The sequence below is a fragment of the Oryctolagus cuniculus genome, chromosome X (genome assembly GCF_964237555.1).
Source record: "Oryctolagus cuniculus chromosome X, mOryCun1.1, whole genome shotgun sequence".
Classification (NCBI taxonomy): Eukaryota; Metazoa; Chordata; class Mammalia; order Lagomorpha; family Leporidae; genus Oryctolagus; species Oryctolagus cuniculus.
Window position 1 is genome coordinate 69,548,673 of NC_091453.1, and position 72,089 is coordinate 69,620,761.

Below are 72,089 nucleotides of genomic sequence, written 5' to 3' on the forward strand. Positions count from 1 at the left end.
CTGAATGGTATGATTCTAATTCTTTTGAATTTGCTGAGACTTGCTTTATAGCCTAGTATGTGGTCAACCCTACAGTAGATTCCATTTACTGCTGAGAAGAATATGTATTTTTTAAGTGGAGGATTGAAAGTTCTGTAGATATCTGTTAGATCCATTTGGGCTATAGTGTCGATTAAATCTGCTGTTTCCTTGTTGATCTTCTGTCCGGTTGATCTGTCTATTTTTGAAAGTGGAGTACTGAAGTCCCCCAATACTATTGTATTGGAGTCTAAGTCTCCCTTTAAGTCCCTTAACATATCTTTTAAATAAACCGGTGCCCTGTAATTAGGTACATATACATTTATAATCATTATATCTTCCTTTTGAATTGATCCCTTAATCATTAATAGTGCCCCTCTTTGTCTCTCTTAATAGTTTTTGTGTTAAGGTTTATTTTGTCTGATATTAAGATGGCTACACCCGCTCTTTTTTGGTTCCTGTTGGCATGGAATATCTTTTTCCAACCTTTCCCTTTCAGTCTGCATGCATCTTTGTTGGAAAGATGTGTTTCTTGTAAGCAGCAAATAGATGGGTTTTGTTCCTTAACCCAATCAGCCAACCTGTGTCTTTTAACTGGACAGTTCAGGCCATTAACGTTCAATGTGACTATTGATAAGAAGTGACTTTGCCCTACCATTTCCCCAAAGATATTTCTAATACACGCTTTGAACTTCCTGTGATCTTTTACTGGGAGATTTTCTCCTTTACCTTCTTTCATATTGATGGCCGTGTTTCTGTGTTTCTATGTGTAGTACATCTTTAAGCATCTTTTGCAGGTCTGGACAAGTGGCGACAAATTCTTTCAATTTCTGTTTGCTATGAAAGGTCTTTATTTCACCTTCATTCACAAATGAGAGCTTTGCAGGATATAATATTCTGGGCTGGCAGTTTTTTTTCTCTTAGTACTTGGGCTATATCTCACCATTTCCTCCTAGCCTGTAGGGTTTCTGATGAGAAGTCAGCTGTGAGTCTAATTGGAGATCCTCTGAGCGTAATCTGACGTTTCTCTCTTGCACATTTTAGAATCTTGTCTTTATGTTTCACCGTGGTGAGTTTGATTACAATGTGTCGTGGTGAGGATCTCTTTTGGTCATGTTTATTGGGGGTTCTATATGCTTCCTGTAGTTGGATGTCTCTGTCCTTCTCCAAACCCAGCAAGTTCTCTGCTAGTCTCTCACTAAAAAGGCCTTCTAATCCTTTCTCCCTCTCCATGCCTTCAGGAACTCCTAGAACTCGAATGTTGGGTTTTTTAATAGTATCCTGTAGATTCCCGACAATATTTTTTAAATTTCTAATTTCCTCTTCTTTTCTTTGGTTTGACTGTATACTTTTTATGCTCTGTCTTCCAAACCTGATATTCTCTCTTCTGCTTCACCCATTCTGTTTTTAAGGCTCTCTAATGTGTTTTTTATTCATTCTATTGTATTCTTCATTTCATTTTGGTTTTTCTTCACTGTATCCTTTTCTGTTCTACTAAATTCCTCATTTCATTTTGATTCCTCCTTAAGATTTCATTTTCCCAAGACAGATTTTCTGTCCTCTCCTGTATGGATTTCTGTATTTCATGCATTTGTTTTTGATAACTTCTAAATGTTCTTATCATAAATTTTTTGAATTCATATATTTCATTTCTTCTATTTCATCATCTTCATAATCTTGTATTGGAATCTCATGTTCTCTTGGTCTCCCTCGTGGGTGCAGGGGCCCAAGGACTTGGGCCATCCTCTACTGCTTTCCCAGGCCTTAGCAGAGAGCTGGATTGGAAGTGGAGCAGCCTGGACTCAAAGCAGTGCCCACATGGGACACCAGCATTGCAGGCAGTGCCCTTATCTGCTATGCCACATTGCCAGCCCCAATATTTGAACATTTTAAAATACAGTTCCCTGGGCTGGCACTGTGGCTTAGTGGGTAAAGCTGCCGCCTGCAGTGCTGGAATCCCATATGGATGCCGGTTTGAGTCCTGGGTGCTCCACTTCTGATCCAGCTTTCTGCTATGGCCTGGGAAAGCAGTAGAGGATGGCTTAAGTCCTTGGGCCCCTGCAGCCACCTGGGTAGACCAGGAGGAAGCTCCTGGCTCCTGACTTTGGATGGGCGCTGCTCTAGCCATTGCGGTCATCTGGGGAGTGAACCAGCAGATGGAACACCTCTCTCTGTCTCTCTCTGTCTCTCTCTGCTTCTGCTTCTCTCTGTGTAACTCTGACTTTCAAATAAATAAATTAATTAATTTTAAAAATACAGTTCTCATTTACTTCTTTTTGTTCTTTATATCACTATACTTTCCTTTGTGTTCCATGTTTCATTTTATATTTTGTTAACAACTAAGTTCATATAATTTCATGGGGAAATTCTGGAAAGTATTCTGGTTATTTTTTTTTGTCATTGTTCATTTTTCCTTATTTAGTAGATTTCTTGGACTGATGTTGTATTCTTCATTGTGATTGGCCACTGAAGGCTGTTAAATAAGCTTAACAGACAGCTAATAAATAGAGATTGTTTTCAGGGGTGGGAATATTCAGATGGGACCCTCAAAATCATCTGGTCTTGTTCTGCCAAGGCAACTGCAGGCGGGGCTTGAATTTCAATAAATTTGTTGCAGACTAATTTTTAAGTTGATAATTTTGTATGGTCTTAAATGATGTTAAGTAGCCAAATGGCCCTCTATAGAAAGAAGTTTCCCCACCCTAAAATCATTGGAACCTGCTCAGTCTCCCAGTATTTGCCAGTGGTCACTGCTTGTACATTGGTGCATACCTTCAACATTCATTCAGGAAGCTGGCAATTCTGTCTTATGTGCCTTAATTTCATCTCTTGCTTGTGCAGAGCCCCAAGATCAGCCAGTGGTGACAGCCTAGGGTCTGCCTTCTCAGGACTTTACCTAAGCATGTGCACAGTTCTGGGATATCCATAATCTTATGAAAGTCTATGCTCTTCTAGATTCCCAAGAATATGCTAAAAGTTTGTAAAGGCCCTTATGGGCAACTCAGTCTTCATATTTCTCTTTTAAACCTTATGATCATCCTCTTTTTTTTTTTGCTTCAGGCAAGTAAAATGTTAAACAATTGCAACTGAATATTATCTAGGTGTTTTCTAGAGATGAGGCTATTTGCACTGAGTGTCCTCTGAGTCACATAAAATAAAAATAAACTTGGAGAGTGGAGCTTTTTGAGGAGGTACCAAACAGATGAAATTTTGACAGTTCTCCTTGGATGTGTTTTCTTGAGGAGCGTCAAACTTAATGAGCGTTAAACCCCTCAAGTGGCTGCTAGACTTTTGGTTTTCTGACTACTCTGGTTGCAAAGCTGTATTTTTAAGGCTAGAATGAGAAATCTCAAAATGCTTCAAAGCTCCGCTAAATTCTTAGGTTCAGCTGTTTTTTTTTTTTAAAAAGCTTGCTCCTCAGATTTCTGTAAGCTTTTGATTAATTGTCAGAGTTCTGATAAACTGGATTTAGAGTATTTCTGCTAGCTCTCTCATTAAAGTTTTCAGTGGTATCATTGATCTGGAGGAAAAGATTTTTTGTGGCCCTTATAATTCCACTATGGAAGTGCTTCTTTTAGATTGAACTTTTGAAGTTTAGACATTTCTTAAAAGAATCAGTAGAGAGTGATATCAGCAAGATGTTGCAATAAAAATTCCTATGTCTTTTTTCTTTCTATTCATAAGACCAAATGTCTCTGTTAGGAGTTGGTGCTGTGGCACAGAGGGTAAAGCCATCACCTGTGGTACAGGAATCCCAGGTGGGCACCTATTGATATTCTGGTTGCTCTACTTCCAATGTGGCTTCCTCCTAATGGCTTGAGAAAGGCAGTGGAAGATGGCCCAAGTGCTTGGGCCCCTGCTAGCCATATGAGAGTTCTGGAGAAAACTCCTGGCTCCTGGCTTTAGCCTGGCCCAAGCCTGGCTGTTTCAGGGAAGTGAACCAGTGAATAGAAGAGCTCTCTCTCTCTCTCTCTGTCTCTCCCTCTCTGCCTGTAACAATGACTTCGAAATAAATAAATAAATAAATAAATCTTTAAAAATGCCTCTCTGAGAAATCCATAAACAGGTAAAAGTTTCCTGGTCCTCTGGTGAATGTGAATCCAACTGCACTTAAGCCCAGTGAGAAAATCTGTATTCTCGGAGAGCAACAAGTACACCAGAGTCTGCAATATAACAGACAGACACTAGGTGGAGCGCCAGTACCTCAACTTACTACAGCATAGTAGAAGCTTCAGTATTACATACAGACACCAGGCGGAGCTCCTGAGTAGAAACAGCAAACATCTTCCATTAAATTACACAGACAGGCTTGGAAGGATGCCATCCCCCAAGTGTTTAACAGTCTTCTGAATTTCTAACTGAGTTGAAGTTTGAAAAATTTTCCCTATAAGAAACTAGATCAAAAAATTTGAAAGAGATAGTTCATTTTTCAAATTCTGAAATGTCAACAAAAAATTTAAAAAAACACAAAAAAGGGAAAACATGAGGGTATTTAATGGAACAAATTAAATCCCCAGAAACTTATTTAAAAAGAACAGAGATTTATTTATTATTAAGGAATAATTCAAAATTACAATGATAAGGATGGTCAGTGAGTGAAAAGAGACCATATATAGACAACTAAATGAAATCAGGAAATTAATTCTTGAACAAAATGACCATATCAGTAATGGATGAGATAGAAGGTATGAAGAAACAAAACAGACTCTGTAACTGAAGAATATAGTAACTACGTTGAAAAATCCACTACAGAAACCACAATAGTAGACTTGACTGGCAAGAAGAATCAGTGAACTTGAAAATGAGAATTTTGAAATAACTCAGAAGAGGAGCAAGAAGAAAAAGGAATGATGAAAATGAAGACCGCTTAAGGGACATATGGACACAACCAAGCAGAAAACCATACAAAGTGTAGAAATTCCAGAGGGAGAAAAAAGAAGTGAAGAAGAGAAAACAAACCTATTTGAAGAATAACAGCTGATAATTTCCCAAATCTGAGGAAAAAAGTCACTGTGTAGGTCCCTCTCTGCTGAGTGAAGAGCCCACAGAAACAAAGAGGTAGAGCAGTCTGCAGGTACCACAAAGAATCTGCTGATTCCCATGGAGTCAGAGCCCATGAGACAAAAGAGGCAAGGCTTAAAGGAAGGTGAAGAGAGCCAAGAATCAGGAGCATGGAGACTAGCGTCAAAACTTCTGCTGCAGCTCAGCAGACAGTCCAAGAGATCAAAGAACATGTTTGCTGGTGACAGGAAGCTCAGGAAGATTTTGCCTCTCCAGTCCAGGAGATGTGCAGCCTTGTGCTTGTGCAAAAATAACCTGGCGGCCCCGAACATGTCCTCCATCAGGCCAAGGGGCACTTATTTCTTTAGCAGTGGCAGCAGCCCCAACTCAGTCTCTCCTTAGCCACTGCCTCCTAGCCCCTGTTGGCCTGTGGGTTACAGTAAGAGGGGTGCAGGAGCCCCTCTGTCTGGACTTCTGGCACCAGGCCTTACAGAGGCCTACTGCTCTGCCAGCTGTTCCACTCCCATCACCACTGCAGCTGCACCCCCAGCAGCTGCACCTGCTGGCAGAGGGCCCCATTGCAGACCCCAAGCTGCTGCTTTGGCGGGCAGCTCTGTAGAAGTGAAGTTGCACCAGTTGGGAGCCAGAAAGGGCAGATGACACAGATTGTGGAGGAAGCAGCAATGGAAAAAAGACCTCAGGCTGTGTGCAGAGGTTGCAGAAAAAGTCCCAGAATTGGGCATCACTCGCCTCTGACTGTGGGCATGCCAGTTCCAGCACTGGTCGCTTAGGCTGCTCCTGTGCAGGGATCAACATAGGCCTCTGGCTGCCCAACAAGACCCAGATCAGTCTGGGCCTGCCAGTAGATCCTGGGTTCACACCCAAGAAGAGCACTGGCAGAGGGTGGCAGGTAGCTACGATGTGGCACCCATGCATACTCCACAGGACTGTAGATGATGTCCATGGGCTCTGAAAACTGTAGCTGGCTCCACTCAGTGCTGAGCCAAAGCTTTTCCTCCAGAAAGCCCTCAGCCAAGCTCCGAAGGCAGGGCTCGGCCTTCATCAGGACACCTGCAGGCTCATGGAGGGAGCCCAGTGGGAAAGCCTGGGGCCCAGCCATGCTGCTGTCACCAATCCTTCAAAATGTAGCTCAGACCATCCTTTTGGCAGCAGGCATTGTGATAAAGTAGGTTAAGCCACGGCTTTAGGTGTCTGCATCCCATATCAGAGTATTAGAGTCCTGGCTCCTCAGCCTCCTATCAATCCAGTTTCTGCTGGTGTGCATCCTAGGAGGTGGCAGATGATGGCCCAAGTGCTTGGGCACCAACATGAGAGAGCAGGATAGAGTTCCATTCTAGGCTTCTGGCTTTGGCTTGGATCACCCCTGGCTGCTGTGGGCATTTAGGGAGTGAACCACGGGATAGAAGATCTCTTTTTCTCTTTCTCTGTCTCTCTGTTGCTCTCCCTGGTCCAGGTCCCCCAAGTTAAATTTTTAACAGTTGAAAATATAAGATATTCAACAGTTTTAAATTTAAGATATTTCGTGTAATTGTAATAATCACAAAGAAAAAGTCTACAGAGTATAAATAAAGGAAAATGAGAAGGAAATCAAAACATGTCACTGAAAGAGTCAAAGAAGCACAAAAGAAGGCAGACGGGAAGAAAGAAGTGACATTAAGGCTATAAGAAAGCAATTAGCAAAATGACAGTAATAAATCCTTCTCTTTCCATAGTTATTTGGAAGGCAAATGGATTAATTGCTTCAGTTAAAAGACTTGGCCTGAATGGAATAAAAACAAGATCCAACTGTATGATGTCTAGAAGAGTTGCTTTAGATCTAAAGGCGTACTTAGGCTAAAAGTTAAATAATGGAAAAAGGCATTCCACATAAACAGGAACCTAAAGGGAGCAGGAGTGGCTGTACTTATACCAGAAAAAATATAATTTAATATAAAAAATGTCAAAAGATTCAAAGAAAGACATTATATAATGATAAAAAGATCAATTCACTAGGAAGATACAACTATCATAAATACATATGCACATATTAGTCTTCAAATACATGAAACAAACTGACAGAATTCAAGAGATAAACAACAAAATAGTAAGTGTAGAAGACCTATGTACCACACCTTCAGCTATGGATAGAACAAGCTAAACAGGAAACAGAGAAACTGAATAACACAATAAATTATATGGACCTAAGAGACATATATAGAATACTCCACTCAACAACATCAGAATACACATTTTCCCTCAGAAAACATAAATCATTCTGTTATATTGTGGTGGCCAAGTTCACTATTTCTGGAGTGTCCTGGTTGGCCCATCTTCTGAGAATTCCCTGGAACATTCTATACATTGCTACTCTTGTTCAGGACTGTTCTGTACTCTATTCCTTGTAAATTATATTAAAATACTTTGGTCTCATTATGTCCCTTGCGTGATTGGAGCCTGGTAGCAGAACTGGGATTGGGACAGAGTGACCCAACTTTGAAAATATCAAATATATATATTTCTGTTGGGCTTTTTCTCTGAACAGAGAAGATTCCTCATATAAACTTAGCTTTATATGAAAGATACCTTCAATTTCAGTTGGCAAAGATGCTCCAGTAAGATCTCCATCTGATGAGCAGAAGTAGAGATGAGCAGAAGGGCCACATCTATTACAAAATATTTCTTCTGTGTATTCATATAACATTCTCAAACACGCTTTATTATAATATTGTAACTCCTGCAGCTCCATTGTCAGTCATGATTGGACACCTTTGGAAGCTTCTAAGTGAAGTCTTAGTTCTTCCTTTTTTCAATCACATGTTCTGTAATTTTGTACAGAAGTTTACAATCTGAGACAAGAAAGCTCTCCCTGGTATCGAATCAGTTAATCACTCTTCCCTGAAAATTCTTCAGTTATTTTGTGCATCTGAGCCAATATTTCAGGCACTTCTTTAACACAATCTTTGACAAACTGTTGCTCCTTCTCTTTATAGATAATAGTATATTGAGGAGTCATGTTTTTTCTTCCAGTTCCTTGAACTTTTCTTGCAGCATGTTCAACTTCAGCAAACCTTGAGATAAGGTAAAGGACTCATGGAACTAAAGTGGCATAGAACAACTAGGACCAATTTCATTCTCTTCAGAATCAATGGAAACAATGAAAAGTAACTCATTGTTCTTGGATAGCTCAAGCTGAAGATAAGATAATAAATGCAATCAAAAGTTTGTCCCAATTAGTCCTCCACAGCTTCATCTGCTCAGATAATACTTCATTCTGCTCTAAGAGAGCTATCTAATTTCAGCAGCTAGCTCTAAATCATGATCACTCTACACTGGTGTAACGGGGTAATGAGGTACAGATTTTAAGCAGGATGTAAAAGGCTGTAGGTGACTAAATGGCACATTAAACTTTGATAATCATAGACTTTAGGGTAACTGGTCTTCATTATGCTTAATGAAACACTAAAATCTCTTAACACAATGCTTTGCCTCTTTCAGATTATAGCCAAATAATGTTTTGAAGCTACTCACAATTGTAGAACACCCTGTTGTGTTCCATTTATGTTAAGATCAAGCTATCAATTCTTCAGCATGATTTTCAGGAAACTGCACTGACATTTGAGATTTATATTAAAAAAACTGTTCTCAAACCTGCAACTAGTTCCAATGTTTGGCTGTTTACTCTGAGCCCCTACTTGTAATTCCTAATGTTTCATTAGTCACAAAAAACTCTGGACAAAGAGGATCCCATGACAAGATGTCTTCACTAGAGAATTCTACCAAACACTTAAAGAGTAATTAACATCAAAATTTCTTAAACATTCCCAGAGTTAAAGAGGAGGGAACACTTCTAAGCTCCATCTATGAGGCCAGCATTGACCTGATAGCCAAACCAGATAAAGACACAACAGGAAAGAAAATTACAGATTCTTACTATTGATGCATATTGTTGTAAAAAATCCTCAACATAATGTTAGCAAACCAAATTTAACAGCACTTTAAAAGTCTCCTACAGGGGCTGGCACTGTGGCGCAGCGGGTTAGTGTCCTGCCTTGAAGCGCTGGTATCCCATATGGGCGCCAGTTCTAGTCCCAGCTACTCCTCTTCTGATCCAGCTCTCTGCTATGGCCTGGGAAAGCAGTAGAAGATGGCCCAAGTCCTTGGGCCCCTGTACCACGTGGGAGATCCATAAGAAGCTCCTGGCTCCTGCCTTCAGATCAGCACAGCTCCAACCATTGTGGCCAATTGGGGAGTGACCCATCGGATGGAAGACCACTCTCTCTCTGCCTCTCCTCTCTCTGTGTAACTCTGACTTTCAAAAATAAATAATTCTTTAAAATAAAGTCTCATACACACTGATCAAGTGAAATTTGTATCTGGAATGCAAGTATGGTTCAATATATGAAAATGAATCAATGCAAAACACATCACTCATGAAACCACATGATCTCTCTGAGATTAAAATGTGTTTGAAAATTTTCAACACTATTTCATGAAAAAAAAACACTCAATGAAATAGGAATAGAAGGAAAATATCTCAGCACGACAAAAGGCATATATGAAAATCACACAGCTAGGATCATACTCCATGATCATAAAGCTAAATATTTTTCCTATAAGATCAGGAACAAAACAATATACTCACTCTCACTACTACTATTCAACGTAGTACAGGAAGTCCTAGCTAGGACAAAGTAGATAAGAAAAGGAAATAAAACCATACAATTTGTAAGAAAAGAAGTAAAACTATCCATTTCTTCAGAGGATAGCACCTTTCTTTATTAAAGATTTCTTTATTTATTAGAAAGTAAGAGTTTGGGAGAGGGAGAGGGAGAGGGAGAGGGAGAGGGAGAGGGAGAGAGAAAGTCTCCCATCCACTGGTTCACTCTCCAACTGGTAGCAACGGCCAGAGCTGAGCAAATCCAAAGCAAAGCCAGGAGCCAGGAGCTTCTTCTGGGTCTCCCATGTGGGTGCAGAGGCCCAAGGACTTGGGTCATCTTTTACTGCTTTCCCAGGCCATAGCAGAGAGCTGGATTGGAAGAGGAGCAGCCAGGACTTGAACCAGTGCCTATATGGGATGCTGGCACTGGAGGCGACGGCTTTATCCACTAAGCTACAGTGCCTCCCCAAGAGGATAGGACCTTAACATAGAAACCTCTAAAAAATCCATAAAAACTGTTATAATTAATGAAATCAACATACAAAATTCATAGTGTTCCTATACAATACAATGAATTTTTTTTATAAAAAGATACAAACAGGTCCATATAAATTAGATACAAATAAATTAAATACTTAGGAATAAATTTAATTAAGGAGCTGAAAAATCCATAAACTGAAACTACAAAACCCTTACCAAGTAAATTGAAGACAGGAATAAATGGAATAACATCCTATGAATCAATGAATTGGAGGAATTAATATTGTTAAAATATCTGTAGTACTCAAATTGATCTACATATTTAATGCAGTCTTCTACTAAAATACCAATGACATTTTCTCATTTAAATAGGAAAAGCAATCCTAGTATTTGCACGAAATTATTAAAGGCCCTGAAGAACCAAAGCAACCTTAAGCAAAAGGAGCAAAATTGGAATGATAACATTATTTGACTTACAAATATATTACAAAGCTATAATAATGAAAACAGCATGGTACTGACATTGAAATAACACAGACACTAATGGATCAGAATAGATAACCCATAAATAAATTAATATATTTATGATTAATGATTTTTGGACAGATACCAAGCAAACAGAACGAAAAAGACATCTTCTAGAATTATTGTTGGTACAACTGGGTATCCTCATGGAGAAGAATAAAATTAGATACATTATCTCATACCATATACCAAAATAAACTCAAAATGGACAAATTACTTAAATGTAATACCTCAATGTGTTTAACTTCTGGGAGAAAACATAGAAGATAAATTCCATGACATTTATCTGAACAATAACTTTTTAGATCTGACTCCAAAAGCAAAGGCAATGGAAACAGAAATAAGACAGTGGTATTAAAAATCAGATTTAAAAGCTTCTGTACAATGAATGAAAGCATCAAAAGAGTAAAGAGACAACCCGTGGAATGGGAAAAAATACTTTTAAGCTGTATAGTTGATAAGAGAGTAGCATCTAGAATATATGAGGGACTCAAATAACTCAATAATAAAAACACAAGTAATAAGTTAAAAAATGGGCAAATGACCTGAGTAGATATTTCTCAAAAGAAGGAATATAAATGACTAACAGGTGTATGAATAAATGCTCAATAGCAATAATCAACAGAAAACTGCATATCAAAAACAAAATGAGATATCACCTCACATCTGCTAGAATGGCCGTTACCAAAAGGATGAAAGATACGTGTTCATGAGGATGTGAAGAAAATGTAAATCTTGTACAGCATTGATGGGGATGTAAATTGGTACAGCCATGTGAAAAATAGTGTGGAGTTCGTAAAAAAGTTAAAAATAAGACAAAATATTGTCCAGGATTATCACCGTTGGATATACACTCAAAGAAAATGAAATCAATATTTTAAAGACATTTCTACACTCTAATGTTCATTTCATTGTTCACAATAGACAAAATATTGAGTCAACCTAACATTCCAACAATGGATTAATGGAGAAAAAATTGATACACGTACAAATACACACACTTTAGTCCTATTCATTCTAAAAAGAAGGAAATCTTGGAAATTATAAAAACGTAGATAAATGTGAAGGACATTTTGCTATGTCAAATAAGTCTGGAACAGAAATATAAATATTGTGTGATCTCACTTTTATGTGGAAACTGAAAGTTAAACTCATAGAAGTGGGCAATAGAATGGTGGTTATCAGAAGCTGGCTGGTAAAGGAATGGGAAGATAGTGGCCTAAGAATAAAATATTTCAGATAGATAGGAGGAATGAGTTTAATAGATTTCTTGTATACTATGGAGATTCTTGGTAATAACAGTATGTAATTTGAAAATTGCTAAATAGAATTTTTAGTGTTCTCTCCAACAAAAAATGCTGAATATGTGAAGTAACACAATTCTTATTCTGCTATTCCATAATTTATGCATATTGTATACTTCTGCTAATTTTTCATATACTTATCATCCATTTAAAGGACACAGAGAATTTTTATGATAGGATCAGTCATGAAGAAAAGGGATATTAAATTTTGAATATAACCTAGTATATATTATCTTTTTTTTTAAAGATTTTATTTATTTATTTGAAAGGCAAATTTACAGACAGAGAGAGGTCTTCCATCCTCTGGTTCACTCCCCAAATGGCTGCAATGGCCAGAGCTGCGCCGATCTGAAGCCAGGAACCAGGAGCTTCTTCCCTGTCTCCCACGTGGATGCAGGGGCCCAAATACTTGGGCCATCATCTACAGGCACATTAGCAGGGAACTGAATCGGAGAAGTGGAGCAGCTGGGACTCAAACGGGTGCCCATATGGGATTCTGGTATCGCAGGCAGTGGCTTTAACTACTACATCACAGGACCAGCCCCCTAGTATATATTATCAATGGAGACAGCCAACCTAAATGTACATTACGATATATACACTTTCACATTTGTCTGTGATTTTGTGATATAATGGCTACTTCATTCCTTACAGTTCTTCTTACAATTGATTACACACAATTCTATTATTATCTACTGAGTCTATAATGTATACTTAGTACTATGTGGGTATCTGTGGACAAAGAATGTAGAAAACACAAGCTTAAAATATATGTCTTATTTAAAACGGGTAAATGAAGATGGCATTGGTGGTTTACATTCAGAAGAAAATGGATTTAAATGCAGAACTTGAGTAGAGTTTGGAACTGAATGGATAAGTCTTTCTGCAGATTGAACAGTTTCTACACTCTCAGAAGCTTTGTTTTATTTTTAAAGATTTATTTAATTAAAAGGCAGAGTTACACAGGGAGGGAAAGACAAAGAAAGATATCTTTCATCTGCTGGTTCACTTCACAAATTGATGTAATAGCCAGGTCTGAGCCAGGCTGTAGCCAGGAGCCTAGAACTCCAACCAGGTCTTCAACATGGGGAGGCAGGGGCCCACATACTTGAACCATCTTCTGCTGCCTTCCCAAATGCCTTAGCAGGAAGCTGGATCAGAAGCAGAGAAGCCAGGATGCTTATCCACATCCAAATATGGGATGCTGGTGTTCAAAGGGACGGCTTAACCCAGTGCACCATGATACCTGCTGTAAGAAGCTTTTTTTCTTTCTTTTTCTTTTTTATTAACCACAACCTCCCTAGTATGTGCCTGAGAAACCAAGCTCAAAAATCTGTTTAGAGCTGAATGATGCAGGTGACAGAAAACTGTCAGACTCCCTTTTAACTTCCTGGATTATCACCAGAGGGAACAGAGCTGATGGTTCAGAGATGCTCAAACAAGGTGATCAGCTGATCAGAAATGGGGACATCTGCTGCACTGATTGTAAGCTACTGAAAAGTAATGTTAGTGACTAGAGTTTAAACCCTAAAAAGCAAAACCTAACAAAGAGAACAAACAAAATCCCTTACCACTGATATCTAAAAGTCTTCATGTTTCATTCTTCTCACAACTATTGGTAAGCTGACTGAATGAACCAAGTATGGATTTGGGCAAATTTGCCCTTTGATCTTCTAATGACTTGAGGAAATATGCTGAAATGATTCTGTGTGGAATGAGACTTGCTGTCTGATATTTTCACCAGTTAGAAAATGTCTTCTCATTTTCCCTGGATTCTAAGAGGAACACAAACGCATTCAAGAAATGGATCCAATATTTGATTAACATTTTACTCTCTTCTTAGCTATTTTATAGTATTACTGTCATCCAGTAAAGAAGTAGTTTGAGAAGAATTCCTTAATCTGTGAGGACATTAGAAATTTCATACATAAGAGCTGACATGGCCGGGAAAACTGCCGCCATATGGGCTGGCATCCCATATGGGCGCCGGTTTGCTTCCCAGCTGCTCCACTTCCAATCCACCTCCTTACTAATGGCCTGGGAGAGCCGTGGAGGATGGCACAAATGCTGAGGCCCCTGCCACCCACATGGCAGACTTGGATGAAGCTCCTGGTTCCTGGCTTCTGCCTGGACTAGCCGGGCCCATTGTGGCCACTTGGGGGATGGTTGGACGATCTCTCTCTCTCTCTCCTCTCATTTTGTAACTTTGACTTCCCAATAGATAAATAAATCTTTATAAAAGAGAAATTCCATACACAGAATGTAGGAGTATCTCAAATTTCTGTAATGTGCTAAGAATTTTTAAATATTTCTGTAATTGTTTTCTGTATTGAGTGCTTGTAGCTTTCATTATCAAATTTTTCCATGACAACAAAAAGATTGGCATAGAAAGGCAAAGCTGAATTTCTCTCAGATGTCTCTTTCTCATGACTGATGTCTTCAACATCATCTGCCCCCCAACCCCCTCAAAAGAAACAAGTTAGGGGGTTGACTTTGTCCTTATAGTGAGTTAAGCTGCCACCTGTGACGCTGGCATCCTATACTGGAGCAACGGTTGGAGTCCCAGCTGCTCTTCTTCCAATCCAGCTCCCTGCTAATGTACCTGTGAAAACAGTGAAAGATGGCTCAACTACTTGGGCCCCTACTACTGACATAGAAGACCAGATTGGAGTTCCAGACTCCCGACTTCGAGCCTGGCCCAGGTCACTCATTGCAGCCATTTGGGGACTGAGCCAATGGAAGATATTCTCTCTCTCTCTCTCTCTCTCTCTCTCTCTCTCCCAAATAAATAAAACAAATCTTTTTTAAAAAAGAAACAACATAAGTTAAATGTTCTGAGAATTTCTTAACTGTATTTGTCATTTTATTCACAAGCTAGAGAGAACATGAGATATGATGTAGATGCTTAAAACGCATCATCCAAAGAATAACAACAGGAGGTGTCCCCAAGGAAATGTCCAAGTTCTCAGAACCTTACCTGGAATATCTCCAAGCCTCTGCCTCATGCTTCTTTCTTTCTCTATGATTGCAGGAATCCACAGCAGGAATGGGAGTATATCCTGAAATCATCTCCAGCTGGCAACTTGCATTCTGTAAACATTCCAATTCTATAAGAAATTGTGAGACTTGGGAAAAATGAAGAGACACATCTATTCAGTGAAAGGTTGTGGACTCCTGGGCTACAAGATAGTAAGGAAACATACGGATATTTTCTTCCTTGGAGTCTTGTAGTGAATATTTGTTCAACAACAGCTGTCACTATTTACTTGGTAAACATGGTTCTTCTGCAAAATATGTAGCTGACTCAGAGTCCATTTTTAGAAGTGGTTTCAAATTTAAAAACAACTATTTTTATTGCCTTCATATTTGAATTTTGTGGACTTTATAATAGCTGATTTTTAAAAATGGCTTACGTAGCTTAAAGTTGTTGTGCTGAATGAGAGATTTTATCTGTATTTTGGGAAACCAGTTTCTGAAGCCAGCTATAAAAAGGTAACATACCATATTCTCAAGTATTTGAATTTAGTTTCTCCACATATGAGCATTCACTGAATGAGACATTCCTTCCCTATAAATACAGGAAATAAGTACTGTTTTCAATATGAATGACAAATAAATCAAGAGACATGCGAAGCTGCAGATAGACACAGTGTTTTGCATTAGCTAGAAACCCAAGAAACTGCTTACCAAGCTTATCTGGTTTACAGTTTAATGTTTTCTTTGTCCTCTGAATCAGTCCCCACTCCCCATTCCTGTTTCTGATAACAACCATTAAACTTTTTAACCTCCTAAAGATCAGTTTTTTAAAAATAATTTATTTTTATTTATTTGAAAGGCAGAGAGAGAGAGAGAGAGAGAGAGCTTTGAACTGCTGGTTTACTCCCCAAATGGCCACAAAGGCCAAGGCTGGGCCGAGTTGAAGCCTGGAATCTGTAGCTCCGTCTGGGTTTTCCACATGGCTGGCACTGGATCAAGTACTTAGTCCATCACCTACTGGTTCCCCAAGCTCATTATCAGGGAGTTAGATCAGAAAAAAGCAGCCAGGACTCAAACGGGTGCTCCAATGTGGGATAGGCAGAAGCTTAATTAGCTGTGCCACAATGTTGGCTATGTATGAAATCACTGTTTTTTAGACTCCATATATGAATGATATTAGTGATAGTTGTCTATCTGTACTTTATTTCACTTAACATAGACATCCAAGTTCCTTCCATGCTGTTCCAAATGATGATTTCATACTTTTTTTTTTAAAAAAAGGTTTATTTATTTTGAAGGCAAAGTTAAAGTGAGACAGAGGCAGAGAGAGTGAGAGAGGGAGGGACAGAGAGAGGGAGAGGGAGAGAAAGAGAGGAAGAGGTCTTCCATCCACTGGTTCACTCCCCAGTTGGCTGCAACAGCCGGCACTGTGCCAATACCAAGCCAGGAGCCAGGAGCTTCTTCCAGGTCTTCCACGTGAGTGCAGGGGCCCAAGGGCTTGGGCCATCTTTTACTGCTTTCCCAGGCCATAGCAGAGAGCTGGAGAAGTGGAGCAGCCGAGACTAGAGCTGAAGCCCATATGGGATTGCTGGCACTGCAGGCGGCAGCTTTGCCTGATACACCACAGTGCCAGGCCCAAGATTTTTATCCTTTTTCAACACTGGGTAATATTCCATCGAGTATATGTACCACTTTTTCTTTATTCACTCACCAGTGGAAACACACTTATGTTGTTTTCATTTCTTGGCTACTGTGAATAGTTCTGCAATAAACATGACAGTGCAGGAGTCTCTTTGACAAATGAATTTAGTTTCCCTCAGATATTTGTCCAATAGTTGGATTGTTGGATCATATATTAGTTCTACATTTAGTTTCTTGAGGAATCTTCATAATCCTTTCCATAAAAGTGTACTGATTTACATTCCCACCAACCGTTTTCAAGGGTTCCCTTTTATTCACATCCTAGCAGAGATTTATCTTTTCTCATTTTGATAATAACCAATATAATTGGAATGAGATGATATCTCATTATGATTTTGATTTTCATTTCACAGATGATTAGTGATTTCAAACCTTATTTCAAGTGCCTGTTGACAATTTGCATATCTTCCTTTGAGAAATTAGAGACCCCATCCATAGACACTGACAGAGGGATGCGGACTATTAGGATTTACCCATTATTGAGTTCTTCCAGCCTTGCACTCAGTCCCAAGATAGAATTCTATTGTTCTTTGCTGTATGCCAAAGTGATAAATGGCTGCCAGAATGACCCTATAGTAAGTCACATCTGGGTCCTACAGCCACTGGATCCTGCAGTGTCTTAAGGGTACATGCCAGGAATGCTTGCAGATGGTGGTGATAACATGCTGAAATGCGTCAATATCACGGAAGGGTAAGACTCTGCCTGATGCCAAGGCTGTCTAGAGAGTATGTCTAATCTCTGATGTGGAGGTAGAGGTCTTGGCAATTATCAGGTACCAGATCTCCTGGTAGTGAGCCAGGCTCTGAGCTCTGTGGCTCCCCTCTTCTACCGTGTTTAAGCTTCCTCTTCTGCCCTATTCCTCAGAAACTGGAGTCTTGTTAAGCTTTCTGCAGGAGATTAGGGAAATGGTTGCAAAGTTTGCCTGGCTATGGAGGAGATAAACACTGAGTCTGAAGCAATAGGCCTTAGGGCTGGGGACTCAGTGTGCCTCAACTGAATTCCCTCTCCTTCCCCACCAACAGGATGCATCTATTTCCATGCTACACTACTTGGAGCTGAGAAGTAACATGGGCAATTATTTCTCACTTTCTTCAATGGAAATTTTCTTCTTGTAATTTTAAACACACACATGGCTGTCTCTTACTTGGCTTGTATAGATCTTGTAAAGGTGACTTGATGTGTGAATAGCTATTCAAATTAGTATCTATGCAGAGATGGTCGCTGAAACATCTGATTCAGCCTGTCATTTGCTCTGGTCTCTCACAACTGACCTCTTAATGAGTGGATATAAATTTAAAGCTTGGTCATATCCTAAACTTTAGGGAAAAGTTCTTGCATATGAAATAAAGTGGCAATCTGCCTGCAGACTGGCCAATTGTGCTGACTGTGGAATTTTCATTTTTTATTTGACCATCATTCTTTCTTTCTTTATTTTTTTATTTATATAAATGAAACACATTTCATGTATCTCATACATACAGTTTTTTAAAGATTTATTTATTTATTTAAAAGTCAGAGTTACACAGAGAGAAGGAGAGGCAGAGAGAGAGAGAGAGGTCTTCCATCTGCTGGTTCACTCCCCAGTTGGCCACAATGGCCAGAGTTACACCTATCTGAAGCCAGGATCCAGGAGCTTCTTCCGGGTCTTCCACGCGGGTACAGGGGCCCAAGGGCTTGGGCCATCTTCTACTGCTTTCCCAGGCCATAGCAGAGAGCTGCATGTGAAGAGGAGCAGCTGGGACTCGAACCAGCATCCTTATGGGATGCCGGCGCTTCAGGCCAGGACTTTAACCCATTGTGCCATGGCGCCGGCCCCTCATGCATACAGTTTTAAGTACATAATGACATGTCCCATGCCATCCTCCCTCCCTCCCTCATTCCCACCCCTCCTCCTGCTTCCTTTCTTATTTTCTGTTAATTTTTGTGATAATGTACTTTTCTTTGAGAACAAGCTTTATCATTAATCGAAGAAGCACCTAAGGAAACAGACAACGGAGTTGGGCACTTAGGCTTATCTAAAACTTGTGAGACATAAGAATATCCTCCATTTAATACACTAAAATGAAGTAAATCTTTGAGAACAAGTTTTATTATTAACTTTCATCCTACAACTCTTTGAGGACAGAAGTCCTGCATGGGAAGTTAGTTCACAGTGACTCTTGTTGTTAATTTAACAATTAACACTCTTATGTATAACATCAGTGATCATCCGAGGCTCTTGACATGAGCTGCCTAGGCTATGGAAGACATTTGAATCCACAAACTCTGTATTTAGACAGGGCCATAACAAAGAGAAGTTCTCTCCTCCCTTCAGAGAAAGGTACATCCTTCTTTGATGACCACTTCTTGGGGTCTCATACACAGAAGTTCTTCATGTAGGACACTTTTTGCCACAGGTTGACCATCATTCTTGTTAGGAAATTAAAATCAGAAAGTCTAAGTTGAGCTCCATTACTTATAATGCTGCTGACACCAGTAAAATACAATAAGTAATCAGTTTCCCTCTGCAAACATGGAGAGGATAATTTATAATTTTACGGTTTTACCTCTTTTATTCAGGTCATTTTGATTTGATTTTTTCTATGTAGCGTGAAGTAGGGGCCCAACTTCATATTTATTTATTTATTTATTTATTTGAAAGTCAGAGTTACACAGAGAGAGGAGAAGCAGAGAGAGAAAGGTTTTCCATCCACTGGTTCCCTCCCCAATTGGTCGCAATGGCCAGAGCTGTGATGACCCGAAGCCAGGAGCCAGGAGCTTCTTCCAGGTCTCCATGCGGGTGGAGGGGCCCAAGGACTTGGGCCATCTTCTACTGCTTTCCCAGGCCATAGCAGAGAGCTGGATCAAAAGTAGAGAAGCCAGGTCTTAAACCTGCGCCCATATGGGATGCTGGCGCCTAAGGCCAGGGCGTTAACCCTCTGTGCCATACAGCTGGCCCCCCCAACTTCATTTTTTGTATGTGCATATTCAGTTATCTGGAATGATTTGTTGAGGTTTTCTCCTATTGTTCTGGCACCTTTATTAACACGCAATTTGCAATAGATATGCTGTCTTTTCTTGACTTTCAGCTATATTCTATTGGTCTAGTTATCTTCTCTTTATACCAGTATCACGCTCTTTGGCAACCAGGTTTTTTTTTTTTTTTTTTTTTTTTTTTTTTTTTTTTTTTTTTTTTGACAGGCAGAGTGGACAGTGAGAGAGAGAGACAGAGAGAAAGGTCTTCCTTTTGCCATTGGTTCACCCTCCAATGGCCGCCACGGCCAGCGTGCTGCGGCCGGCACACCGCGCTGATCCGATGGCAGGAGCCAGGAGCCAGGTGCTTTTCCTGGTCTCCCATGGGGTGCAGGGCCCAAGCACCTGGGCCATCCTCCACTGCACTCCCTGGCCACAGCAGAGAGCTGGCCTGGAAGAAGGGCAACCAGGACAGAATCCGGCGCCCCAACCGGGACTAGAACCCGGTGTGCCGGCGCCGCTAGGCGGAGGATTAGCCTAGTGAGCCGCGGCGCCAGCCATGGCAACCAGGTTTTAAATTGGGATGTGTGACTATTCCAACTATGTTTTTATTTCTGTTTGGGATATCTTGCAATTCCACATAAATTTAAGGATTGGCTTTTGCTTTTCCAAATAAATGCCATTGGAATTTTGATAGACTACATTGAATCTATAGACTACTTTGGATACCATCTAGAAAATGTTAAGTCTTCCTATTTAATAGTGTCTTTGAATGGAAATTGGATGCATTTTCATTTCTTTATGTTTTCTTAATTGCTTTCAGCAACATTGCATACTTTTCAGTGTAAAGTCTTTCATCTCCTTAGTCAAACTATATATTTTATTATTCTAAATATTCTTTTACATCTGATTGTTTTCTTAATATCCTTTTATATCATCATTGATGTGTATAGAAATATACCTCATTTCTGTATTTTTATCTTTTATTCTTCTGCTCAATTAACTTATTAGCTATCGAGGCACTGTAGCACAGTGGGTTGGGCTGCCACCTGCAGTGCCAGCATCCCATGTGGGTGCCGGTCTGGGACCTGGCTGCTCCACTTCTGATCCAGCTCTCTGCTCTGGTCTGGGAAAGCAGTGGAAGATGGCCCAGGTTCTTGGGCCCCTGCACCCACGTGGGAGATCCAGAAAAGTATCCTGGCTCCTGGCTTAGGATGGATACAGCTCCAGCCATTGCAGCAATTGAGGAGTGAACCAGCAGATGAAAGACCTCTCTCTCTATCTCTGCTTCTCCTTCTCTCTCTGTGTACCTCTGAATTTCAAATAACTAAATAGGTCTTTAAAGAAAAGAAAACAATAAAAGCCATCCCATTAAAAAAATTTATTAGTTATCCTACTTTTCCCTTTGTTCTTTAGAGTTTTCTATATATGGCATCATCTTACCTGAAAATAGAAGCAGTTTTACTTTTTCCTGTTCAATCTCTATACTTTTTGTTGTTTTCTCTTAATTTCCCTGAGTAGAACTCCTAGTATGATGCTAATTTACAATTTAACAGCAGGCATCCTTGTCTAGTTCCCAATTTTTGTGGCGAATTTTCATTCTTTCATCATTGATAATGTTGTCAACTTTGGGGTTTTCAAGAATCTATTATGTTTGAAGCATTCCCATCTGTTCCCAATTTACTGATTGTTCTTTTCTTTTCTTATCAAGAAAGGAGATTGAATTCTGTCAAATTTTTTTACTTAATTGAGATTATCACATGGTTTTATTTCTCTTTCCCATTAATGTGATGTATTAAATTGTTTAATTTTCTTATGACCAGTTATTTATGTAGACTTGGGATAAATTCCAGTCGTTCAGGGTATAGGTAGTTTGCTTTTGATTTGGTTTTCTAGTATATTTTTAGTATTTTGTTATCATTATTTATAAGTGATATTGGTTTATAGTCTTCTTTTCTTGTGACATCTTTGTCTGGCTTTGATATCAGGGTTAAATCAGCCTTATAGAGTTATTAAAGAAATAGATATATAATGTGGAAGGGATTTGTTCTAATTCTTCTATAATTCTTTAGTAGTAGAATTCACTATGGAAGCAATCCAAGACATTTTTTTCTGACTAGTTGAAAAAATACTACTTAAATATTATTTGTTTTAGATATATTTAGTGTGTTTTTATTGAATAAGTCTTGATAATTTTTATATCTGTATGAATTTGTCTATTTCATCTAAATTATCCAATTAGTGCATGATCCTTTATAATATTCTATTTTAATCATTTATATTTCCTTTTTCCTTAAGTCAGTAGTAATTTGTCCACTTTCACTTCTCATTTTAGTAAATGGTATTTTCTGTCTCTTCCTTTTGGGACTTTATCCAAAGATTTTTCAATTTTGTTTTGTCACAGAGTTGCAGAAAGAATGAGAGGGATAGAAATTTTTACCCAAAATAGTATACAGACATAATTCTTTGTCTTTCAAAAATTTTATTTGGTTAGTTTTTAGTTTTTATTTATTTATTTGAAGGTCAAAGACACAGAGAGAGAAGGAGAGAGAGAGAGAGAAAGTGCTTCCATCTGCTGGTTACTGCCCAGATGGCCACAATGGCCAGGGCTGAGCTAAGTCGAAGCCAGGAGGTGCAGGGGATTGAGCATTTGGGCCATCTTTGGCTGCTTTCTCAGGTTCGTTAGCATCTGGTTGGATCAGAAGTGGAGTAGCTGGGACTTGTACTGATGCCCATATGTCTTGCTGGCATCACAGGCAACAGCTTAGCACACTGTGCCACAGTGCCAAACCTGTTGATACATTCAAAGAGCTATTTTTTTGGTTTTGTTGATTCTCTTTATTGTATTTCTGTTCTGCATTTCATTTATCTCTATGCTAATAATTATTGTTGTTTATTTTTTAATAGATTTGCTATTGATTTTCTATTTTTCTAGCTCATTAGGGTATAAAGCTTGCTTACTTAAGATATTTTTGTAATGTGTGAATTTACAGCCCTAAATTTTTTTGCCAGGAACTGCTTTTACTGTATACCACAATATGTTATATACATTTTAGATGATGTGAAAGTATTTTCTTATTTTCCCAGTGATTTCTTTTGTGACCCAATGACTTAGTTTATTTATTTCCACATATCTGTCATTTTTTCAGCTTCTGTTTTGTTTTGATTGAAATCTATTTTCATTCCTCTAAGGGTAAGGAGATGTCATAATTTCAATTTTACAAAATTTATAGAGATTTGTTCTGAGGCCTAACGTGTGGTCAGTCATGAATAGTGTTCAAGCATACTTCCAAAAAATGTATATTCTACTGTAGTTGGTCTATGTTTCAAATCTGTCTTTGAGATCTCCCTGCTTTATTGTGTTTTCCAATACCTACTTCCTTATTATTTTTCTGTCTAGATGTTCTATCTAGTATTGAAAGTGACACATTAAAGCTTCCAATTTTTATCTTAAAAATTTTAGTTTCTCCCTTCACTTCTGTTAATGTTGTGCCATATTTTGACATACTATTGTCTGGTACATGTATGTTTATAGTTGTTTTACTTGCTTGATTAATGAATGTTTTTATCACCATGTAGTGACCCTCTTTATTTCTTTCAAAGGTAAGAATGACCAATACCCTACACTTCTCAGTGTGGTGCAGTTTCTGTTCTATGATGGAGAACTGGGTGGCAAAAGACAAACAACCTGTCAACATCTCTCAGGAATTTAGCCTCAGCAACAGGAACCTGGGGGTAGAATAGAACAGCACTGTTCTCATCCTATTATTCCTTGGAAGAAAGCTCTTCTATTGGGACCAGAAGGGCTAAGGAGCTCTGTGGTTTTTTTTTTTAAGATTTATTTATTTATTTGAAAGGCAGAGTTACAGAGAGGCAGAGCAGAGAGAGAGAGAGGTCTACCATATGCTGGTTCATTCTCCAAATGCTGCAATGGCCGGAGCTACGCCAATCCGAAGGCAGGAGCCAGCAGCTTCTTCTGGGTCTCCCACATGCGTGCAAGGGCCTAAGGAGTTGGGCCATCGTCTACTGTTTTCCCAGGCCATAGCAGAGGGCTGGATTGGAATTGGAGCAGCCGGTACTAGAACCGGCGCCCATATGGGATGCTGGCGCTTTAGGAGGTGGCTCTATGCCACAGCGCCAGCCCCTCTCTGTTCTTTTCAGAAATTATTTTATTTATTTGAAGTGCAGAGTTAGAACGAGAGAGAAACAAGCAAGCTTCTGTCCACTGATTTACTTCTCAAAGGTTACACTGTCCAGCTTGTGCCAGGCTGAAACTAGGTGTCTGGAACTCCATCCAGGTCATCCACATGGGTGACAGGGGCCTAAGTGCTTGAACTATCTTCCCCTGATTTACCATGTGCATTAGCAGTGAGCTGGATCAGAAGTAAAACAGCTGGAGCTCCAACCAGTGCTAATATGGGATGCCAGTGATGCAGTCAGCAGCTTAGCCTGCTGTACCACAAAGCTTCTCCCGAGCTCTGTGTTCTTTTTTATTTATTTTTTTATTTTATTTTGAAAGCCAGAGTTATGGAGAGAGAGAAAGAGACACACAAGACAGAGAGAGAGAGAGAGAGAGAGGGAGAGAGAAATCTTCCATCCTCTGGTGTATTTCCCAGATGGCCACAATGGCCAGCACTGGGCCAGGCCAAAGCCAGGAGGCTGGAGCTTCATCCGAGTTCCCAATGTCAGTGCAGAGGCCCAAACATTTGGATCATGTTTTGCTGCTTTTCCCAGGTCATTGGCAGGGAGCTAGATTGTAAGTGGAGCAGCCTGGATACAAACCGGCACCCTGATAGGATGACGGTGTCACAGGCAGAGGCTTTACCAGACCCAAGCACACCAGCACACCAGACCCAGGCTTTGTGGTCTTGTACATACCCTTCTGGCATGTGGTTTCCATCACAGTGGACTGGACTGGTGAAGGAGCAAAACTCGGTTAGAATGCTACAGTCTTGCTGTTCTTACTGAATTTTAATATGTTTACTTGAAAAAATGTTTATTTGTTTTCTTTATGCTTTTTCTTTTATGATCATTTCTAGGGGCTCAACATTTTTATAATCATCTGTAATTTTACTCATGAACAGACAATGGAGTTCCTCATGTTCCCATGACAGAAGTTTAACTCTTAGCTTTTTAATAAGTATAGTTAATTTGATTTGAACACTTCATGAAAAACCATGATCTCAGTGGAGATATCTCTATATCATTATATTTATATTTAATCTATTAATAGCAATTTAACAAATTTCTATTAAGGATAATGTGTTTAAGGTGCTTAATACATTTAATTAAGGATGTAATGTGAAGGCTGCTGGTATGAACAAACTTCAATTTATATTTTCAAGGATTTTATATTACAGATGGGAGGTAAAACATGAAAAAATTATACATAACCATCTTATATTAGGCTATGTATGTATAAGATATTATACATAGCCATCTAAATATTTTTTTGCCATCTAAACATTAAGTAAGGAATATAGAAAGTTCTATAGATATTCAGAGTGGAGGTAGCTCATTTGAGGATGGAGCAATTCATGAAACTTTTGTAGAAGAGGTTGAACTTATGTACTATTGGAGAGGTAAAAATAAGTAGAAAGAATAGACAAGCATTAGCAATCATATGAGTAAAATTTAAGGAGTATAACAATCTTACTGTCTTGAAAGGAGTAAGAAGGGGAATGGTGCGAGAGTTATGGGTCAGAAGCACATTGTGGGGGCCGGCACTGTGGTGTAGCTGGTAAAGCCGCCGCCTACAGTGCCAGCATTCCATATGGGTGCCAGTTTGAGTCCCGGCTGCTCCACTTCCGATCCAGCTTTCTGCTATGTCCTGGGAAAGCAGTGGAAGGTGGCCCAAGTGCTTGGGCTTCTGCACCCACGTGGGTGACCCAAAGGAAATTCCTGGCTCCTGGCTTCAGATTGGCATAGCTCCAGTCATTCTGGCCATCTAGGGAGTGCACCAGTGGATGGAAGATCTCTCTCTGTCTCTCTCTCTCTCTGCCTCTACCTCTCTGTGTAACTCTGACTCAAATAAATAAATCTTTCAAAAAAAGTAAAAATTAAAAAAGTGATGTCATCATTTTTTTAATAAGAAACACATTGTGAAGGTTTAGGATGACAATGTAAGCACCCTGGAGTTTAGCACATACAACATAATTTTGCACAAAAATTATAAAACTTGAGCCATCACAAAACTTGGCTTTGAAAATACACTATAAAGCTCTGGTGTGGAACTGGCATAAAACAAATGGATAGACTAATAGAAAAGAAATCCAGAAGTAGATCCACAAATTTATGGTGAACAGATTGTTGAAACGTGTGTTACAGTGTTTTGAACAGTGGGACATTTGAAACAGTTGACACAATCTGTTGAAACAGTGTGTAAATAGTGTGTAAACAATGAGGAAAGTATAGTCTCTTCCATAAATGATGTTGAGAAAAAGATCTCCACATGGGTAAGAATGAATATAAATCCCTATCCCATCCATATACAAAAATCAACCCAAACTGGATTAGAAATTTAATTGTTAAGTCCTGAAAATGTAAAATTACTCAGAGAAAATATAGCGAGGAAATCCTCATGGCATTATTTTTGGCAATGATCTTTGTATATGAAGTTCAAAACAGATAGGCAACAAAAGCAAAATAGACAAATGGGATTATTTAAAACTAAATTGCTTCTACACAATGAAGGATACTATCAACAAAGTAAACAGACAATCAACAGAATGTAAAAATAATTGCAAGCCATGTTTCTCATAAAGGGTTGATAGCCAAAATGTATAGAAGACTTTAAGAACTCAATAGTAAAAAGATGAGTAACCTGATCTTTAAAAATGGGCAAAGTCACTTATTAGACATATCTCAAAAGAAGGCATGGACATGGTCAACAGATATATGAAAAAATGCTGAACATCACTAATTATCAGGAAAGTGGCAACCAAAGCCCTCAGTGAAATATCACTTCATGCCTGTTAGAATGGTTTCTATTAAATAAAGCAAAAATAAGTATCAGCAAGATGTTGTGAACAGGGCACTCTTGTATATTGTTGGTGGTTGTGTATATCAATATAGGCATTATGGGAAACAGTATGGAGGATCCTTCAAAAATTAAAGATAGGGTTACTATATTATGTAGGTTATCCACTACTGGGTATGTATCCAAGGAAAATGAAATCAACATGCCATAGTCAAAGAGATATGTACAGTCTCATGCTCATTGCAGCATTCCTCACAACAGTCAAGATACAGAGTGAATGTGCATGCATTTATGGATAAAAATGTGGTATGGAATGCTACTCAACCTTTAAAACAGAAGAAAGTCATGTTATTTGTGACAACATAGTTGAATATGGATAACTTTAAGTGAAATAAGCCAGGCACAGGTTAAACAATACAGCATGATCTCACTCATATATGTGAATTTTAAAAGGTTAAACTCATAGAATCATAGAATCAAAGAGTAAAATGGTGGCTACCAGGAGCTGGAGGAGGGTATTGAAATGTTAGTTCAATAATATACAATTTTGGTTGTATGGGAAAAATAAGTCAAGAGATCTATTGCAGGGCCAATGCTGTGGCAAAGCAGGTTAAGCCACCATCTGCAGTGCCAGCATCCCACATGGGCGCCAGTTTGAGTCCCAGCTGTCCCACTTCTGATGCAGCTTCCTGCCAATGTGGCTGGGAAAGCATCAGAGGATGGCCCATGTCCTTGGGCCCCTGCACCCACTTGGGAGACCTGGATGAAGCTCCTGGCTCCTGGCTTTGGATCTGCCCAGCTTTGGCCATTATGGTCATTCCAGGAGTGAACCAGTAGATGAAAGACCTCTCTTTCTCCCCTTCTCTCTCTTTTTGTAACTCTGCCTTTCAAATAAATAAATCTTTTTAAAAAAAGAAATCTGTTGTACAACATGGTCATTATATTTAATAATCATGTATTGCATGAAAAATTGCTAAGAAAGTAAATTGAACTTGTTCTTACCTCACCATAAATATGTGTAATACACATTTATTTGTTCAATTTGGCCATTGAACAATGTAAACATTTCAATACATCATGTTGCACATAATATACACAATTTTTATTTGCCAAATAAAATTAATTAATTCCTTAAAAAAGACTTCCTGTCCCTCAAAATTATGGTAGGATTTTTTTTACCTTTTTATCTCAGAATAATTTTAAATTTACAAGACAAAAATTGTGAAATACTACAAAGAAGTTTCATATACCTCACACCCAGTTTCCTCTATTATTAACATATTTTATTAGTATATTTGTATCAGTAGACAGTTGTCAAAAATAATACAAATGGCTAATAGATAGATGAAAAAGTGCTCATCAGGGAAATGCAAATCAAAACCACAGTGAGATATCACCTTATCCCTATTAGAATGTTTATTATTATCAAAAAGACAGAAAATAACAAATGCTGCCAAGAATGTGAAGAAAGGGGAACTCTCATGTACTGTTGGTGAGAATGTAAATTTGTACAGCCAGTGCAGAAACCATAAAGATTTCTTTAAAAAGTAAAAATAGGGGGCTGGCACTGTGGTGTAGTAGGCTAAGCCTCTGCCTGTGGCGCCATCATCCCATATGGGCACCAGTTCATGTCCTGGTTGCCCCTCTTCCAATCCAGTTTCTGCTTATGGCCTGGGAAAGCAGTGAAGATGGCTCAAGTGCTTGAGCCCTTGCACCAGCATGAGAGACCCAGAAGAAGCTCCTGGCTCCTGGCTATGGATTGACTCAGCTTGGGTTGTTGAGGCTTTTGGAGAGTGAACCAACAGATGGAAGTCTCTCTCTCTCTCTCTCTCTCTCTCTCTCTCTCTTTCTACCTCTCAAACAAAACAGATAAAATATTTTTAAAAAACTAGAAATAAAACTGCCATATGATCCAGCAATCCAACTATGGGATATAATCCAAAAGACATGATGTAATTATATTAAAGGATATCCAATCTATCATATTTATTCAAGCACTATTCACACTAATGGCAGGAATTTTGAATGCCTGCATTAAATTTTACTTGAAATGGAATAAAACAACTGGATAATTTCAGAATTTCAACACTAGCTATCTTTAAAAATCTACTTTAGGAGTTGTCTGTGCATAATACTTAGAAGTTTTGGCTTATTTGAATAATTTATGTTCCTTGAGAAAATTCTAAAATGCAAGTATTTGGTATTTTGAGGGGGGTGGAATAAAGGAAGATACTGGTTTACTGTAAAAAAATTAGTAATGACTTATTTATCAGAATAAAGCAATTGAGAATTATTTAATTTATTTGAATTTATTTTTTTCTCTCCATCTAATCAGCCTTATTCCCCCAATTTAGCTGAAGTGCATCCCGCAGGTTTACGTTGTATCTGGATAGAAGGTGGTTCATTTTTAGCAATTTCTATTTTGGCTTTCAGTACACATGGATCTTCAATTTCATGTAGCAGGACACCTTTTCTTATTGCTTCCATTAGGACACTCCTTGCTTTGTTGTATATGGGTGGAGTTGATGGAGATAATTTAAAATCAGGACTAAGTGGTGCATTGTAAGATTGGGACACTGATAGTGCCTGGGGGTTTGAAGCCTGGGAGCATGGAACGCAAGTTGATGGTGACTGTACAAAAGAAAATAATGGCTGTAGGGTTGGAGACGTCAAATTTGAAGATGTTGATTGTGGTGAAATCAAATGCATTGCTGGTTGTGCAGCTGAAGGCCTTCCTGATTGAGCAACTGGAGATTTTCTTGATTGTGCATCTGCACATCTTGACAGCAGAGGAGCTGAACTTCTTGGTGGCTGGGAAAGTGAACGTCTTGGTACTGGAACTGAAGATCTTGATGGTTGTGGACGGGAAAATGACAGTGGAACTGAAATTTTTGATTTTTGTGGAGTTGAAAGTCTTGATAATGGTGTAATTGAAGATCTCGTTGCTGAAATCAGATATCTTGATGGTGGTGTAAGTGTAGATCTTGCTGATTCTGCAACTAAAGGTCTTGGTGATTTTGTAGATGCAGACCTTACAGATGGACAAACCGACGAAGCTGGTGGCTGTCCAACAGAAGCACGGCTAGCTTGATCTGTGACTGTGTTCTTTGTTTCACTTCTATGTGAGAATACTGGACAAGGAGATATAGGTGGAGACATAACCTTTTCTTCTCTTTTTGGGAGTAGATCATTTGCAATCAGTTTGTAATGCTGAAAAAGTTCAGTTACTGGTGGAGAGACAACTAGTTTAGGTGGAGTAATTGGAAGAGGTGCCTCAGAAGTAGTCTGTAGACAATCAGGATGTGCTGTTGTTGGTGGGGTTTTCAAAATCGGTGATGGAAGCTGAGTTGGGTAATGTATGATTGGATGAGGACTTGCCATCTTTGAAGCTCTTAAAACAGCTAACCAATCTGGTGGTAATGGAGGTGGAGAAGTTGGTGCCATGGGGCTCACAAACACATCTGTTTTAAGTTGAATTCGAGGTTGAGGTTGCAACTCTTCTCCCATCTCAGTTCCATAATTGGCACATGATTGTTTCAGGTCCTTAGATCCATCCATTGTTTTCTGCAAAGGCTTGGATAACATCTTCCCTACAGTTCTTGTTAGAAGCTTACTGATTTCATTAACTTGGTAATTGGACAATGAGGAACGTTGAACGGGTTGATTGGCATATGAGTTAGTGATCGCTCCACAAATAGCTTGGGTATGTTCTACTGAAGCATTATGTTGCATCCTTTGACTTTGAAGCACACTTTTTGGTTCATTGAAATGATCCAGGTGCTTAGCAGTTTGCTCGAGCTTTCTCCCCTTTAGTTCTCTACTTTTACATATATTCTTTTCCTTACAAAGTTGAAAGAAACAGGAAGTCCCAGGAGAAATCTGTAAACCTTCTGTATCATCTTGGCAATAAGCAGTAGGAATGTGGAGAGGTAATGTCTGTACGCAAGCATCATGCGTTTCATACATTTTAACAAGTAATGGCTCGGAGGAATGTACCTGCTGTTTTTGAATAGCTGTACTTTGAGAAGTCTTTTTTGATTTCCTAGCTGGCAAGAACAATCGTGGATTTTGATTCTTGTAAGTAATACCATCAGTTAAGTAGATTATACGCTCTTGTAAAACCTGAATTCTGTAAAAGAACCAGTCAACCTCTTTGGATATTCCTCTAAGCAGGTCTTCAGCATATTTATCTAGATTATTTATTTGTATGGCTATATTACTTAAAGATGTCTGGATTACTTGAACTATCTCATCTTGAATTTTGGGGGGTATCGCAAGTTGTTTCGGGCACCCTTTATCCTTCTCCTCATTTAATGACATTTCAGATATATATCAGTTCATCAAAAACGTTAAGAGGCATTGTTTTCTTACCCTCTTTTAAGCATCTGCACCTTTTTCTTAGACACTCTGGTCTTCGTCAATTTCTGAGCTTCACCAGCAACAGGCTGTGCCTCTGGCATAGGCTGCCCTGATCTGGGGATGAGAGCTCTGTCTTCAGTGTTTGAGAGGTAACCTGGCAACAAAGCTCTATGTCAGAATCTTATGGTTGAGTCAGCAGTTGGCAAAGAATGACTCTATTATGTCATCATCATGCCCCTATGGCATGTTGTCTCCTGAAGCTAGTTTCAAAAAGGTGGAGTGAGACACCCTTGAGAGGAAGAAATAAGGCTATTATCTAACCTTTCACTTAATGTTACTAGGTTTGAGAACAAACCATTCCAAGTTATTCCCAGTTTACTTGTTTAACATTAAATAACAGCTATCTTTTTATGATTCCAAAATTATCTCGCAATTGTGATGTGACTTCTCAGCTCCACTTGGATATCAAACTGCCTTCTCAAACTTGTACTTTGTTTTCTAATACATCCAAATCTGCCTCTAGTCCCTGTACCCCTTATCTCTGAATGGAAGTTCCAACCATTCAATTGTTCATGCCCCAAACCTACAAGCTAGCTTCATCCTGATATCTCTCCTTCACTCTCTCTCACTCTAATTCACCAAGATCAATCAGCTTTACTCTTAAAATATAACTTCAATTATATCCAATCCTCTCCATATATTTTACCACTCTAGTATATGTCATCACTGTCTCTCAACAGGATGACCAGAACAAATCTCCTAACTTGGCTTCTTCATCCTATTTTGTTTTCTTCCAATCTATTCTCTATCCTTCTTCCTTCCATGCATTCACACTTGGTTCCCTTGATTGTATCCATCCATTAACACATGCAAGTGATCTTTTAAAATGTCCAATCTATAACATCTCTAACATGGTAAAGCCAGATCACAAAACTTCACCTTCAGAAAACAAATGATGAGAACAAAAATGAGTTTTTAAAACAAAAAGCCTCATCAGTAATACTGAGAAAGAATGGATCATGCTCTCCTACTGGGTACTATGGAAAGTGGTGTCCAAGGTTCAAGAGCTAAAGAATTTAAGATACTGGCACATAACTTCTATACATATTCCCTGAAGAGTTGTCCAGTGAAGGGACTGAAGCTGGTATTGACTGAACAAATTTTGAAAAGTGTCATTCCTCTGAATACACTTTGAAAAGTGTCATACCACCGGGCGCCACGGCTCACTAGGCTAATCCTCGCCTTGCAGCGCCGGCACACCGGGTTCTAGTCCCGGTCGGGGCACCGGATTCTGTCCCGGTTGCCCCTCTTCCAGGCCAGCTCTCTGCTGTGGCCAGGGAGTGCAGTGGAGGATGGCCCAAGTGCTTGGGCCCTGCACCCCATGGGAGACCAGGAGAAGCACCTGGCTCCTGCCATCAGATCAGCGCGGTGCGCCGGCTGCAGCGCACCAGCCGCGGTGGCCATTGGAGGGTGAACCAACGGCAAAAGGAAGACCTTTCTCTCTGTCTCTCTCTTTCACTGTCCACTCTGCCTGTCAGAAAAAAAATAATAATAACAAAAATAAAAAATAAAGAAAAGTGTCATACCTCTTAATCTAGAGGGAAGTGCATTGAAATGAAAAATGCATTTTCCCTTCACAATTCCATGCTAATTCAGAGTAAATAAAAAGCAAATAAACAAACAAACAACAACAAAATCTGCCAGGACTCTTTAGCTGGGAGGAACATGAGAAAGAGGAGGCAAAAGGTCTTAACTTGTCAGAGCTAATTACCTGTAAAAAAATAATTAGATCTTTACCAAATTTGAAGATAAAAATGTGGTTAATTATACCAATAATGGCAGAGGAAGTGTGTAGCCTGTTGAGGAAAGGGATAAGGAAGATGCCCATTTAAATCAATCTCCCTAACTGTGGACCAAACATGTACTGACAAAATCTCAAAACTGTAGCATGATTTCTGAGCAGAATGTCAATATTATAAGCTTAAAATACACATTCAGTAAAATAAAGAAAACATTGGCAGGGAATTCACATTTTTCTTTTAGATAAATTTTTAAAAAATTTTTCTCATTAATTCTTATGTTAATCTGATATTAATACGAAGAACAGATTCAATGTAGCTCATAAATGCAATTCTAAGAATATAAAAATGCTTCTTTCTTTTTTCCTTAATTTTTGAAATAGCACTTTTAAAATATTTTATTGATTATTTGCACTGTTAAATATAAGAGTGGGAATAAGAGAGGGAAGAGATGTGCAATTCGGAACATGCTCAAGCTGACTTACCTCAAACAGTAGAGTTAGAAACATACCAGGGGATTCGAATTCAATCCCATCAAGGTGGCATGTACTAATGCCATCTCACTAGTCCCAGTGATCAATTTCTGTTCACAACTGATCGTAATGATAGGACTAAGAACCAAAGGGATCACATAAACAAGAATAGTGTCTGAAAATACTAGCTGATAGAATAAAAAAGGGAGAGAATGGTCCAACATGGGAAGTGAGATACACATCAGACCCATAGAATGGCAAATGTCCTAACAGCACTCTGGCCTCAGAATCAGCCCTTAAGGCATGCGGATCCGGGTGAAAAGCCCATGAGAGTATTTCAGGCATGGAAAGCCAAGACACTCTGGGGGAAAAAAAAAAAAACCTAAATGAAAGATCTCCACGAGTGAGATCCCAGTGGAAAGAATGGGTCTTCAAAGAAGGAGGTACCTTTCTCTGAAGGGAGGAGAGAACTTCCACTTTGACCATGGCCTTGTCTAAAAATGATCAGAATCAGTGAACTCAGGGGGATTCCATAGCCTTGGCAGCTCATGACAAGAGCCTAGGGTGATTACTGATGCCATAAACAAGAGTGTCAATTTGTTAAGTCAACAACAGGAGTCACTGTGCACTTACTCCTCATGTAGGATCTTTGTCCTTAGTGTGCTGTACATTGAGATTTAATGCTATAACTAGTACTCAAACAGTATTTTTCACTTTATGTTTCTGTGTGGGAGCAAACTGTTGAAATCTTTACTTAAGCCGGCGCCGTGGCTCAATAGGCTAATCCTCCACCTTGCGGCCCCGGCACACCGGGTTCTAGTCCCGGTTGGGGCGCCGGATTCTGTCCCAGTTGCCCCTCTTCCAGGCCAGCTCTCTGCTATGGCCAGGGAGTGCAGTGGAGGATGGCCCAGGTGCTTGGGCCCTGCACCCCATGGGAGACCAGGAAAAGCACCTGGCTCCTGGCTCCTGCCAGGATCAGCGCGGTGCGCCGGCTGCAGCGGCGGCCATTGGAGGGTGAACCAACGGCAAAAGGAAGACCTTTCTCTCTCTGTCTCTCTCTCTCACTGTCCACTCTGCCTGTCAAAAAAAAAAAAAAAAAAAAAGAAATCTTTACTTAATGTATGCTAAACTGATCTTCTGTATATAAAGAGAATCAAAAATGAATCTTGATATGAATGGAAGGGGAGAGGGAGTGGATAAGGGGAGGGTTGCGGGTTGGAGGGACGTTATGGGGGGGAAGCCATTGTAATCAATATTCTGTACTTTGGAAATTTATATTCATTAAATAAAAGTTAAAAAATATAAAATAAAATAAAATTACCAAAAAAAAGAAAAAAGAAAAAAATAAAAAAAATATTTTATTGATTATTTATTTGAAAGGCAGAGTTAAGAGAGAGGGAGAGACAGAGAGAAAGGTCTTCCATCCACTGATTCACTCTCCAAATGGCTGCAATGGCCTTAGATGAGCCAATCCAAAGCCAGGAGCCTAGAGCTTCTTCTAGATCTCCCACATGGGTGCAGGGTCCCAAGCACTTGGGCCGTATTCTACTGCTTTCTCGGGCCATAGCAGAGAGCTGGATCAGAAGAGGAGCAGCCAGGACTAGAACTGGAGCCCATATGGGATGGTGGCACTGCAGGAGGAGGATTAACTTACTGCACCACAGCACTGGCCAAGATAGCATTTTAAATTTACATTATAGTCCAGGGTTTAATGCTACACTAAATAAAGAGCTCAACAAGTAAAACATAAAAAAAAAACCAAACCCATAACTCAGTAGGAATATAGGCAAAGGCTATAAGCAATAATTAAATAATAAGATTTTTAAAGATAGTTGTGAGGTAGAAATTTAAATATAATATAATATTATACAAATTAAAAAGTCCTAAACTCTGGTCCCAGGCTTGTACCTTCCTAAAGAGTGTTCTTCATCAGAAATCACTGAAGATCATATCAGCGCCAGCCAGCTCTGCCACTTAGCACCCACCCCAGCCAATGGAAAGGCTTGGTGCACTGCTACCAGATATCCCAATGGCAGATGTGGGTGAAGTGGCTGGGGAAATCTTCCACAGTCCAGTCCCAAGAGCTTGTTGGGGCCCACTACAGCTTCTCTGCTTGCAACAGGCCCAGGGATCATGTCTTGAGCAGGTGCTCTAGAAAGAGGCCCAGGAGCACACTTTGCAGGGGTCCTTGGATTTGAAATTGAGAACACCGAAACTGGTAGTAACTAAGGATCAAAATTTGTGAGGTGAAGGAACCAGCAACCCAGTAGACAACATTTTTGCACTGTGCATAATGCTGACATTTTATGTGGTTTGATTAAGCACTATGCTTTCCTTGCAGTCAACTCTCTTAATAAAAAGTTCAGAGCCATAAAAAATTATAGCAATTATTTTTCAACAATATTTATTTAAATACTATATTAGTTTTTTACAGGTGTTGTATAAAAGTGTCACAAACTAAGTGGCTTAAAACCATTAAAAATTTGGGGCAGGAGCTGTGGTGCAGGGGGATAAGCCACTGTTTGGAATGCCTGCATCCCATATTGGAGTGGTGGTTCGAGTCCCAGCTATTTCCCTTCTGATCCAGCTCCCTATTAATGTACCTGCGAAGCAGCAGATGATAGTTCAAGTATTTGAGTTCTTGCTACCCATGTGGGAGACCTAGATGGGATTCTTTGTTCCTAATGTTAGCCAGGCTGCTTCCCAGCTCCTGTAAGCCATTTGGGGAAATGAACCAGCGGATGGAAGATCTCTTTTTCTTTCTCTCTCTCCACCTCTCTGTAATTCTTTCAAACGAACAAATAAGTCTTTTAAACAAACATTAAAAGTTTCATCTTTCAAACTTCCAGAGGCTATATAAGTTAAAATCGAGGTGACTACTAGGCAGGCCCTGCTCTCTAAAACCTCTAGAGGATCTTCAAGAAATGGTACACTAGGTAATTTTCACTTGTGGCAGCATAATTCCAATTCATGCCTCCATCTTTGCAAGAAATACTCTCTGGGTATTTCCCTGAGGGGGCTGAATTCAACTTATAACAAGTATTTTCCTACTTGCTCTGGGAAAAGGGAAAACAGATTTTTACTTAGACGTACTAACAAATGAGCATGCTCTGAAACAGGAACCAGCATGTGCTGTATAAGACCCAGCATGGGAACTGTGGTTAGGTGAATGGTATGAGATTAGATGTTTAGGACTGACAGATAATGTATTGGGAGGACACGGTTAAAAAATTGGGATTTTTAATCTGAGATTCACGGGAATCTATTGGGGGATTTAAACAACGATGAGGCATAATCCAATTTATGCATTAAAGGATCACTGGTTGTTGGCCAGAGGGTGGGTTGTAGAGTCTTAAGAGTAGGTGAGGGGTTGACCATCCAGAAGGCAATGGCGACCTTCCCAGAAGCCCAGAGGCCGACTGAGGTTAGGCGCTAAGGGGACGCCCAGTGCCTGTGGACACTTCACCTTGGACTCTTCCAGGGACATTCACTTCTGGGGTTCTCCATGGGAAGTGGATGCTTTGTGTGCCCTCCCAATCCGCCACAGTCGGCCGCTGTCGCCACTTCCCATTGCAGTTCAGCAGCCTACTTAAGCCTCATGAACATGGCAGCTGACTTGGGACGCGAAGTACCGCGTTGTTCCCTTCGTGGATGCTCAATGCTGGCTGTTTGTTCTTGACCTGCAGGAACGCACGCCGGTCCAGACGGACCTGCAGCTGCACCCTAGGAATAGTCCACACCTCCCGCATCCTAGTGGAGAATGAAATAGGCAACCGGGTGGAAACAAAAGGGGATGGAAAACAGGTACTTTTGATGTCAAATTAGAAGTGCTAAGGCTATTCGAAGTGGGTGAAAGGCTCAGAGACTTCATAAAGGCCATAGACCTCACTGTCCCTACAGTAGCGACCACTAGAGATCATAAGGGAAAAACCAAGACGCGTTCACAGATGGCTGCTCCCTGGAGAGGCCAGGATGCAGACTATGGAGCAATGCTGCTCATCTGGCTTGAAGATCAGAGCCAGCAACACATGCCCTTGAGTGTCACCATCAGTCGGGAGAAGGCTGGGAGTCTGTTTCATGACTTAGAGCATGAACACACTCAAATGGAAGTTTAGTGCAAGTAAAGGGTCGTTTGTGAGATTCAAGGAGTGCCACTGTTGGCCTCACTTCAAGATGAACAGCCATGCTATTGGCAACAATAAAGAGGTGCTGCAGAACATCATCAAGGCAGGTGAGTACACCACCCCCTCCGACAAATTAATGTCAACAACACAGGGCTTTATTGGAAGAGAGTGCTTGAAGGAACATTCATTTCTGCAAAAGAGAAAGCGAGCCAGGACTTAAGTCATCCAAAGATCACTTGAGGTCATTTCTTGGTGGCAACACAGCTAGGGACTTTAAGTACCCACTGGTGAATCACTCGGAAACCCCTAAGGCTCTACAACTTGCCTGTGATTTGGTGCTAAATATAAAGGCCTGGGCAACCAGAGACATCTTTCATGAGTAGCTCACATACTTTTTTTTTTTGCCCTGCCATTGAAAAATACTGTGTGCAAAATAATCTCACTAAGAAATCAGTACACATCCTAGAGAGTACACTGTGCCATCCCGTGGATTCGAGTGCTCTTTCTGATAATGTGAGAGTAGACTATATTCAGTACAGTGCAGCTGACTCAGTCCAGCCCATGGCTCAAGGTGTAGCCTCTGCCTTCGAAGCTCAGTACCTGGAAGGACTTTTGAGCACATTATGAAGGCAACAGATGGTAAGAATGTGGATATGGTCGGGGAATTTTGGACAAACATCAGCATCGTGAATGCTATGGACAACACTGCAGTAGCTTGGGAGGAGCTGAAACCAGTGATGCTCAAGAGGGTATGGAGGAAGATTTGGCTGGACTGTGTTTAACCTGAGTGTCTCCCAAAGAGATTCCATTGCACAGCTTCAACAAAACATTGTGACTCTTGTTAAAAATGTGGCTTTTGGAGAGTTTCAGAGGCTAGTGTGGAGCACTTGCTGCAATCCCACAAAAAACCTCCAAACGAGGAATGAATGCAACTGGGATGGGAGCAGGCAACCGGGGAGGGGGAACACGACAATGCTTAACTTGCCCTGCACCAACTAAGCACAGGAGAATTGTCAGCGGCCTTCTCCGATTTCAAGGTCCTGACCAGCAACAGCCTTAATGATGAGTGGAACCTCGAAGCTTCCAGAATAATCAGTGGTGCAATAAATGGCTACAGGGAACTCTACAATTAAAAAATAGCACCTCTCAAAGCAAATACGTTAGGTCATTTTTCAGTTTGTATAACCAAAAGTTAATCAAGGTAAAGCCAGAAGCACGAAGATGACCAGCTGAGCTTCTCTGTTTCCAGATGTTTAACATCCCTGGAAGTCTTGCTGCTGGCATTTACATTTTGATACTGGAAGTATCAAATTTTGTGGGAAAATTATATTTATTTATTTATTTTTATTTTTTTGACAGGAAGAGTTAGACAGTGAGAGAGACAGAGAGACAGAGAGAAAGGTCTTCCTTTTGTTGGTTCACCCCCCAAATGGCCGCTATGGCCAGTGCACTGCACCGATCCGAAGCCAGGAGCCAGGTGCTTCTCCTGGTCTCCCATGCAGGTGCAGGGCCCAAGCACTTGGGCCATCCTCCACTGCCTTCCTGGGCCACAGCAGAGAGCTGGACTGGAAGAGGAGCAACCTGGACAGAATACGGTGCCACAACTGAGACTAGAACCTGGAGTGCCAGGGCCGCAGGCCGGAGGATTAGCCCAGTGAGCCGCGGTGCCAGCAGGGAAAATTATATTTAAATATATACTTTAAAAAGATTGCATGCAGGCCGGCGCCGTGGCTCAATAGGCTAATCCTCCACCTTGCGGCGCCGGCACACTGGGTTCTAGTCCCGGTCGGGGCGCCGGATTCTGTCCCGGTTGCCCCTCTTCCAGGCCAGCTCTCTGCTATGGCCAGGGAGTGCAGTGGAGGATGGCCCAGGTGCTTGGGCCCTGCACCCCATGGGAGACCAGGAAAAGCACCTGGATCCTGGCTCCTGCCATCGGATCAGCGCGGTGCGCCGGCTGCAGCGGCGGCCATTGGAGGGTGAACCAACGGCAAAGGAAGACCTTTCTCTCTGTCTCTCTCTCTCACTGTCCACTCTGCCTGTCAAAAAAAAAAAAAAAAAAAAAAAAGATTGCATGCAAGAATATCCAGGAAAACATTTTTTTTTACAAAAAGAAAAATTGCAAAAGGAACACTTAGCCCTCCAAGACGTTAAAAGACTGACTAAGGTGAACATTTGGCCTAGTCGTTAAGGGGCCCACATCCCACATCACAGTGACTGAGTCTGATACAAGCTCCAGCTCCTGACTTCAGATTCCTGCTATGCAGACTCTGGGAAGCAGCCGTGATGGCTCAAGGGGGTGCCTGCCACCCACACAGGAAGCTAATATTGAGTTCCAGCTACCAGCTCCAACCCATTTAGAGAGTGAACCAGCAGATGGTAGCTCTCTCTTTCTCTTCTGCCTGCCTCTCAAAATAAAAACAGTAGAGATTTTCCATAATTAAAGCAGCCTGGTAGTTAGATCTATGGATTAGAATAGAAAATCCAGAAATATCTAATAGACTTTCTTTACAGTGGTGCAGGACAACTCGTGAACCATTTGGAAAAAGACAAAACTGGATCCTAAATAAACAAATAAAATAAAAATTTTTAAAAAAGAAGAAAAACTGGAGCCATACCTCATATCATACACAAGAACAGACTCCAAATGATTAGGGCTCTAAACGCAAAATTGAAACCATGAAAAAAGACTTGGCACAAGCTCTGGGGGCAGCCCATGGGCCCCTCTGCCTGCGCCTGGGTGGAGCCCCCCACCCCTCACCAGGCACCCGGGGTGTCCGCTCTTGGACAGAGTTTGCAGCTTACCCGCGGACTGCTTTGTAAGCAGGAGAGTGTGAGAAGGCTCGGGCCGGAGCGCTCATCGCCCCGGCCACCAGGACGCTGGGCGGCCACTGGCATTCAGGACACACCTGGCCAGGCCACTGGCTTGTGACCTCGTTACCCAGTTACCGCCTGGCGGGCGGACCCGCCCTTGCCGGGGCATTGAAGCCCCGAGCTGACTTCTGTGACGTGTGTGCCTGCGGCTCCTGTGCCCTGTTGCGGAGGAGCCCCACCCGGGAACGTCACGCATGGGCAGCACCTGCAATCGCCGCCTCCAGTGGAGGTCTGGAGAAGGCTGGCTTTCTCCAGCTGCAACTCCACCCTTAGAGGTGAGTGTCTCTGCTGACCTTGGTGAAGATGGTTCTTTATGTAAAATTGTGTGGCCCCATGTGAGGATACCTGGGACTGAATTTGTGTCCAAAAGCTGCCTTCTTGAACTTCCATCCTGGATGTTTCCATAACTAATTATGCATTATTTCAGTCTTCATGATCTGTTAGGTTGCAAATTTTTTAAAGAGAGGACAAATTAAGACCTTGTCATAAATGGATTTCCAGGGGCCGGTATCGTGGCACAACAGGTGAAGCCACTGACTGTGACACTGGTGTCCCATATAGGCGCTGGTTCCAGTATCAGCTGCTCCACTTCTGATCCAGCTCCCTGCTGCATGGCCCAAACACTTGGGCCCCTACCACTCTCATGGAAGACTCAGAGTGAGTTCCAGGCTCCTGTTTTGGCTTGGCCTAGCTTGGCCCCGGATATTGTGGCCGTCTGGGGAGTGAACTAGTGGATAGAAGATCTTGCTCTCTGTCTCTCCTCTCTCTGTATCTCTGCTTTCCAAATAAATAAATCTTTAAAAAAAATGATGGGTGACTGCCTCTAACCTGGCTATAGGGAAAGATGTCTGTGACAATAAAATGCAAGTGAAATGAAAAAAAGACTATGGTGGTAATCCAGTAAGAGATGCAAGATAATGTACCTGTGTCAGTCTTTTAGATGTGTTTAGCATCTGCTCAGGAGATGAAATTCATCGTATATTGACACATTGTAGTTAAAATTCTGAGGCCACAATTTTGGAAATGCCCATGGGTTGGCCAGTCTTTCTTTATAGATGGTGGATGGCCACAGACAGGTGTTATTATGAGTAGAAGACACTAAATATAGTCTTTGTTGGAGGAGCCTACTTTTTTTTTTATCTGTGATTTGGAATGGGAGATGATGGCATGGGGCAGCCTTATGTATGAGAAGTGTAGTGAAGAATAAATTAGGATATTTAGCCTCTAGACCTACTATGACTCTAATATTCTAATATACCTTGGGCGTGTTTCTTCTCTCCAGGCATCAGTATTTCCAACAAGAGGATTGAATAAGATGATGCCTCAGAGGCTTCGATGCTGATCATCCCAGTCCTATTCATTATGTAAATCTACCTGAATCAACTAATCAATATCACAGTGCATTCGTTAGACTTAAGATCTTTGTGGGCATTGTTGTTTGTTATGTATTTTTGGATAGTTCTGTTCTGTCATCTCCATTGCATTTGACAGTGTGCTGTAGGAAAACAAGCGTTTCGACTATGTAATACATGACAGCTAGTATTCATTCTGAATAAGTTCTATTTAGTTAGCATTAGCAGTCTCAGTTTATCAAGGTTTATAAACATTTTTCTTGAAGATATGCCTGTGTCTACCACCTAGTCATATGTACATAGTCATATGTACAAGCTCATGCTGCAACACAACTTATTGATAAACTATACAATATTAAAAGAGAGAATAAATTTCATGACATAAACATTTGATTCAGACATCTCCTTCATGGGTTCCTACTGGCCTGAATACAATTCTGTGTTAGAAGCATGGAAATTCTATGCAGTAGTGGTTAACACCTCTGTTGTAAAATTTCAAAAATACCGGCAGCATAGTTAGACACCACACTGTGAGTCTACAATAATATTTGAATTATACAAGTTATTAGGACATTGAGTATCAAATAAAACACAATAGAAGCCTATGCAATTCAAGTTTCATTGGCTCTCGTATCTTTATCAGTATCTGGAAGTCCTCTAAGATATGGTAGCAACTATCACAATGAAATAAACCCCAACTCTTTATGGGTTAATCTGTATGAGGAGATGCCCATGCTCTAGGTCCTTGTAAGTGTGAAGGAGGTTCTTCCAATATATAAACAAAAAGTGAATTGACACTCATGAAGGCAAAACAATGACTGGCTTGTCTAGACAACTCACTTTCTTGTTAACTGTGCTACTACACAGGAGGGTTGGACAGTTTCCTGCTTAACTCTGACTTCTGTTAGGCTGCAGAGGCAAATCCAAATAGCAAGTACAAATACAACAGTACCTCGAGCTGCTAAAATCCATTAAAATATTTGTGGAGATGATAAAATTGTTTTCTTGAAAGCCCAGAAATAGGTCATTTACTTGTTACTACAAAAGAAGAATATAGATTATTTTAAATAGTTGTTTTGGTTTTTTCTTATACTTTATTTTTTCATGTTAATTTTTATTTTTGTTAATATTTATTTATTTTGTTAATATTTATTTTTTCATGTTATGTAATATTAATACAAATAGAACAGATTTAGTGTAGTTCATAGATACAAATCTAAGAACACAATGAGATTTCCTTTCTCCCTTCCTCCCTTCCCCCTCCTTTGTTTTGCCTTCCTTTCTTCTCTCCTTCCTTCCTTCTTTCTTTCCTTCCTTTCTTCCTTCTTTTCTTTCTTTCTCACCTTTTGAGATAGCAAATTTTTAACTAGCATTGCAGTCAAGGGTATTTTGATCTTTTTAAAGATAATTTATTTATTTTACGTAAAAGACAGTTAACAGACATAGATATGAGAGAGAGAAAAAGAGAGAGCTCTTCCACTTGCTGACTCACACTCCCCAACTGAAGGCAGGAACCAGGAGCATCATCCAGGTCTCTCACATGGGTGCAGGGGCCCAAGTAATTGGGTCATTATCTGCTGTCTTTCCAGGCACTTTAACAGGTAGCTGGATACGAAGTGGAGCAGCTAGGTCTCCAACTAGCACTCATATGAGATGCTGGTGTCACAGGTGGCAGTTTAACCCTCTATGCCACAACATTGTCCATTGCTTTTATGTTTAAACAGCCTCTTTCAGTGTGGATCCTCATCTCACCAAAAGGAACATTTGAAACTTTGTTTTGTTTCTTTTACCAAAAAAAAAAAAAAATTCCACCAGCAAAGCTTCCTCATTTAAAAGAAGTAAAAGAGAATTTTAAAGAAAAATCATTACAAATAATATCAAGGCTACTGCTGTCCTTATGTAAAAATAAGAAACCCTAAAATAAATCAACTGAAGTTCTGGGAATAAAATCCTTCGATTGCTTTGAATTTAGCACTTGCTCCTTTGGTTTGGTCTTCTAAGGTTAAGGAAAATTCTGATATACTTTTGGCATTTAGTACAGAGAAGGGTCTGGGATCAATAAAACAAAATGACTTACCTGAGATCCCCTAGAATCCTGTAGCTGGGAATAATCTCAGAAGTAATCTTGTCATACCACTTCCTATTACAGGCCAGTCTTCTCTTGAGCAGTTCTGAATTTAGTGCTTGTAAAGCTCTGCTTTAGTGTCTCTAAATAACCAAATCAAAGCTTATGGGGACTCAGGATGTGTCCATTTATACTGATTCTGGGTTCTGAGACTAAATAATGTTAAACATCCTCCATGAGAAAGAAGGAAATGGTGGTTATAAGACAAATTTCCTAGATATTACCAAGGGTTAAATAAGAGAAATAAAGCTTAGCTTTTGAATATATCAGGGAGATATAAATAGGAGATAAAATCAAATATCAGGAATATATATGAACCTAAAATAGGATGGAAGAAGACAGAATGGCATCCAGGAGGTGCTGAACATTTACCATAAATTTATGTACGGTTTCTGCCTTGTTTTTATCTGCTATTTACCTCAAATAATGTAGAAAGAATGCTTGATCCAAATGTATATGGCTAACATTGCTGATGGGATACTAACAATTTATTACATAATCTGGCAAATTTCATATATGAGTCATATAAACATCTAAAGATTTTGGTAAATATGAGATGCAGAGAGACTAGGAAGTGAGAGACAACCTCATATGATATTAAGATAGATCCTATTAAACACCTGAAGAAAGAAAACTATTTTGCTTTTCATTTTCGGCAGTGAAAGTAAAGATAGCCTAGACGGTATAGGAAGCCAACAATTAGATTTGCAATTAAAGGTTAATATTCTTACACATTCAACTTGACAAACGTTTTGTTAGTGTTTCATTCAATTTAAAGAACAAGTTTTTATTTTTATTTATTTGAAAGGCAAAGAAACAGAGACTGACAGAAAGAGATCTTCCATCTGCTGGTACACTCCCCAAATGCATGCAACAGCTGGGATGCGGCCAGGCCAAAGCCAGGTACTTGAAACTTCATTTGTGTCTCCCACATGGGTGGCAGGGATCTAAGTACTTGAGCCATCATCTGCTGCTTCACAGGGTGCACATTAGCAGGAAAATGGAATTGGTAGTAGAGCCTGTACTCAAACCCAAACATTCCAATATGGGAGGTGGCATCCCCAGAAGCAGTGAGCACTGTGCCAAACACCTGCCTCATTATCCAAATTTAAATATTTTTCTCCTGTTAGGTTTCAGCCTTGTATATATGAGGGATCTTCAAACAGCTCATGGAAAATGCATATTCTGAAAAACTACACATGATTTTCTTTTTTTTTATTTAATGAATGTAAATTTCCAAAGTACAGCTTATGGATTACAATGGCTTCCCCCGCCCCATAACTTGCCTCCCACCCGCAACCCTCCCATCTCCCGCTCCCTCTCCCCTTCCATTCATATCAAGATTCATTTTCAATTCTCTTTATATACAGAAGATTGATTTAGTATATATTAAGTAAAGATTTCAACAGTTTTCACCCACACAGAAACATAAAGTGAAAAATACTGTTTGAGTACTAGTTATAGCATTAAATCACAATGTACAGCACATTAAGGACAGAGATCCTACATGAGGAGTAAGTGCACAGTGACTCCTGTTGTTGACTTAACAAATTGACACTCTTGTTTATGGCATCAGAAATCTCCCTAGGCTCTTGTCATGAGTTCCCAAGGCTATGGAAGCCTTTTGAGTTCACCAGCTCTGATCATATTTAGACAAAGTCATAGTCAAAGTGGAAGTTCTCTCCTCCCTTCAGAGAAAGGTACCTCCTTCTTTGATGACCTGTTCTTTCCACTGGGATCTCACTCGTGGAGATCTTTCATGTAGGGCATGTAGGTTTTTTTTTTTTTTTTTTTTTTTTTTTTTTTTTTTTTTTGCCAGAGTGTTTTGGCTTTCCATGCCTGTAATACTCTATAATACTCTCATGGGCTTTTCGGCCAGATCCACGTGCCTTAAGGGCTGATTCTGAGGCCAGAGTGCTGTTTAGGACATCTGCCATTCTATGAGTCTGCTGTGCACTTTAAAAATGTGTAACTTGGTACTTTTGAAATATAAAATGCATATATCATTAAAGATGTTATCATTTTAGAGAATACACATATATACCCAACATTTTTTTTTTGACAGGCAGAGTTAGACTGAGAGAGAGAGAGACAGAAAGAAAGGTCTTCCTTTTTCCGTTGGTTGGTTCACCCCCCAAAGTGGGCGTAATGGCTGGCGTGCTGCACTGATCCGAAGCCAGGAGCCAAGTGCTTCCTCCTGGTCTCCCATGCGGATGCAGGGCCCAAGGACCTGGGCCATCCTCCACTGCACTCCCGGGCCAAAGCAGAGAGCTGGACTGGAAGAGGAGCAACCGGGACAGAATCCGGCGCCCCGACTGGGACTAGAACCCAGGGTGCTGGCGCCGCAGGTGGAGGATTAGCCAGTTGAGCCACGGCGCTGGCCCCAACTTATTTTTTACAAATGTGCAAACTTAATTCAATAAATATTGGCAGATCAGGTGGGCATCAATAGGCAAAAAATTAACTCTGAATCAAACCTCACACTTTACAAAAATTAATTCAAAAATGGATAATAGAATGAAAGTAAAATATAAAAATATCACTGGGACTTAGGACTAGGTAAAGCATTCTTGTCATCAAAAGCAATATTCATAAAGGGGAAATTGATAAATTTGCTTTATCAAAATGAAAAACTTTTCGCACTAAAAGACCTCACCAAGGTAATCAAAATAGTTGTAGACCAGAAGAAAATATCTGAAAACCATGTATCTGACAAAGGCTTTATATGTGGATTATATAAAAAAAATAAAAACAGTAATAAAAAGTCAAATTATAAAATGAGTAAAAGACATCTCAACAAAGAGATTATGCAGATGTCAAATAAACAGATGAATTGATCTATATTTTTATTACCTTTTATTTATTGTTTATGTATTTGAATGGACAAGAAACAGAATGAGAGAGAGGCTGACTGACCCCCAAAGGTATTCCATCTCCTGTTTCACTCACTAAATACCCTCGACAGCTGGGATTGAACTGGGCTGTAGCTAGGTCTCCCTCCATAGGTAGCAAGGACCCAAGCACTTGAGCCATCACTGCTGCCTTTCAGTGTGTGCATTAGCCAGAAGTTGGGACCAGAAACAACTAAGACTTGATCCAAGGCACTCCAATAATGGATATGGGTGTCCTAAGTGGTGTTTTTAAATTTTGCTCCTTGATTTCTACTTTCATTAGTTGTTATGGAAATAAAAAATTAAAGCCACAATGAGATATCAGTGTTCACTATCAAAATATTTAAAATAAAAGAAAAACTAGTGGCAGCAGCAAATGCTGTTGAGAAGACAGAGAAAATGATCAATCATGCACTTATGGGAGAACTGTGTTTTTTAAAAGATTTATTTATCTGTTTGAAAGGCAGAGTTACAGAGAGCAGAGACAGAGAGAAAGGGAGGTGTTCCATCCGTTGGTTCACTCTCCAGATGGCCACAACAGCCTGAACTGCTCCAATCTGAAGCCAGGAGGCAGGAGCTTCTTCTGGGTTTCCCACATGGGTGCAGGGTCCCAAAGACTTATTTCATCCTCTACTGCTTTCCCAGGCCATAGCAGAGAGCTGGATTGGAAGTAGAGCAGCCGGGTCTCGAACCAGCGCCCATGTGGGAGAATTGTAAAGAGATAATCCAGAGTTGGTTGCAACTGATGTATAAATTATCACTCTGTTTTGTATATATATATCTGTGAACACTTTTTTAGTCACAGCCTACAGCATGCTTCTTTTCATATAGAAAATCAAATAATGCATAGATTTCCACAATGCTGAGGTTGAAAATGAACTTTGATAGCATATAGGCCAATCCTACTGTTGTACCAGGAGCTAATCAATTAATAAAAGTGAGTCCTTTTCCCTCAGAAAAAAAGAAAATTATACTTATTATAGTTGTTTCCTAGTGTAGGAAAATTATTTTTAAAATCATAGTGAAATTTTAAAGATGTGGTAAAACACAAATTACCTCTGTAACCGTTTTCTTCATGGTCATCACTGTTATCATTTATTATTCCAATGGCACTAAATACAGTTGGAGGTTGACGCTGTTTCCTTAACCATTTTTAAGTGTTCTGTTTTGTAGTATTAAGTATATTCACGTTGTGTAACAGATTTCTAGAACTAATTCATATTCCCAAACTCCATATCCATGAAACAACAATTGGCCATTTTCCTCTCCCCCAAGTCCTTGCAAACAATCATTCTGCTTTCTGTTCTATGAATCAGACTACTTCAGATACTTCATATATGTGGAATCACATAATATCATTTTGTGACTATTTTATTTCACTTAGCTTAATGTCCCAAAGATTCATTCAGTAGAGAGAGGCAGAATTTTCTTCCTTTTTAGAATTGGGTAATATTCCATTATATGTATATACCACATTTTGTTTTTGTATTGATGGACATTTAGATTGTTTCTACCTCTGGGTTATTATGAAAATTGCTGCCATGAACATGTGTGTGCAAGTATCTCTGTGAGATCATATTTTGAGTTGATTTGATACATAATTAGAAGTGATATTGCTGAATCATATGGAAATTCTATGTTTAATTTTTTGAAGAATTTTATGCTGTTTTCTGCAGTGGGCCATTTTGCAGTTTCATTAGCAATGCACAATGGTTCCAACTTTTCCACATTTTCACCAACACATTTTAATTTGCTTTTTTATTGTAGCCATAATGTGAGGTAATAGAAAGAACTCCAATAATTCAACACACAAAAATAATTAACTCAATTTAAAATACACAAAAAGAATTTGAATATTGCTTCAAAGATGATATACAAATTGTCAAAGAGCATATAAAAAGATGCTTAACATCACTAATAACCAGAGAAATGCAAATAAAAACTACAATGAGATATATTTTTTTCTTTTATGCTCTGAATATTTTTTCACCTTGTATATGAGAATTTTTGGATTTTCTTACCTTAATATAGTCCTGTTAGGTCTTTAAGGCATCATTAGATAATAAGCAAAAGATAAAAATCAGAAATCAAAATCACAATAAAGCTCAAGATTTTTTATTGTGAGCTTTTGCAGTTTGTAGTTTTAAAACTTTTTTCATCATGTTTTCTTTATGTCCTTTTGATTATCCTATTAAATCTAAGTAATTCAGTAATCTCAAAGCATTAAATTTTATTGTCAATATAGTTGAGATAAAAAACCATTTTGAAATGCTTCATATCATTCTAAAGCAAAGGCAATACTTAAGGTCATAGGTTTATATTGCAGTCCAGCTCTAAAAATGGGAAGTCATGATATTATCTAGGCTTTGTTAGAGATATCATGACTTGAAATCCTCCTAGATATAGATCAAAGGACAGTAGTTTAGGGTCAGCTTTGAACAAACTGTTTAAGAATTAGTTCGATGTAATCCTCAATGTCCAGTGTTGATGAATATCAACTTTAACAAGAAGATAGAAACAGGTATTGGTGCTCTAACCTAGAATTTCTATGGAAGTACTGATTTCATATGTTCTCTGTGATCACCTGCACCAGTACATTCCCATTTGTAAACCATGTATTTTGGATATTGGTGACTATAAGTGAAGCTAATCAAATTAAACTTTTTAAAAAATTAGAACCACTTTCATGTATTCTACTCAAATATTCTCCTGGGGATGCTTTTGTGAAACTCGGAATAAATTGTTCCTATTGTTCTTTTTAACTTCTGGGTACATAATTATTATATTCCAGCATATCTTGGAGATTGTTGAAAAATCATCAAGCAGAATGATCAAGTCACAGTGACTTACACTGTTTTGGGGAAGTTGAATGACTGTGTCTGGAAAAACTATTGCCCCAAACGCACGCTATGGAAAAAATTAATTGTAATAAAAATTGCTAAGAGCTAATATTGTCAGAAGATATTCTTCCTCTCTGAGAATAATAGGGAAGATGACAAGGGGTGTCACTGCACAGAGGAGGCTGGCGTGATAACATTTCATTTCCCTTTCATTGGACAGTTTATTTTGCAAAAAGAAATTCAATTACTTGTTCTCTATTAATTTTTTTTATTTTTCCAAAGAAAAAAGACCTATAACATCTCATATGTGTTTAATGCCCCATGTGGGCGATTTCTTTTGGATTTTAACAGTACAATATGTTACAATCTGCAGATATATATTCCTATTAACATAGGTGGTAGCCTTCCTTCTGGGGGATAGCATGAAAACTTAGAATGAGAAGTATTCATATCCTTGGGAAAAGTCAGATGTCTGAGAGAGTTTTCTGGGAAAAGAACTGGACTACATGAGGGAAATGGGAAGCAGGATATCAGAAAATATAATCCCTAAGAGACAAATGTCATGGAGTACTGAGGGTCAGAAATAGAAGAAAAGGATCTATTTTAAAAATCACTAATTTCACATTTTCAGTTATGGAAAGTGAGACTCTGAGAAGAGAAGTGATTTCCTCCAGATTAGAAAATTAAGAATTTGCAAGGTTGGAGATTGAACTTCTGTCTTTTCACATGTAATCATGAGTTCTGTCTGTTACATTGCAGCAATATATGTCATGTGAGTTGGAAGAAATTAGGAAATATTCTTTGGGTAAATGTCCAACAATAGTAGGGGACATTCCTACTTAAGATATATTTTCACAGAGTCTTATCCCTTTGTTCATGTACTACAGGTCTTTCCTCACCCATAATCCTTATTACAGTAGGTAGGACAGATAAACAAAAATCAAGCTATGACTGTGACTATGACTACATGATTATTCTCTGAATAACAGCCTGTGTTGGGAAAGATGACGAGTGAAACCCTTGGAAAACTTGAGTTCATATTTCTTCCCATTGATTTATGTTCAACTTAAAATTCTCATTTTCTCAAAGGATGAAATAGCAGAACAATATAGTGAAATAAGTGATATCTAATGTATTTGATCAGTTTTTTAAGAAACAAACAAAACACTCAAAGAAACAAAAAGCATTTACTGAGCACTTACAATGTGATCGAGTAATTTACCTATTATTTCATGTAATTCTAATAACAAACCTATGTAGTGGAAACTATTGTCCTTATTTTATAGCTTAAAAAATGAAAATGTAGCGATTGATTAAGTCACTTGACCCAGATTATATAACTAATATGTGGCAGATTTGTGATTCAAACCTGTTTCTTGGATGTCAGAATTTATGCTATTTCTACTGCAATATTAACTTTAGTAACCTGTCGTTTACTTAGAAATACTTATTGGATTAAACAATTAATACGGAGAACATCTTATGTCATATTCCCCATATTTTTAACATTTATTTATTTGAAAGAGCTACAGAGAAAAGAGAGAGTGAGAGAGCGAGAGAGAGAGCGAGAGCGAGAGAGAGAGATGAATCTTCTATCCACTGGTTAATTCCACAGGTGGCCAAATGGCCAAGGCTGAGCCAGGCCAAGGCCAGGAGCCAAAAGATTCACCTGGATAACCTATGTGGGTACAGGGGCCCAAATACTTAAGCCATCTTCTATTGCTTCTCTCATGCCATTACATGGGAGCTGGATTGGAAGTGGAGCAGCCGGGACTCAAACCAGCACCCATATGGGATGCTGGTGTCAAGGTGGCAGCTTTACCCATTATGCCATAACTCTGGCCCCAAATTCTCCACATTTTCTTTTTTTTTATTTTTTGACAGGAAGAGTGGACAGTGAGAGAGAGAGAGACAGAGAGAAAGGTCTTCCTTTGCCATTGGTTCACCCTCCAATGGCCACCGCGGCCGGCGCACTGCGCTGATCCGATGGCAGGAGCCAGGTACTTCTCCTGGTCTCCCATGGGGTGCAGGGCCCAAGTACTTGGGCCATCCTCCACTGCACTCCCGGGCCACAGCAGAGAGCTGGCCTGGAAGAGGGGCAACCAGGACAGAATCCGGCGCCCTGACCGGGACTAGAACCCGGTGTGCCGGCACCACAAGGCGGAGGATTAGCCTAGTGAGCTGTGGCGCTGGCCTCCACATTTTCCACACAGGATTATCTCAGCCTGAAATAGGTATCATACCCAACTCTGCCATAGGAGAAATCGGTTATATAAAGAGTGGTATTAAAGGATATCCATTGTAGAAATACTTGTAATAATAATTTATTTACTTAAATAATTTTTAAGAGGGAGAGCATGAGAGACAGAAAGCAAGCTCCCATGTGCTGGTTCATGGCCCAGGTGCCCAAAAGTGATTGGGACTAGATCAGGATGAAACCAGCAATCTAGAATCCAATCTGTGCCTTCCATGTAGGTGACAGGCATCCAACTTCTTGAGCCATCTCTTCACCTGGTGTGTCCCAGGCTGTGCATCAACCAGAAACTGGAATCAGAAGATGATCTGGGGCTTGAACCCACGTGCTCCAATATGGGACGTGAGCATCCCAACCAGTGTCTTAACTACTAGACCAAATAACCACCTCTTTATAATATTTTGCATTTGTAAGGATATTGCAAAATAATGGAAAAGTATTTAAATAAATTATGGATTAATGTTACAATCAAATGTTATATAGACTGATAATGATAGTTTCACATCTAACACGCTCATCAGTAGAGAGATAAATGTTTTATAGAATATCCCATCAATAAACAAAAACTATGGTATCATTTTGTTTTACTTTATTTTTATTTAAAGGGCAGAAAGAGAGAGGGAGGAGAGAGAGAGAAAGAGAGAGAATCTTATATCTGCTGGCTCACTCCTCAAATTCTCACAATAACCTGGACTAGGCTAGACTAAACACAGGAGCCTGAAACTCTATCCAAGCCTCCCACGTGAATGGCGGGAACCAAGTATTTGAGCCATCTTCTACTGCCTCCAAAGGTGTGGATTAGCAGGAAGCTGGATCAGAAGTGGAGTAACTTGAACTTGAACAAGGTGCTTTAATATGGTATAAGAACATCCCAAGTGGTGACTTAACAGCTACCCATAGTGCCACTTTAAAATAAAGCCAATTCGTATTTACAAACATTGAAAGATGAGTTTAAAGAATTAAGTGGAAAAAAAATCAACTTACTGGGGTGAGTGTTGTGTAACTGGTGAAGCTGTTGCCTTCGATGCCAGCATTCCATGTGGGTGCCAGTTCATGTCCTGGCCGCCCCACTACTGATCCAGCTCCCGGCTAATGGCCTGAGAAAAGCAGTTAAAAATGGCACTTGGGCCCCTACCACTCATGTGGGAGACCAGGATGAGGCTCCAGCTCCTGGCTTCAGGCTGGTTCAGCCCTGGCCATTGTGGCCATGTGGGGAATGAACCAGAGGATGGAAGGTCTCTGTCTCTTCCTCTTTCTCTGTAATTCTTTCAAATAAATATATCAATATAAAAATCTACTTACTAATTACTATGTATACTATGACACACTTTTTTACAAAAATGAATGTGTAAGCCTAAAAATTTGTGTAAAATACATATTATATAAACATGTAAAGTAAATATAAATACACATGATCCCATATTGTACACAAGCACATTAAGTGAAGGTGTCTAGAAAAAAATAAAAATCTTGGGGCCAGTGCTGTGGCCTAGCAAGTAGAGCCACCACCTGCAGTGCTGGCATCCATACAGGCGCCAGTTCAAGACCTGGCTGCTCCGCTTCTGATCCAGCTCTCTGTTATGGCCTGGGAAAGCAGTGGAAGATGGCCCAGGTCCTTGGGCCCCTGCACCTGTGTTGGAGACCTGGAAAAACTCCTGGCTCCTGGCTTCAGATGGGTGCAGCTCCAGCTGTTGTAGCCATCTGGGGAGTGAATCTGTGAATAGAAGACCTCTCTCTCTCTCTCTCTCTCTCTGCCTCTGCTCTCTGTAACTCTGCCTTTCAAATAAATAAATAAATCTTATAAAAAAGGAAAAAAGAAAAAAAGAAAAATCTCAAAGGTTATATACCAAATTCTTGTCCTTTTCATGTTTAGGGGCAGGAATATAAGAGGCTTTTGCTTTCTGCTTTATTTCAGTATTGTGCGGATCTTTGAATGAATATATATTAATTTTATATTCATAAAAATAATAGATTTTTTAAAGCCTAGAAAAATGGAGAATAGCCACCTTGTTTTGAGAAACAGGAATAATCATTGCATGTTTTAGGGGGAACCTTATCTTCCATAAATAAAAATATAGTATGGCGGGAAAAGAAGGGGCTGGTGTCAGGTGTGAAGGCTGCAGTAACTTGGCCTAATTCGAGAGTAACTGTGAAATCAGCTGCTTTGCTAACCTGACCAACACCTACTACCTGATGGCCACTGAAGGATCAGAGAACTTTCACAGCAAGTTCGAAGGTGAGCTCATAGATACCATCCCCGTGCTGCAGGCATTCATTGCTGGCTGTCACATCACCGGGCACCTGTGTGGGGGCGAACAGGCATGGTCTTCTGGTGCTCAACAACACCACTAACCAGGAGCTGGAACACATTTGCAATCGCCTTGCAGATTCAATGCAGATTTAGCCAGTAGAGGAGCAACTCTCGGCTCAGAACAATGTTACAACCTGCAATGACTACATGGCCTTGGTTCACCCAAACCTGGACAGGGAGACAGAAGAAATCCTGGCTGATGTGTTCCAGGTGGCTGACCAGGTGCTAGTAGGAAGCCACTGTGTCTTCAGCAATCAGGGAGGGCTGGTGTATCCCAAGACTACAACTGAAGACCGGGATGAACTCTCCTCTCTTCTACAGGCTCTACTCGTGGCAGGCACTGTGAAGCAAGGCAGTGAGGTGGTTGCAGCTGGCATGATGGTGAATGCCTGGTGTGCCTTCTGTGGCCTGGACATGACCAGCACAGAGCTGTCAGTGATGGAGAGCATCTCCATGCTGAACGAAGCCCAGCCCAGAAGCCTTGCTACTAGCATGTGGGATTCCCTCATTGACAGCCTTTCCTGAGTCATTTTCCATGCTGTTCCATGGGCTCCCGGCTCTGGACTTTGGCTCCCTCTCCATGCCATACCCAATTTGTACCGGATACTGGCAGGTAGATGGCAGAGAGCTAGCTCCCTGGGACTGAGTGGCTGGGTGCCCAGACCTTCTTCACCTGTGCTTATCACTCAGATCTATTGTTTCTGCAAAAACCTGCTGTGTCACACTGATTGTCAATCCCTGTGGCTCCTGATGAGGGTTTTGCTGTCCAGTGCTATCCCATTAAAGAGCAATTGCCTGTAAACATATATATTTTATAAAATATTGTATATACAGTATGAAACCCTATTTGTTAAATTAGATAAATCACAATGTAACATGCGAGATGACCCTGAATTTGAGCCTTGTATATGGAAAAATAATCTCCTGTGATAGATGTATATACAAGTCGAAGACATCCTTAGCTAAGTGTTGGTGCAGTGGGGGTAATTTGATCTTTCTTTCACTATGTAGATTGTAGTAAGTTCCAGAAGAGTAAATAAAGAGATGTCAAAATTTCAGTCTGGAGTAGGAAAAGTTATTAGTTATGATTTATCTTGGAATGAGTAAAGGCTTTCATGTTTTTATTTTCTTGGTAGCAAGTATGTATGTAAACATATGTGATTTTTTTCTTTTTTTTTTAATTTTTTTGACAGGCAGAGTATACAGTGAGAGAGAGAGACAGAGAGAAAGGTCTTCCTTTGCCGTTGGTTCACCCTCCAATGGCTGCCGCGGCCAGCGCGCTGCGGCTGGCGCACCGCGCTGATCCGAAGCCAGGAGCCAGGTGCTTCTCCTGGTCTCCCATGCGGGTGCAGGACCCAAGGACTTGGGCCATCCTCCACTGCACTCCCTGGCCACAGCAGAGAGCTGGCCTGGAAGAGGGGCAACTGGGACAGAATCCGGCGCCCCGCCCGGGACTAGAACCTGGTATGCCGGCGCCGCAAGGTGGAGGATTAGCCTAGTGAGCCGCAGCGCCGGCCTCATATATGTGATTTTTAAAAGTTTTATTTGTTTTTGTTTGCCAATTTAAATTCCTTTGAGTAAATTCCAAGGAGTGGGATGGCTGGGTCGAACGGTAGGGTTATCTTCAGGTTTCTGAAGAATCTCCAGACTGACTTCCATAGTGGCTTGACCAGTTTGCATTCCCACCAACAGTGGGTTAGTGTCCCTTTTTCCCCACATCCTCGCCAGCATCTGTTGTTGGTAGATTTCTGCATGTGAGCCATTCTAACCGGGGTGAGGTGAAACCTCATTGTGGTTTTGATTTGCATTTCCCTGATTGCTAATGACCTTGAACATTTTTTCATGTGTCTGTTGGCCATTTGGATTTCCTCTTTTGAAAAATGTCTATTGAGGTCCTTGGCCCATCTCTTAAGTGGGTTGTTGGTTTTGTTTTTGTGGAGTTTCTTGATCTCTTTGTAGATTCTGGTTATTAACCCTTTATCTGTTGCATAGTTTGCAAAAAAGCGGTCTGCACCCTAATGTTTATTGCAGCTCAATTCACAATAGCTAAGACCTGGAACCAACCTAAATGCCCATCAACGGTAGACTGGATAAAGAAATTATGGGATATGTACTCTTTAGAATACTATACCGCAGTAAGAAACAACGAAATCCAGTCATTTGCAACAAAATGGAGGAATCTGGAACACATCATGCTGAGTGAAATAAGCCTGTCCCAAAGGGACAAATACCATATGTTCTCCCTGATCGGTGACAACTGACTGAACACCAAAAAGGAAACCTGTTGAAGTGAAATGGACACTATGGGAAACGGTGACTTGATCAGCATAGCCCTGACTGTTAATGAACAACTTAATACATTATCCCTCTTAGTAGTTTTTTTATCTGTTCTACTTAATATGACTGGTTTAATTCTGTAATTAATACACAGTTATTCTTAAGTGTTGAAAATTAACTGAAATGTGATCCCTGTTAAACATAAGAGTGGGAATAAGAGAGGGAAGAGATGTATAATTTGGGACATGCTCAAGCTGACTTGCCCCAAATGGTAGAGTTAGAAACATACCAGGGGATTCCAATTCAATCCCATCAAGGTGGCATGTACCAATGCCATCTCACTAGTCCAAGTGATCAATTTCAGTTCACAATTGATCATAATGAAAGGACTAAAAGTCTAAGGGAGCACATAAACAAGTCTAGTACCTGCTAACACTAACCGATAGAATAAATAAAGGGGAGAGTGATCCAACATGGGAAGTGAGATACTCAGCAGACTCATAGAATGGCCGATGTCCTAAATAGCACTCTGGCCTCAGAATCAGCCCTAAAGGCATTCAGATCTGGCTGAAAAGCCCATGAGAGTATTTCAGGCATGGAAAGCCAAGACACTCTGGCAAAAGATCTCTGTGAGTGAGATCCCAGTGGAAAGAACAGGTCTTCAAAGAAGGAGGTACCTTTCTCTGAAGGGAGGAGAGAACCTCCACTTTGACTATGACCTTGTCTAAACAAGATAAGAGTCGGAGAACTCAGAGGGCTTCCATAGCCTTGGAAACTCATGACTAGAGCATAGGGAGATTACTGATGCCATAGACAAGAGTGTCAATTGGTAAAGTCAACAACAGGAGTCACTGTGCACTTACTCCTCATGTAGGATCTCTGTCCTTAATGTGCTGTACATTGAGATTTAATGCTATAACGAGTACTCAAACAATATATTTCACTTTGTGTTTCTATGGGGGTGCAAACTGTTGAAATCTTTACTTAATGCATACTAAACTGATCTTCTGTAAAAAAAAAAGAAATTATCAATTCCCAACTTGACTCTCACTGGGATTAAACATGACAATAGGTCTTCTCTGATTTCATCATCATTTAAAAAAATCATCTATTATTTTTCACTTTATGTTTCTGTGTGGGAGCAAACTGTTGAAATCCTTACTTAATGTATACTAAACTGATCTTCTGTATATTAAGATAATCGAAAATGAATCTTGATGTGAATGGAAGGGGAGAGGGAGTGGGAGAGGGGAGGGTTGTGGGTGGGAGGGACGGTATGGGGGGGAAGCCATTGTAATCCATAAGTCGTACTTTGGAAATTTATATTCATTAAATAAATTTTAAAAAAAGTTTTATTTGTTTTTGATTACTTGAAAACTAGGGCAAAGGAGGAGAGAGAGAGAGAGAGAGAGAGAGAGAGAGAGAGAGAGAATGAATCTTCCATCCACTGGTTCACTCCCCAGATGCCTGAAACAACTGGGACTGGGCCAAGTTGACTTGCAGACAATCCAGGTATTCCACGTGGATGTCAGGGACCTAAGGAGTGTACCATCATCTGTTGCTTCCTAGCGTGCACATTAGCAGGAAGCTGGGTGGGGACTCAAACACAAGCATTCTGATTTGGGATGCAGGCATCCCACATGGCATCATAACTGCTATGCTAAATGCCCACCCCTACATTGTTTAGGTTCTACAGTTTGATTGCAAAGAATGGCAATTCTCTGCAATTTACCCACCATTTCTCCCTGTCTTGGGGGACAAGCACTTTCATCTCTTCTAGCTAATTATTTTGGTATTAAATAAATAAACACCCACTAAATTCTATGTCTTAATAACCTATGTGCTTTGCTACCTCTTGAAGAATATATCTTTTATTTTTTAACTTTTCTTTTTTTTCTGATGATTCACTCCCCAAGTGGCTGCAGCAACTGGAGCTGGGCCAATCTGAAGCTAGGAGCCAGAAGCCAGGAGCCAGGAGCCAGGAGCCAGGAGCTTCTTTTGGGTTTCCCAAGTGCGTGCAGCGGCCCAAACAGTTGGGCCATATTCTACTGCTTTCTCAGGCCACAGCAGAGAGTTGGATTGGAAGAGAAACAGAAGGGACATGAAACGGTGCCCATGTCGGATGCCAGCACTACAGGTGGCAGCTTTACCCACTATGCCACAGTGCCAGCTTCTAACTTTTCTATTGATATTTTCACTTAGGCTAATGCATTCTTAACTTCCAAGAGCTCTTTGGAGTTCTCTATTTTTCCTTTTAAACGAGATCTTATTTTATTTATTCATTTTATTTTTATGAATGAAATATTTCTCTCATCTCTAAAAACATCAGTGGTAGATCCCCACATCATGCCTCCCCCTAAACCAGTTTTCTTTTTCTGTATAATTTCTATTCATTACAATTTTTTTTCCTTTTGGCTTATCTTGGCCCTTTTTCATGTTAGAGGTTTTCTCCAGCTATGTGCTGCTTCTGCATTGTCTGCTCATATTTAAGAGTAAGAATTTAAGAGTAAGAAGAAGCTCTGTGTGCATGTGTGGGCCATATCTATTCTGTGTGTTATTCTAGAGAAGAGGTTGTCAACACTGTAGGACAAATAATTCTTTGTTGTACAGGGAAGAAGCTATCCTGTGACTAATAGGATGTTTAGCTGTGTCCTTGGTCTCTATCAACCAGGTACCAGTTGTATCTCCCCTCCCATCCAGTGACTATAACCAAAAATATCTCCATACATTGCAAAATGTCCCTTGACTGGGTGTGAGGGTTAGGCAAGTAGAATAACCCCTTGTTGAGAATCACCACTCTAGTATTGTTATCCTGGGACATTTGGTTGGGGGACATTTAATATCTGTAAATTTTCACTTATTTAGCTGACAATCATTGTTTATATTGGGGCTGACATAGTGGCACTTGGGTTAAGCCACTGTCTGTGATGAAAGCATCCCATATGAGTCACCATTGGAGTCCCACTGTTCCACTTCCTGTCCAGTTCCCCGTTAATGCACCCGGGAAGCCAGCAGAAGATGGCCCAAGGATTTGGGCCCCTACCACCCAAGTGGGAGACTTTGCATGGAGTTCCTGGGTCCTGGCTACAGCCTGGCCCAGCCCTGGCTATTGTGGTTATTTGAGCTAAATCAACAGATGGAAGATCTCTTTCTCTTTCACTTTGTCTCTCCTTCTCTGCAACTCTCCCTTTCAAATAAATAAAATAAGTCTTCAAAATTGTTTATATTTATGGTGTACAACATGATGTTGTGTGTGTTTGTGTCTATAATACAACAGGTTTTCTATTTATTTATTTATTTGACAGATAGAGTTAGACAGTGAGAGAGAGAGAGACAGAGAGAAAGGTCTTCCTTCTGTTGGTTCACACCCCAAATGGCCGCTATGGCCGGAACTGTGCTGATTCGAAGCCAGGAGCCAGGAGCTTCCTCCTGGTCTCCCACGTGAGTGCAGGGCCCAAGCACTTGGGCCATCCTCCACCGCCTTCCTGGGCCACAGCAGAGAGCTGGACTGGAAGAGGAGCAGCTGGGACTAGAATCCAGCGCCCATATGGGATGCCGGCACTGCAGGCGGAGGGTTAACCAAGTGAGCCATGGCCCAGCCCCCAACAGGTTTCTTTTATCCATTCATTCATTGGTGGGCACTTAAGGTTCATTTTGTATCTTAGTCCTTGTGAACAATACTTTAATAAACATTAGAATATACATATTTCTTTAGCATACTGAGTTTACTTCCTTTTGATATTTAACCAGAAATGGGACTGTTTGATCCTCTGGTGGTCCATTTTTAAATTTGAGGACCCTCCATACTATTTTCCATAATGGCTATGCCAATTTGCTTTCCCATCAGGGGTATAAGTGCTCCCTTTTCTCGGCATCCTTCGTCAACACCTGCTATTTTTGTATTTTTGAGAATAGCCATTCTAACAAGCATGAAGAGATATCTCATTGTGGTTTCAATTTGCATTTTCCTGAAGATTAGGGATGTTGACTATCTTGTTATGTATATTGGCCATTTGTATGCCTTCTTTAGAGAAGTGTCTATTCATTTCCTTTGCCTATTTTTAATTGGGTTATTTGTATTTTTGACTCACTACGGAGATTGTTTTTACATTTTAAGGACTAATTTTATTTCTTAAACTTTATTTTTCCTCACCAATATGATCTGAATTATTAATTAGACTATGCAGATAAACATATTCGACTTAACTTTGATTGTGCAATTTGGCATTTTAATAGATATTTCTGTAATTAGCGATTTCTCCTTGAATTTGTAATAATTATTTCTTCACATAATTATTCATAGGAATTTTCATTACATGCTAACTTTGTTTATATTACCTTATAATTTTTGTAAAACAAAATTTTATAGTATTAATTCACTTCCACTTTCTTTATCATTGTTTTTATTTAGACTACTTCCAGGTTTTTAAAAATGCTGACATTTTAGGGCAGTCTATATGTGTGTGTGCTTGTGTATGTGTGCCTTTCTAAGTCCTGTCTGAGAATCTCCATTCTGTAGGGAAATCAGTTGTTACATATGAAAATTATGATCAGTTGCTCTTTGCTTGTTTCTATTTTGTTTTTTGCTTTATCAAAATTTATCTTTTTAAAAGTGAATTGTACAGGGCTTTAGAGACAGTTTTTCCTCTTCTGGATATGTTTTGGAGATTATCTTCTTTGTTTCTTTATCATAACTGCTAACAACTTATAAATCACTACGAGTATTTACTGGGTGGTGTGGGAAAGAACACAGCATTTATTGTCATTTATCACCATTATGACCTTGGAAAAGTTGTTTATTATCTCCATTTTTAGATTTTTTTGCTTTGATAAAGGAATAACTTAATAGGATTGATGTGATTATACCATTTGTGATTATATTTTATAAACTTAAAAATTGTTTCACAAAAATAAAATGCTGGAGGCCAGCGCTGTGGCTCACTTGGTTAATCCTCCGCCTGTGGCGCCGGCATCCCATATGGGCGCCGGGTTCTGTCCCGGTTGCTCCTCTTCCAGTCCAGCTCTCTGCTGTAGCCCGGGAGTGCAGTGGAGGATGGCCCAAGTGCTTGGGCTCTGCACCCACATGGGAGACCGGGAGGAAGCACCTGGATCCTAGCCATTTGAGGGGTGAACCAACGGAAGGAAGACCTTTCTCTCTGTCTCTCTCTCCCACTGTCCAATTCTGCCTGTCAAATAAAAAAATTAAAAAAATTAAATGCTGGATCAAATGGTTTTCAAACTTTTTAATTTATCCTCCATTCCCTATCCCCTGGAGTCCACTGATAAAATCAGACTTTCTCAAACACTTTTATTCTTTCTTTTTTATTCACTTTTAAAAGATTTATTTATTTGTTTGAAAGACAGAATTGAGAGAGAGAGAGAGAGAGAGAGAGAGAGAGAGAGAAACACAGAGAGACAGAGGAGAGATCCTCCACCCACTGATTCACTCCCCAAATGGCCACAATGGCCAGAGCTGGGCCAATCTGAAGCCAGAAGCTAGGAGCTTCTTACGGTCTCCCACATGGGTACAGGGGCCCAAGCACTTGGGTTATCTTCTACTGCTTTCCTGGGGACATTAGCAGGGAGTTGGATTAGAAGTATAGCACTCAGGACTTCAACTTGCACTCATATGGGATGACGGCATTGCAGGCAGCAGCTTAATTTGCTATGCTACAGTGCAGGCCCTTCTATTTCTTTTTAAAAAGATAAAGTCTCAAAAGTTATTCCTTCTGTTTGAAACGTTGTAAACTTGACCAGCAATTTCCTCAGTCCCTCATTTCCTTTCACCCTTACCCTCCTGTAACCATCATTATTTTTTAATGAGATCAACATTTTTAGACACCAAATTTAAGTGAGATTATGTGATATTTTCTTTCTGTGCCTGATGTATTTTACTCAACATAAGAAAGTAAGTTTCAAAAGCCTTACCATAAAAAATGATGAATGTGTTAATGAGCTTGATTTAATAATTTCATATTGTATACATATATCAAAAACTACCATTGTACTCCCTGAATGTATACAACTATGACTTGTGAATTAAAAATAGTATTCATACATGAGATGTATATTAAGCCAAGATGGCTTAATAGCGAGAAGCCACACTAGCAGAAAGATACCAGAAATCAAAGGATTGCATTTCCCAGGGACTAACTGATAGGAATTTTCAGTTGAAAAATGAAGGAACAGAACAAAGACTTCAAGGGAGAGTGAAGAAAGAAGACAAACTACATTGGCTGGATACGTGGCCAGCTATATCCAACTTGATGTTGGAAATGCCAGCTTCCAAATCAAGGTAGGTAGAAGTTGTCATCTGCCCCGCTACCGGCAACTTTCACTGAAGAAGAATTCCAAAGTCCCCCACTGTCTTCATCTCCAACCTGCAAAGTTAACTGGGGTCTGAGTGACTACTTTGATTTGAGAAGGGAAACCACATTGCCTTCCTCTCCTTCCACATACCCTCAAAGTGCAAGGCTCAATTGACTATGTGGAGCTATGCAACTGGTTTCTGTTCCATTGCTCTCAGAAGTGACCAGAGCCAGAGTCAGGACAACTTACTGGATGAAGAGCAGACCCCCTGCATCCTGCAACCAAGGGAGGTTTGGGCATAAGCACCAGAGCTGCACTCATTCACTCTACATGATCCAGGGGGTTCAACTCAATTTCTTGGGGTTAGCCTGAGAAGTAACCCATAAAAAGTCCAGATCTGACCTGAGGAAGTACCCTCCACACTTCGTAGCTCACAGTGCAGGGAACCCTGGGAACCAACCCAGCATAAGCATTGGATGCTGCATGAGGAGTTGGAGCAGTTCTATCTGTGCCTTGCAGAAGCAGGATTGTTGACATGTGTACCACAATGTTTGGAGTAATTCACTTCGCTTCATGCTATTTGGAGTGCTCGATATCCACCACATTGCTTCAGGAAGGTGGCTACCACCATCCCCATCACCTCGTTCCTAAATCTGGGTTACAATCCCACTGTATTCTGCAACATCAGGACTGTAACAAGCAGCACATATTTTCTGAAACCCAATAGGACCTAGGGCAGAACCTGTATGCATTCAACATTTGTGGACCCTTAACTGCCAGTGAAAATCTTTATACCTTATAGTCACAGTGTAGGATAGAAGCAGGGTTCAGGTCCCATTCCTCAGTCCTGGGACTAGGATTTTTGTTGTTATAAGCCCCATCAGCATTTGCATTCTCCCAGAAGGACCTGGGGAAGGCCCATCCATATCACACAGTCCTACAACTACAGCTATTTGTGTTACAAGTTCCAGCATCCCTCAGACTTACCAAAGGGACAAGAGGAGAGACATTTTGTGTCCTTCAGCACCTAGGATGAGGCCCTGATGATCACAATCCCTAGTAAAACTGACACAAACTCCTTGGGTACTGAAGATACACATGCTAGGAAGTCCATATTCACCTCAAAGTCACATTGCCTCCCCTATGAACTGCTGAAGACCAGGCCAGTGTCACTTATAAACACAACTGACATTGACTAAAGCAAAAGAAATCACTCAGAATTTACACTTCTGGGATCACCTAGAACCAAAAGCCAAAGTAACAAGCCAAGTGATACTTTGCATTCCCTCTAAATCATAAACTCTTTTGCAATAAAACCTACTCCATAAATAAAAGGGGAATATCACACCAGATACACAGATGTCAATGCATGGACACAGGAAACATGAAAAAGCAAGTTAGCATGGCACTTCCAAAAGAACAAAATAGTTCTCCAGAATAGATTCTGATCTGAAGAAAATCTATGAAATGCCAAAAGTAGAATTCAAAATAATGATTGTGAGGAAACTGAATGTAATAGAAGAAGAATACAGATAGCTTAAAGAAATAAAGAAATCAATAGGTGATATGAATAAAAAATTCACTAAAGAAATAGAAATCATTGAGAAGAACCAAACAAATTTTGGAGGTAAAAATTTCAAGCAGTGAAATAAAAAAATGCAATTTAGAGCTTTCACAGCAGGATAGATCAACTGGAGAAAAGAATTTTTGACATTTCAGGCAACACTTTTAAAGTGAGAGAAAAACATCAAGCTACATATAAAGGAAAATCAATTAGACTAACAGCAGACTTCTCAGCAAAAGCCCTACAGGCCAGAAGAGAGTGGGATGGTATATTTAAGATCTTAAAAGAAAAATAAAAGCTTACAACCAAGAATATTTTATCTAGCAAACCTTTCCTTTAGAAGTGAAGGAGAAATAAGGTATTTCCAAGATATGCAAAAACAAAGAATTTACCACCACCAGACCAGCTTTTTAAGAAACTCTGAAGGAAGCCCTACATTAGAAGTAAACATGAAAACATGTGACACAACCAAATTCACTAACACAGCAGGTACAATCAGTACACAATGAACAAATCACAGGTGTTAGTTCTTATCAATACTAATCTTGAATGTAAGTGGATTAAAAATCTCCAGCCAGATTCATGTTGGCTGGATGGATAAAAAAGAAAAAAGAGGCAAATATACGCTGCTTATGACAAACACTTCACAAATAAAGATACACATAGACTGAAAGGCAAGGGCTGGAAAAAGACATAGCAAGGCAAATGGGAACCAAAAAGGAGCAGAAATAGTTATCCTCATATCAGATAAAGCAGACTTTAAATTCAGTACTGTAAAAAGAGACAAAAAAGGACGTTATATATTGATAAAATGATGGATTCAGCAGGAAAATATAACAATCATAGATGTATATGGATTCAGTGAAAGAATACCCCACACTTACAGAAAATACTATTAAATGTAAAGCATGAAATAGGGTTCAATACAATAATAGTGGGGGACTTCAACGCCCTACTGTCATCAATGGACAGATCATCCAGACAGAAAATAAACAAAGCTTCATTGAAGCTGAACCACACTATTAACCAAATGGATATAACAGCTATTTACACATTTCACCCAACAGATATAGAATACCCATTTTTCTTATCAGTACATGGAACATTCTCTAGGATACACAACATTTTAGGCCACAGATCAATTCTCAGTAAATTTAAAAAATACTTTAAAAATACTGAAATCATACCATGTATGTCCTCAGACCACAAAAGAATAAACCTAGAGATTAGTAACAAGAACAATAAAGCATGTACAAATACATGAAAATTAAACAACATGCTCCTAAAGAACCCACGGGTCATTGGAAAAATTAAAAAGGAAGTAAAAAATTTTATTGTGATAAAAATATAAATACAACATATCAATCGATGCTGGTGTTGTGGTGCAGCAGGTTAACCAGCTGCCTACAACGCCAGCATCACATGTGAGTGCTGGTTGGTCTCAGTTGCTTGACTTCTGATCCAGATCCCTGCTAATGTGCATGGGGAAGCAGCAGAAGATGGCCCAAGTGTTTGGGCCCCTGCACCCACGTAGGTGACCCAGATGGAGTTCCTGGCTTTGGCCTGGTAGAACCCTAAGTGTGGCAGCCATTTGGGGAGTGAACCAAAGGATGGAAGATTCTCTCTCTCTCTCTTTCTCTCTCTCTCACTGCCTTTCAAATAAATATATAAATCTTAAAAAAATTTTCAGAGGGAAGTTTATGGGCAAGTTCTATGGCTCAGCAGGTTAAAGCTGCAGCCTGCAGCACCGGTATCCCCTACAGGCACTGTTTCTAGCCCCAGCTACTCCACTTCTTATCCAGCTCCCTGCTGATGCGCCAGGGAAAGCACAGAGGATGGCCCAAGTGCATAGGCCCCTCCACCCACGTGGGAGACCCAGACAAAGCTCCTCAAGCCAGTCTTCGGTCTGGCCTAGTCTTGGCTGTTACAGCAATTGGAGAGTGAACTATTGGATGGAAGATCACTCTCTCTGTCCCTCTTTCTCTCTCTCTGTAATTCTGACTTTCAAATAAATAAAATAAATCATATATATAGATATATGCATATGTTCACTTTCACCATTCTTATTAAATATAGTTTTGGAAATATTGAGGCAATTAGAGAATAAAGAAATAAAGGACATCAAAATTGGAAAGGAGGAAGTCAAAATACTCAAGTTTGTAGATGACATGATGTTTTACATAGAAAAATATAAACACTGCACCAAAAAGCTGTTAGAACTGGTAAACCATTTTAGTAAAGTTGCAGGTTACAAAATAAAAATCCATAAGTCAGTAGCTTTTATATACACTAATGATGAACTTTGCTGAAAGAAAAATAGAAACAGATACCCCTCTCACAATAGGCACAAAATTCTCAAATATTTAGGAATAAATTTAACCAAAAAAGTGAAAGATCTCTACAATGAAAATTATAAAACACTGGTAAAAGAAATCAGCAAGGACACAAAAATGGAAAACTAATCCTTGTTCATGGATTGGAAGAATCAATATATTAAAATGTATATAATTTGGGGCCAGCTCTGTGGCATAGCAAGTAAAAGGGCCGCCTGCAGTGCCGGCATCCCATATGGACACTGGTTTGAGAACCGGCTGCTCCTTTTCCAATCCAGCTCTCTGCTATGACCTGGAAAAGCAGTAGAAGATGGCCCAAGTCCTTGGGCCCCGGCACCCACATGGGAGACCCAGAAGAAGCTCCTGGCTCCTGGTTTCAGATTGGTGCAGCTCCGCTGCGGTCACGGCCAATTGGGGAGTGAAACAGCGGATGGAAGACCTCTCTTTCTCTGCCTCTCCTTCTATCTCTGTGTTACTCTGACCTTCAAATAAATAAACAAATCTTTAAAAATGTATATAATTCTTAAAGTAATCTACAAATACAATGAGATCCCTATCAAAATATCCATCACATTTTTACAAAATTAAAAAAAGACAATTGTAAAATTTATAAGGATCATATAAGACCTGGGATAGCCAAAACGATCCTGAGCAAAAAAATCACATCTGACTTCAAATCATAGAACAAAGCTATAGTAATTGGACTGCATGGCATTGGCATAAAAAAACTGACAAGTAGATCAATGGAACAGAATAGAGAGACCAGAAATTAATCCATATGCAAATAGCCAACTGTGTTCTGACACAAATGCCCAGATCATACATGGGAGAAAGGATAATCTGTTCACTAAATGGTGCTGGCAAAACTGGATACATATACATAAAAGAATGAAATTACATAACTCTCTATTACTATATACAAAAATCAACTCAAGATGGATCAAAGACCTAAATTTAAGGCCTGATACTGTGAAGTTGCTGAAAGTAAGCGTAGGAGAAACCCTTCAAGATATTGGTGTAGGTGTTGATTTCTTGGATAAGACCCCCAAATCACAGGCAACAAAACTGAAACTAGACAAATGGGATTATATTAAACTCAGAAGCTTCTGCATAGCAAAGGAAACAATGAAGTGAAGAGACAGCTCACAAAATGGCAATTTATCTGATGAAAGATTAATATTTGAATAAATCAGCAATCTAAAAAACTCAACAAAAAAATTTAGGTAAAGAAATGGACAAAGGGGCCGGCACTGTGGTGTAGCAGGTAAAATTGCTGCCTGCAGCGCTGGCATCCCATATGGGCACCGGTTCGAGTCCTGGCTGCTCCACTTCCAATCCAGCTCTCTGCTATGGCCTGGGAAAGCAGTAGTAGATGGCCCAAGTGCTTGGGCTCCTGCACCTGCATGGGAGACCTGAAAGAAGCTCCTGGCTCCTGGTTCCGGATCAGCACAGCTCCGGCCATTGTGGCCATCTGGGGAGTGAACCAGTGAATGGAAGACCTCTCTCTCTCTCTCTCCCTCTGCCTCTTCTTCTCTTTGTGTAACTCTGACTTTCAAGTAAATAAATAAATCTTAAAAAAAAGAAATGGGCAAAGGACTTCAACGGATAGTTCTCAAAAGAAGAAATACTAATGGCCAACAAATATGTGAAAAAAATGCTCAACATCAGTAGCCATCACGGAAATGCAAATCAAAAGCACAATGAGATATCACCTCACCTTGTCAGAATGGCTAACATCCAAAAGATAGGGAGTAGCAAGTGCTGGTGAGGTTATATAGAAAGGGAGACTCTTTCTTAAAGCGGTTTCTTTATTATTTGAAAGTCAGAGTTACAGAGAGAAGGGAAAGATGGGGTGGGGAGGAGACACATACACACACACACACACACACAGAGCGAACGAGAGAGAGAGATCTTCCAATGGCCACCTCTTCACCAGGCTGAAGCCTGGAACCAGGAGCTTTCTCTGGGTCTCCTACATGGGTAGCATGGTCCAGGCACTTGGGTCATCTTCTGCTGCTTTCCCAGGCATATTAGTAGGGAGCTGGATTCGAACTGGAGCAGCTGGGATATGAACTGGTGCCAAAACGGGATACCAGTGTCACAGGCAACAGATTTACCCCCTATACCACAATACCAACCCCTGAAAGAGGAACTCATATACATTGTTGGTGGGAAGGTAAATTAGTGCACTCACTGTAAAAAGCAGTGTGATTTCTTTTCTTTTTTCTCTTTTTTTGCCAAAAACCTTTTATTAATGGTATACAAACTTCATGCATTTCATAAATACAACTTTATGAACATAATGTTTCTTCCCACCATACCCACCCTCCCACTGACACTCCCTCCCTTCTTCTTCCTCCCTCTTCTATTCCCATTCTTATTTTTTACTAAGATCTATTTTCAATTAACTTCGTGGACATACCATTAAATCTATACTAAGTAAAAAGTTCAACAAATAGTATGGAAAAAAAAAAACTATTCCTCAACAGTAGAGACAAGGACTATTCAAAGACATTACATCTAAAAATGTCAATTTCACTTTATAGATTACCTTTTAGGTGCTCTATTAGTTACCATAGATCAGGCAGAGCATGTGGTATTTGTCCCTTTGGGACTCACTTATTTCACTAAGTATGATGCTTTCCAGTTACATCCATTTTGTTGCAAATAAGAGAATTTCATTTTTTATGGCTGTATAGTATTTCACGCCATATTCTATCACATAATTTCTTCATTCAGTCTTCAGTTGACAGGCATTTGGGTTGATTCCATATCATAGCTATTGTGAATTGAGCTGCAATAAACATGGAGGTACAGATAGATAACTTTCATATGCAAATTTCATTTCCCTTGGGTAACTTCCCAGGAGTGGTATGCCTGGGTCATATGGTAGATCTATATGCAGATTTCTGAAGTATCACCATATTGTATTCCACAGTGGCTATACCAGTTTACACTCCTACCAACAGCAGATTAGGGTATCTTTTTCTTAATTTCTGTATGAATGCCAATCTAAGGGGGGGTGAGGTGAAAACTCATGGTGGTTTTGATTTGCATTTCTCTGACAGCTAGTGATCCCAAGCATTTTTTCATGTGTCTCTTGGCTATTTGGATTTCCTCTTTTGAAAAATGCCTGTTTAAGTCCTTTGTCCATTTCTTAACTGATTGTTTGTTTTGTTGTTTTGGAGTTTCTTGAGCTATTTATATATTCTGGATATTGATCCTTTATCAGCTGCATAGCTTGCAAATAATTTCTCCCATTCTGTCAGTTATTGCTTCACTTTGCAGTCAGAAGCTTGTCCATTTGATGTAATCCCATTTGTCGATTTTGGCTTTGATTGCCTGTGCCTCTGGGTCTTTTCTGAGAAGTCTTTGCCTATGCCAATGTCTTGCAGGGTTTCCCCAATGTTTTCTAATAATTTGAAGGTATTGCGTTATAGATTTAGGTCTTTGACCATTTTAAGTGGATTTTTCTGTAGGATGTAAAGTAGGGGTTTTTCTTCATACTTCTGATTGTGGAAAACTATTTTTCCCAGCACCATTTCTTGAAGAGCCTGTCCTTGCTCTAGGAATTGGTTTTAGATCCTTGACCAAATATAAGTTGGTTATAGATGTTTGGATTGATTTTTGGTGTTTCTATTCTGTTCCATCGGGCTCTACATCTGTTTTTGTATCAGTGCCATGCTGTTTCAATTATAACTGCCTGTAGTATGTCCTGAAATCTGATATTGTGATGCCTCCAGCTTTGTTTTTGTTGTAGAAGATTGCTTTAGCTATTCGAGGTCTCCTGTGTTTCCATATGAATTTCAGGATCATTTTTTCTATATCTGAGAAGAATGTTGTTGGTATTTTGATTGCCATAACACTGAATCTGATCTGTAAATTGCTTTTGGTAGTATGGAAGTTTTGATGATATTGATTCTTCCAATCCATGAACATGGAGGATTTTTGCATTTTTTATGTCTTTTTCTATTTCTTTTTTTTATGTTTTATAATTCTCAATGTAGAAATTTTTGATGTACTTGATTAAATTTATTCCAAGATATTTGATTTATCTGTGCCTATTGTGAATGGGATTGATCACAATAGCCAAAATGCAAAATCAATCAATGTTTTCATGGTCAGGTGAATGGATAAAGAATATGTGATATATATATGTGTGTGTGTGTGTACATATATGTATATACACACACCCACTGAAATAATATTCGGTTATAAAAAAGAATAAAATTCTACCATTTTCATAAAAATTTATGGAGGACATCATTTTGGGTGAAATAAGCCAGCCCCAGAAAGATAAATATCTCATGTGGGAGCTGAAATTAAATAGAAAAAAAGTGAAAAAAACAAAAATGAAAAAGAAATGCCTGTATGTATTAGTGTCACTGCAAATTTAGGTTTGTCAAACTTTGTTTTATGTCTTTTTCAAGCAAATGATTATGAATGATATACCTACATAGTTTTAATGATCTGTGATTATTTAAAAATCCACTGTATATGAATGAAATCAGCATCTTTTTATCTGATTATTGTTTATAGCCTTTGCCTATATTCTTACTGAACTAGGGTCTTTTTACTTTTTACTTGTGGAACATTTTATTTAGTGGAGCATTAAGCTTTTGACGGTAACATAAACTAAAAGTACATTATCTAAAATTTTGAAAGGAAGAAAAAAAGCAAGGGAAGAAGAAAGGAAGGAAGGAAGGAAAAGAGAAAAGAAAAAGGGAAAGAGGGAAGGAATAAGGGAAGTATCATGTATCATTATATTAGAATTTTATCTATGAACTACATTGAATCTGTCCTGCTCATACTAATATCACATTACCTGAGAACTGTTGTGAATTTTGTTGTAGTGATTATCATGCACTTTTTTAGAATTCTTAGCATTGTATCTATGAATTACACTGAATCTATCCTCTTTGTATTAATATCATATTAACCTGAGAATTGACAAGAATTGTGGTGTAGTAATTAGACATTTGCTGTGACCTAAAAACCTGATCTATAATAAGTTCCTTAAAAATAATACATAATGTAATAATACATATGCATACAATAAATTCTAAGATTTTAAATTTAGCCTATATATTAATAAACATTTCTCCTCTTCAAATGTCATTAAAATGATAAAACAGTCAAAAATAAGAATTAAAATTATAATGCACTGAAAACAACAAGCAAAAGATAATAAACTTAAATGTTAGGAATTTTTAGAAGATATTGGTGGATGGTAGTCAATGTGTATTACCTAAAATCAGGAGGATGACTCCCTGATAAACCAATTAAATTACAAAATTGGTTATGTACAAGAGCTTGGTGGAAATGGGGTGGAAATCTTTGAAGTGACACTTTTAATTTGACATTGAAACCTCAATAGCAGTTATTTTTACAAATATTGTCAATACATGTAGTCAAATATAACATCATAAATAAAAACAAAAGCACATGATTTTTTTTTAATTTTTTTAACTTTTATTTAATAAATATAAATTTCCAAGGTTCAGCTTTTGGATTACAGTGGCTTTTTTCTCCCCCATAACTTGCCTCCCACCCGCAACCCTCCCATCTCCCACTCCCTCTCCCATTCCATTTACACCAAGATTCATTTTCAAT

General features: G+C 39.6%; 1 protein-coding gene and 2 pseudogenes across 1 annotated transcript; 1 reads left to right on the forward strand and 2 right to left on the reverse strand.

The window, feature by feature from the left end:
- Positions 1-5,375: 5,375 nt before the first annotated feature.
- Positions 5,376-6,139, reverse strand: LOC100344102 (single-strand selective monofunctional uracil DNA glycosylase pseudogene; annotated as a pseudogene).
- Positions 6,140-28,911: 22,772 nt separating this feature from the next.
- Positions 28,912-40,316, reverse strand: LOC103351913 (actin-binding protein WASF1). Its single transcript, XM_008272971.4, has 2 exons — positions 40,152-40,316; positions 28,912-31,107 (listed from the first exon to the last, which is right to left on the reverse strand). Exon 2 carries the CDS (start codon positions 30,912-30,914, stop codon positions 28,932-28,934), a length of 1,983 nt encoding a protein of 660 aa, XP_008271193.2. The 5' UTR covers positions 30,915-31,107; positions 40,152-40,316; the 3' UTR covers positions 28,912-28,931.
- Positions 40,317-40,709: 393 nt separating this feature from the next.
- On the forward strand, positions 40,710-54,518 carry LOC100343846 (eukaryotic translation initiation factor 6 pseudogene; annotated as a pseudogene).
- The last annotated feature ends 17,571 nt before the right edge of the window (positions 54,519-72,089 follow it).

Excerpts from the sequence above, each read along its gene's own strand:
- LOC103351913 (XM_008272971.4), bottom strand. The coding sequence starts at position 30,914 with ATGTCATTAAATGAGGAGAAGGATAAAGGGTGCCCGAAACAACTTGCG.